The 72089-nt window shown below is 28.6% G+C and overlaps 1 protein-coding gene and 1 pseudogene across 4 annotated transcripts; both read right to left on the reverse strand.

Moving 5' to 3' along the window:
• Positions 1-11688: 11688 nt before the first annotated feature.
• LOC107169340 (aromatic-L-amino-acid decarboxylase-like) lies at positions 11689-59211 on the reverse strand. Of its 3 annotated transcripts, XM_089220519.1 has the most exons (10): positions 58921-59211; positions 20202-20336; positions 18950-19184; positions 16565-16684; positions 16286-16415; positions 15471-15731; positions 13907-14124; positions 12881-13078; positions 11853-12191; positions 11689-11793 (listed from the first exon to the last, which is right to left on the reverse strand). In XM_089220519.1, the coding sequence occupies exons 2-9, from the start codon at positions 20279-20281 to the stop codon at positions 11880-11882; spliced, it is 1554 nt and encodes a 517-aa protein (XP_089076645.1). In that variant the 5' UTR covers positions 20282-20336; positions 58921-59211; the 3' UTR covers positions 11689-11793; positions 11853-11879. The 3 variants fall into 3 exon arrangements, with proteins under 3 accessions (XP_089076645.1, XP_015374549.2, XP_015374550.2); XM_015519063.2 differs by having other exon boundaries at positions 11689-12191; XM_015519064.2 differs by lacking the exon at positions 58921-59211 and adding an exon at positions 25877-26046 and having other exon boundaries at positions 11689-12191.
• On the reverse strand, positions 50777-56669 carry LOC149058547 (uncharacterized; annotated as a pseudogene). Its single transcript, XR_016190086.1, has 10 exons — positions 56612-56669; positions 55772-56110; positions 55431-55636; positions 54241-54456; positions 54045-54162; positions 53392-53801; positions 53046-53207; positions 52756-52940; positions 52455-52620; positions 50777-51385 (listed from the first exon to the last, which is right to left on the reverse strand). The product of XR_016190086.1 is annotated as an uncharacterized LOC149058547 (transcript).
• Positions 59212-72089: the final 12878 nt, after the last annotated feature.

A 72089-nucleotide genomic window follows, 5' to 3' on the forward strand; every position in this document is an offset into this window, starting at 1 on the left:
AAGTATTGATGGACTATGTGTAGGAGTGGTGTTATGACGTGGGACGCGATTCACCTTATACTATTCCGAATGCATTTAAACTTCCAACATTTGTAAATAATAAAACTATTGATATAAAATGTGTATGTCAACGTTTATGAACAACATATTTTGCTTACTAAACGAAATTGATTATAAAAATTCCGTCAAATAATAATAATAATAATAATAAAAGTATAAGCCCTAAAAACTCATGAAATAATAAATTAATCTTTTTCAGAAATAACGCGTAAAATGTATAACACAATTTAGCACATTATACCTTTTGTTGTTATTGCAGTGTATTACGTAAGTAGGTACGTAACAATAATTATTTAAGCACTTTTTACAATATTGTATGAATTCGCTTAAAATCGTGTAATCGTGTATTTTTTGAATGGATATACCTGACCTAAAAAATTTAGCGTTTAAAAAAAAACTATGGTTTGTGCGGTGTATAGTATTAATCGAGCTTTACTTTAACTTGTGATGCAGCAAAAAGCACGACCCACTTGAATATTTTTCTTTTATGGTATCCCAACCAAAGATTAAGATAAGAAGGTGCAACACTTGATATTTGGTATTATATCAATTTTCTTCTAACTGTCTTAAAATAGTTACAATCGTTGAATACTAAACCGTACCTACATAATATTTATGCCATCTATGAAGCCGCCATACATGGCATGATATTTTTACGAACGAAATAATATTATTGAATAGAACAACAAAATATTAATTATACCAAATATAATATGATGTGATACATTCTACGGAATCCACACGTCGTAATAAAACGGAGAATATAAGTAATGTTAATGTGTAAAAAATAATAATTGAATTTATAAAAGCACGTAGTAGATGTTAAGTTTTGTTTATATGTTTTAACTATTATTCTATCATATATTATATCATTTTTTAATTATACAAGCTTTTTAATTTGATAGTATATCGTTAGTATTTTTCTTTTCTTGTAAACCACTGTTGAATTATATTAAATAATTTTTGAAACTAATTTTAAATAAATAACAAATCTTTTATTGATTTTCGTGTAATACTCGTATAATAAACAAAATCAGATAAAGGTACAAAAAAAACGATTTCAAAAACCATTATTTAGTCATGAAATAAACAATTTGAAAATAAAAATATTAAGCTTTCGATTCTTTAAACGATTTTCTAATACACGCTGTATGTATTATATTTCAATTACATTGTAGATGCGTACCTATACTCGTAAATATAATATAAGGCATTATGGACCATATGGATTTAACGTCTCTACTAGGTATACGTATATGCATAATACTATAATAGTATACCACTTACTATGGAAATTTTAATGTCTTAACCCTTAGACGTTTCAAAATCAATCTCCAAGAAGGATTCTCTGCACATTTTTCCTCTTCCCAATGGAGCGAGTGTATAACGCGTCCGCGGCCATGATTAACTATAAGGATTCCCGTAATGCCAAAAAAGCGCGGGCGAATGAAAATTAACAAGTAGCTTTTTTATTTCGCCTCCCATACTACACAACGCATAAATCCGCTACCCCATGCGCCAGTATGTATAATATACGCCAGAAAATTATTAAACTTTGAATAAAAATAAATAATTAAACTTTCAAAATATGATAAAATTATTAAACTCTCTTATAGGGTGTCGAGCTCCCGATGACGTATAATATTATATAGATTATAAAGCATATTGTTATTATTATCATTTTATATTGAACTAGTTCAATCCCGAGGGGGGGAGGGGAGTCTTAAATAAAATTTCAGCCCAAGTCTGATAAAAACATTGTATTTACCATGTAAGCTAATAGGCAAATATTATTATTTAAACCCAGTTTATCAGTACAATAAAATATATAAAATAATTTGTTAAGTAATATATTAAATGGTTTAATTAATAATGATACGTAATATATAATAAAATGTATTATATATATATATATATATATAATATTATTATATATTATCATTATTTATTTTATTATTTAATAATATTAATAATAAAATATAACAAATATTTGAAAATCCACCAGTCTATGAGGGAGACCATGGCTCCTTGGCCCCCCTTGGATCCGCGCCTGTTGTGTACCGAGTCCAACATGAGAAAACGTTTTGACCATGTACCCTGCAGTAATGCAGTGGTTTTTAACATGATTGTTCTGTGAACTTAAAGAGTGTTTTGCCTAAATTCATTCCAGTGAAAAATATTTTTTTTTAAGTTTTAATTTTATCATATCCACTTGAACTATGCAATTTTTTTTATTTTATCTACTGAATCATATTATATAAACTGTAATGTGCAATTAATTTTAAATGTATATTTATATAAATTTAACTTTAAATCTCTTTATATATCATATATACTTAAGTATGTAACTACATATGAATAACATATTATTTTATTTTATGACTGCAAAAATCCGCAACCATTATAATTGTTCCATGATTATGAAAAGGTTAAAAACCACAATTCAAATTTTTAACGGAGTATTCATTACCACATAAAACGGTCTGTTTAAGACCACCAATCACAATAAAGCATGCAAAAAAGGATACCATCGTAGGGATTAGGTGGCGAATTTGATACTCTTCTAGTCATTCTATATCCTCAACAAGCACGGCTATGGATAGAGGACACCATGACGAAGTCAATAATGTCCTTATCATAACCAAAACCACAAAACTATACAAATAGTGAGGTAAACCTTACCGACGGTAAGCACGCATATAGCACACCTGAGGTTTACGAGTCGGTACGAGACACCATATAAAAACTGATCACATTTACGGAACAAATTCATTCTTCCGTCAACAACACAACCGTCAATATCTACTAGAAACGAACCACGAATCAAGTGCCCAGCGGACTTCAGAACTGTTGGTACAGCGGCGAAGACACTCGTCAAAACGAGGCAGCTACCGACAACCCCAGCGACTCAACCTCTTCCCTACTACTATTAATATTACATTACCTATAACTATCTTACCTATTACTCTGTGCTTTACCTACATTATAACACAACACGTACATACTGTGTAGCAGCAGGCTGACGAGACCGGATCGAGCTACGTTACCATCGGGGTAGCTGCGGAGACTTTCTTCAATACAAGAAAGCAACTGGTGATCCCGTCGTGTGCGACGTGTACGTATAGTTCACTCTATATACGGCGTAGCACAGAGTCAAGCAAACTATATTACTCATCGTGCAATTGCCAGCGACGGCTCTATACGTGGTTTTGCCAACATTCGATCTACCATCGCGACTGATTTAAAAAAAGTTCTTCTCAGATCCGTCAATTACATAATTAGCGTATACCTGCAGCATAGGTATTCGGTATGCGAGTTGTATTGATCTGATCGCCACTTATTAGAGACCGTGTAAAATTAGTAAAAACTCATCCCTATTCATTATTATATTCTTACTAATATATAAATGCCCCATTTTTCGTAATAATTATTAGTCGCGTCGCGCCTCTACAGACCTGATACCGAGAGGCCTGCTTCTTTAAGCCAGTCACGCGGCCCGGATATAAGTTTTATTTATAAGTAAGTTAGTTATACATTATTTTTTTGTAAACTTTAATAAATCAGCGTGATTATACGAGAAATAACATCCTGTGTATAATTTATTTACCTCCACGAGCTGTCGAAGATCGACGCACCGTGTGAAATTAACGTACACATAAGTTGTATGATTTTTTTAATTAAAAATATATTTATTGTGCACGGATGTCCAACGGAAGATTTTATTTACAATATTTACGATGTGCAAACTTGAAATAATTTTAATACGTTTGTAGGTGGTGTTTTGTATATGAAGGGAGTATTCATAACTCCAAAAAACTACTGTGAAACTACTTATAGATACGCTATTTAAGTAAACACATTAATTGCATTAAGTATTTATTACTTATACTATTGCGACATTGCGTAATAGCATATTGTGTGGAAAAGGCTGGATACGATGATATTTTCAGCCCAAGGTTGGAATTTCCTCCCCATTCGAGCCACACGTAATATTTTTTTTGTCACGCTTTTGAGTCCATCGATCATGTCAAAGGTTAGTTATCCAGAGTATAGTTCTGGATTTCTAGAGAAAATAGTATAGTAAGGTACGAATGCTCTAGTCATTTCGTAGAGTTTTCTTTTACGACAAGAATATAATTGAGTTCTTTTGTGCTTGATTTATGTTCTCACTTATTCTAACCTCAGTGAATGCTGACGGGATTTCAACAGGTGGCAAAAAACTTAACAGCAACAGCAATCAACTTTCGAACCAAAAGACTAAATCCTATATTTTCCATTTCAATCATTAAATTGTAATCGTTTTGTTTCTGTAATGTATAGAGCGAGATAATAGTATTGCCATATCGGTTTATATTATTAAATTACTGTTGTTTCGACGGTTGATTAACGTTATCCACCTGTCGACAAATATTATCGTACTTCTAGACATTTCTTCCTGCACTCTAATTTCTAACCTGTCTATAGTCAACATTTAAATTTTCGACATTTCAAACCACAACCGAAAATAATATTGTATCATTCTTCGTTTTTGTTACAGGTATGCTATCCACTGCAAATTATCTACAATGGCGTCACAAGCATATTTTTTTGGCAGTTGTCTCAAACAATTTAAGATGGTTATTTTGTTTGAGTGCACAGTGTACACTGTACAAATAATTTTATGGTTAAAACTATTATAATTCAATAATATGACAGTAATATTATGCCAATTTTTATACAAAACTATACAATAAATTGTTTTATTTTATTGATTTACTCTAGAAGTCATTACCTATATCTACATGAGTAATAATAGGTTCGTTGTGTTGTAACCATTACAATTAAAGAACAGAAAAGGTTATACAGTAACACAAAATTATTTATATGTATTAAATATTTTATTAATTAAAGTTATTGGTTAAGTAATAAATCATGTATTAAATCTGTTACATTTATGTTAATTATTATTATGAAATAATATTAAAATGTATTTTCTAATAAAAAACAATTACAGGTTTTAATTGTGATTGTATGTGTATATGCGGTTACACCAAGGGTTAGATAGCTTTAATATTCACCCTTATGGATAAAACATTCACAATGCCACTGATTATCTGCATGCATAATTATACTTTATGCTTATGTTGTACATATATTTTATATTATTAGGGAATTTATCTTATGTATGTATTGTCTCTATTTTACTGACACGAAAAATCAAGTTTTAAAATTATCATAACTTACTTTAAAATTAAAATATAAAAAAAAACTTAATGAGGTGCTCTAAAGTCTATATAATAATATTCTTACCTTATTTAAGTTAATAAATAAGAAGAATATGATATAATAATATATGAAGATAATAGATAATACAGTTAAATAGATTCTTTCTTACGCGAAATTTTCCATGTTAGTTAAACAGTTAAACAGAGAAAACCGGTGAAACATCCTCTTGAAGTCTTAACTGACAACCACTAATGCATCTACGTTGCGACGGACTGGTGTAAAAACATACTTACGGTTAATACATCTAGGAAATAAAATATATGACTTCAGCCCTCGGATTTTGGTCGTCAAATCATTCTATTTAGGTACCTACTCATTTCCGTTATGATTATGGATCGGAGATGAAACGGAAATAAAAGACGTATACTCATAGTGTATACGGAAAACGGCCCTTATACTTAGAACATATACGAAGGCTATAAAGTACCACTTTACCCTAGGCATTAGGCAATAGATAGTAATAGTATTTAATGTCATAATATCGACAACATTTATTTTGTTTTTGTTTATGTATGCCTGTGAAAATGATTCTTAAACCAAATACATCACTAAATCCGATGTTCTCGTATGACCTATTTTATTCTGTAATCACTGGTTTTGTTATGTTTAGTGACGACAGTGACGTGTATAAAAAAAAATTTTCGGACTATTAACCCTTTCTCCCAAAATTTTTTTATTTTTAATATTCGCCCAAATGTATTGTTCAAACGTGTTTTAGATGTAAAACTATGTATAGGTAATTAACGAAAATGAGAGTATATGAGTTACACTCTGGAGAACGGAGAAGTAAAACTTCTTTCATAAATCATAAGAAGGTATTGGGTCCGTTAAATCATAAGTGAGATAGGGAAGGAGTGAAAAAAATCAGTACGAAAAAAAACATAAAATACACACTGAATAACATTTAACCATTCAAGCGATTTCTGTCGCAGTCGTACATAAGCATTCATACACTGTTTCATTTTTCGTGACGATTTTTTTCTCCATCCATACCTCAAGAAAGAAGTTTTACTTCAAAAAATTAGTGTTGCTCAAATGATTTTATAGGTGACCCCCGGAGAGTCCCCCTCATAATAATGTTATACTTACCAATATAATTTACCTACTATTTCCCTTCTTTCAATACCCATCAACTACATTTACCTAGGCCCCTCTGTGTCCCTATGTTTCATGCAACTGGTTAAGTTTGTTGGGTACAAATACGTACGTTAATTATATTAAAATGTTTAATATTATGACGTCTACCTCCGTATGTATTTATCGATACTTAGCGCATTCGGTTGCATATTATTTAGTAATTTAGTTGAAACGGGTAACTTGTTAAAAGACTGACTGCAAGTGACGATGATTGTTGGAAAGGTCAAATCGATCGAAGATATAAGAGCATACTACGGAAGTGAGATCTTTGCAGCCTTTTTTGGCTTTTTGCGATAATATATGCACGAGCGAGGTCGCGTCTGTTCATCACGTCGAGTAAATTTATTACCCGCAATTCATCAATGTGGCCAATAAATTCATCTAAGCGTTAATGATATTAAACTTGATACAAATCCATCGCGCTTTATTTGATCATGTATTATTGTCATGATATACCTATTGTTATGATATTAATGATATGTTCCGGATTATGAACTACAAGTCATTGTCTCTTATCGACAAGTGAAAACGTATAATAATAATAATTATTATTATTATCTAAAAGCAAATTATCTATTAGAATTATATCCGTTTCCTCGAACTTTGAAAAATCCGTAATAAATGTAATAAACTATCCCAGTTTTCTGAAGTAGATTAAAAATGATGCTATTTTCATTTGTCTTAAATTATTTGGCACAAATTCAAAATCCTTTATCTAACACCAAGTTTCTCAATCATTAAAATATTTATACTAAGGTTAATATATATTATATCGTAGTTAAAATAGTTTAAAAAAAAAGAAAATAAATGTAATATTGGATCTAGTAAATATTTATTAAACTTGCTTCATTTTTTCAAATTATTATTTGTTAATGTTGATAGATTAATATTTATCAATAAATAATGTTCGAATAACCATTCAATAGCCCCCATATTTTCAGAATTAATTTATTAAATAATACACACAATTAATTAACTCGAAAATTACTCTATGAATTTTGATTTTGATACGTCAACATTTTCGGAAAAATTATCCACAGTAAATAATAATTTATAGTATAATTTAGAAAAGGTGTTCTCATTTGAGAAACAGAAGTTTGTACCTATATATTTTGTATCTTGATAAAAAAAAATTCCTTAAGTAGCATAAAAACCTCAATAAACTGAAGGTGGTTAGGGTATATTAAGTATTTAAGTATTTAGTATATTTTAATACATTATTATTATTATATTGTAATTTCGCTATAGATTTTTCCTGGATAATATCTGTAATCTTAAGACCTATTTATTTTAGTTATTTTAGTAAATTTACTTAAATAAATAAAAAAAAATATGTTCAATAATTATTTAGTAGGTATGAGTGTAAGACATGATATTCAAGTTATCGAGCTCGACTTATTCATTAAACACATATTATTGATGGATTGAAAAATAATATAGGTCCTTCGTAATGACGACGACTCACTCCAAAAACCTTCTCAATAGACTAAAAAATTGATTTCAAAGGAAGTATATGTACTTAGTTAATGAAATGTAGGTATTTATGAAGTGAAAAATGAGTTAGTGCATATTTTATAAAAATGTATCTACCTATTAAATTTATTCATTTATTAACGCAACAACAAATAACATTTAGTGAAATTTTCATAAAAACAAATCGCAAAACTTGTAATACATACTTATAATAGGCTATTACAGCTATACCATAATAATATAATGTAGTTGTTTTGATATACTAAACTCATTAGTTATTACTGTTATTAGTAAAGGGCATGGGATTTCCGGTTTTCTTTTCTAATAAAACTTCTTGTTTGTTTTATATATTTATCTATAAAGGTTAGGTTAGGTTTTAGAATTATATGAGTTATGTAGAAGTCAAAATATGTTTTCTAACAGAAGGAGGTTATATAATGTATTTTAAATTTTAAAATTTTCTTTTTTTTTTGCATAATAATTTGATGTTAATGCATACGATTATATTATAATAAATAATAATATGGGTTATATTATATTCAAATATTATTTTATAAGTATAACATATTATTATTGGGTGTTACTGTGGTAGGATTGAATATTATAGATCAGACGAATCTATACGATTTATTTTCAGTCGTGATAATGCCAGGTCATTTGGAACGCGTCTGTAGCATTTGTAAGATTGCTCTAGCGTCTAGGGGTTAGTTGGTCATATTTGTTGTCATATTAGTTGGTCATCATTTTTATTTAGAATTCGATATTTGGCGGCAAGCCAAGTGCTATGGTGATGGTAAATAAACGATCATTAGTAAATAGGATGCTGATGGTGTTTATAGATACGCAGTTTTTTCTCAATTTATACGATTATAGTAATTACTGCTATATTTTTTTTTTTTTGCAAATGTAAACGATATAAGAATCTTATATAAAAATTAATTTTGTTATTCTCGAGTTTTTATCATTTTTACGCATTTGGTTTACGTTTATTTTTTACATATAGTCATAGACACTATAATCTACATATTTATTTCAAGTGCACAACATTAAACTATTCAAAGCATAAAATTCTAATCTTTAACTTTATTTTTATTTTTCATCCTAGTGCTTAAAATTATATTTGGTGGTCATTGTACAATTTATTTATGTAAACTAATCAACTGTTTTATATAACCGTATAAATATTACATACGCTTTTTACCTAAGCCTTTTATTTAAATTGTTTTAAATAGGTTTTAATTTTACAGTTAAGATAAATGGATAGTTAAACACTTGATCATATGTATTAATTTATATTATTATCATCTTCATAGTATTAATCATATATTACAATATTATAATAGGTATTCTAATAAAAATAAAAAAAAGGTATTACTTATAAATTATAAAGGAAAAATTATTTATTTATCTCGAACCCGTAAAGTCCACCACTGACAATTTTACAATATTATTATAGTATTGTTCTTTTTTATTAGAGTCTAAACCTTTTATTTGTTGAATTTATAATTCTAAAATATTACATTCTTGAAGTTTTACGATTTCCATTCTTACTTGCATTTTATTAAAAAACACGAATACTTGGATTTTTTTATATTTATATTATTTTAAAGTTTGATTCATTTTACATTCGTTTTAAATTTTTAAAACGCAAAATGGAATTCTACAAAATCAACACATAAAGTGTTTCTCCCTTTCAATTGTATATGATGGTATATGCAGCAGATCAATACGCTGTAACATCAGTCTAAAGCCTTTTGTTTTGATACCGTAGTTGAGTATAATTTCACTGCATTTTATGCCTGAAAGACTAAGATAACAATTATGACGAACGGCGTCCTATCCCAACAAAGCAATAATAAAATAGATCCATGGAACATTTACACACATTTATATAAATATATACACATAATAAATTAATGAAGTTTCGTCACAGAAAATGAAAACTTTCGTTCTCTTCAATATAAACAATGTGTATTTAAAACTAGTATTTTGATATTCATATTCTGCACAACGAACACATAATATTAAAGTCATTGTTATACATTTTTTTTTTTATTTTAAAACAAAAAAATATTAATGTGTTGGTGTTTCTCAACATAAAACAATAGTTCACTGTTATTCATCCACTCAGAAGTTAAAAAAATGTTTTTTCAATTCTTTAAAATACCATTTCAAATAACGAAATATTACAATCAATAATTATACACACATTCCATAAAACATGTTTAGGCAGTTTTACAAATTACGTATTCTCCTCTCACAATGAAATAATCTGTATGATATATAATAAAATTACTCTCGACTCATATATTATTTTCATCTCAAAATCACTTAAATAATTTGTTCATTATTTTTTTTTAAGTAATAAACTCAGTACGGTGTTCTACAGTATATAATGTGAGCTGGCTGTATATATATACTGGCTGACTATATATAGGGATGTGATTTTCCACGATTTCCTTATCTTTATTTTTTACTGATGGCGATGTACTTAACTATACTACCAATATACAATAATATATATTATCTGAGTTAAAAATTGAAAATTCCTATGTCAAAGGAGTGAATAAAAATAAAAATAATTGTTGAATGACTACCTATATATTTTCTAGCCGTCCACGCAGATGTTATAAAAGCTAAAAACACCAACAGTGGATAAAACGAATGTTTTTTTTTTTAATTTAGAAGATCGTGGACTTTTAATCTGGCCATTAAAATTTAAGCTTATATTGAATAATTAATTTTTTTTAAATCTGCTGTTTTATCCAAGATTCGTAGTAGGTACGTGTAACTAATGCAAATTAATTTTTAAAACAATGGCGTTGTCCATGATCAATATTAATTGTCTTCGTGCCATTTTAATTAAGATGAAAATAATTGGATGAAACAACAATCGATAAGATACAAAAGTATACTAGTATACAAAAATAATATTAAAAATTTAAAAATTGGATTTATAGGATGTGTCAATATTCAATATATTAGGTACTAAATACTTAGTTAAAAGAATTAAAATTTGTTACAATATATTTTGTGCATATAATATGCTAGAACCGCTGCAGTACTACGCCATAATATAATTTAGTCAAAGTACGAAGTAAGATATAAATTCTTATAAAATCAATACTTAACGTTTTTCATTTCTTATAATACATAATCAATAGAATACAATGATAATAAATTTAAATTAATGCGTATAAATGAGTATATTGCATAAAATATTACATTATTTCAATTTTATTGGAATAATTTACTAAATAACTTATTATTAATGTTTTCTAATGTAAATGTATTAATATTAATATTCGACAAAATTCAAACAAGCACATAGGTACCTATGTAGGTACATCAAATTTGTAACAGTTCGTGATTTCCGTAAACAATAAGACGTAAATTGCTGTCTATACTCTATATTATGTATATTGTTTATGATGAAAATATTACGTATAATCATATAGATAATCAATAATCTAATATTACTTGGTTACGGATACATAGGACATCATAAAATATTACAAAAATAAATATCTAAACATTTTTTTTTTTTTAATGTATGGAAATAAAAGACCAAACAATTACCAGTTAAAACGATCTAACAATCAAATCTTTATATATTATTATAATTTATAAAATTATATCGACTTATCGTGTATGACACGAACATTCTTCTTTTGATATTTTTATTGATACATATTTATTGTTTAAGAATATTTTATGTTTTAAGTGCTGACACCCATTGAATAAGCAAATAAATTCAGAACAAAATGTCTTGAATATTTTTATTTTTACGTAAATACAGTACATAATATAGATACTTAATCGAAATGACGTTAACGATGCGTCTCATACGTCTCAATCCTAAATAATAACGACACCAATGAGTGTATAATATATAATATTATGAATACAATAACTACCTATATATTATTATATCTAATCTAAACTCATCCTTTGGTCAGAGACTTGACTACAATTGGAGTGGCAGCGGTGAGTTCCTCGCAGTCCGCCTTGTCTTTAGGCCACGCTCCTGTACGGCTGTTGCAAATGTTTGTGGGCACCATGTCGCGTTCACCTTCCACGCGGTCAGCCTGCGCGCGTATCTCGTTCCACGCGAACTGCACGTCGACTTCTTCCGTCAGTCGGCTACAGACCACAAACCGTATGACCAACCTCGACCGGACGGTGGCCGTGACCAGGTATATTTGTCCACTCGCCATCAGTCGCTCGTGAAGGTTTTTTGTCAAGACGTTGTCACCCTGCAACAGGTGATGACAATGGCTATAAGTTAAGACATATCAGTGCAAAGACGCTTTGTAACTGCAGTGAAATTTTGGATTCCGAGCGGAACGTAATGGATTCACACCGATGTTCTTTTTTTTTTTACCATATCACATTTAAGAGCAGTACAAAATATTTAAGCTTTCTTTTTGCAGGGATTAGTTTCTAGGTGAAAATTGGAAAATTACTTAATTGAAAATACTAAAAATAAATTACTGAAACGTGAATAATATTTACGTGATTTTATTCAATACCTACTTCTAACAATAATATGATACATTGATTTGATTTTAAAATTAATAACCGTATCAAATTTCACTTAATATTTTTAATAGCATTTTATAGACACGACAGATTTATTTTTTATTTTCAAAATATTTTGGATCTTTTATTGTTTCATTTATACAAATTTCGTTTTTTTTTTTTAAATATGTTCTCAAATAATATTATATTTCGATTTGTGTAATACATAATATTGAATAGTGAATTTGGACATTTATTTGAATAAATTAAAGGTATCGTGATTAAGGAATAAAGTTTGAGAAGCCCAAACAGTTTTTGCTGTTATATCTATATCGAATATACGTTTCAATAAAAACAAAAATTCTTTTACTCGGGCGATATTTATATAATAATAATTCGTGTTAAACGTTTTTTAATGTTGTACCTTCAATCGAAAGCAAACCAGTCCCATGGTGACGGTAACGACTTCGAACCTTGGGTCTTGGTTGACGAACTTCCCAAATAAGTCAGCCAATTGAACCTGCTTTTTGATGTGTGCCTGTAGACCCTCCACGCCATACAGTCTTAGCACGAACCACATTTTCAATGATCTGAACCTTCGGCCCAACGGTATTTGCCAATGCTATATTATCAAAATGACTGAGTTGATATATGACGGTAATTTAACAAAGTATATAATACAAATGATAAAATTGAAACAAACAACTGAGGGAACAATGAAAAAAATGTTAAATTACAAATTATTTATTTAATTTCTCCTTACAATACATGTATTTTTTCTTTATAAAAAAAAATATAATATGTTGAACAACTTTTTTCAATAATTAAATAAAAATTGTTTAAAAAACGTGTTCTCCTGTTTAATATATTAGGTAAGAATTTAATTCTATAATATTGAATACATTTGCATGTTACATGCAATTAAGATGTATTATTTAACATAATTTAATAAAAAATACTTTTAAAGGAAATAAAAAATATGCCTTACTGTTATTTGTAATGAAATTGTAAGAATAATGATTTGTTACAAATGACTCAAACAAACGACCAATAGGCGTTGGTTACTAACAAATTGTTAGTTTAAGTCGAATATATATTACATACCTACAGAACTATCTAACGTATATTTTAGACAACATGCAGCATAACATTATTATAAAGATTCCCTTGTAGTATGCAATTCAGAGTTATAAAACACGGTCACGCCATCGTGATTACATAACATATTATAATTTATATTTATTTTCCTTTACATCTCGAATAAGATCCTTCTACAAGCTATTTTTGTCGCACTCCTGTGCAATATTATTTACCAACCGTAATAATTTATAAAACACAATAACTGCAACTAATAATATTTTGATATATTCATAGGTAATGCATAGGTAACATTTTGATATATTAAATATTAATATAATCATTTATATAAATATAATCATATAGTTCTTACTCTGTAATCCGGAACTTGGGGATCCAGACTCTGGTAGCGGTGCTTCAAGTAAACTCGGTCCACGTTAAACGCATCAACTAAATAAGTTGAGTTCTTCACCCACAAGGCTGAACAGTCAAAGTTCACCAAGAGCCACTTATGCAAATTGACGTCGAACGAGTCCGCAAATTGCACTCCCGCCATCAGATATCTGTATTCCGGTAACACGAATGCGGCACCTATTGATAATGATGTTATACGAAAGACACACACCAGAAAATACAGTAATTAATACAAATATTATTATGAAATTAAAAAAATGCATTCTTCCGAACAATAAGAAATAATATGTAACATTTCATCAATGCAATATTATCGCCCACAATTCTATAAAAAGTGAATTCAGCACACCAGCCTTTAAAATATAGGAACGATAATTATGTATCCTATTACTTATTAGTAACACAATATAGTTTCATGTTACATAAATAATATACATCATAATATATATATAATATATATATATATATATATATGTCAATTGGCTTATTTTTCAGACATTTTAATATATTTTCAGATATTTAATATACCAATATAATCACAGACTATATAAAATTGAAAAATGTTAATAGTTATACATACCTTAAATCATTCTACCAAATTTCCAAATAAAAAATACGTTTGCTTATCTGGAATTTTATATAACACTGCGAACGAGATAGTGATAAACATCTTAAGGCGGGCAACGATACAATATTGAAATTTGTATTTATAGATAAGACATATAATACTATTTTTATAACAGTGAAGACCCACGAACCCGGACCACTATAGTAGGCAGTAGCTACAAACATTAATTGGTTAATCCGGAAAGTATCAGTTTTATCGATTGATTGATCAATAGTTTATTTTTTATCCAACAATACATTCAAAGGTTAAAAATATGTAAGTCACTAAGTAATATTGCAAAGACATCAAAGACTAAAAATATAATTGTTATGACGAAAAAAAATCTATTTTAAAAGTTTTACACTTTTACATATCTACAACTTGAAAAATTATATAGCTATTTAAAATCTCATTCAAATCGTCGTAGGTATAGGTACCTGGACTGCGGAGCAAAGGAAGACGATGCCGAACACACGTTATTCGTCTGCGACAGGTGGTGGCAGACAAGGAGGGAGATATGTGTGACACTTGGAGCGGATCTGGAGCCAGACACCGTCGTCTCAAAAATGTTGGAGAGCCGGGAAAACTGGACCCTTGTTAAGCAGTACATAACCAAAGTGCTCTCCACGAAGGAGGAAGAAGAAAGCGCATCACAAAGAACATCGCAAAGACACATTAGTTAAGCAAAATATATTGTGTGCCAACGGCGAAAGTTGGAGGGGTAGAGCCCTCCAGTGTATGTAAAGGCTACTGCCTTAGTTAAGTTTAATTGCTGTAATCTGTTGTATTTGTCATGTAAATATATGATACGGATGCATGGGAAGGACGACCCAACCGGGTGAAGTACCCCCCTGTAGCGCTGTGGTTCCAACACAAAAAAAAAGGTATAGGTACCTAGCGGCAGTAGCTCATGTACCTGCGTAAGCGGCGTCGACGTGCAGCCAAATGTTGTTTTCGTTGCAGATGGGCCCGAGCTCCTCCAAATTGTCAAACGCGCAAATGCCAGTGGTTCCCAACGTGGCGACCACGTAACATGGTATCAACCCTTTGGAGACATCTTCAGCTATGGCTTCGGATAGTATGAACCCGGTCATCCGACCGCTCTTGTCCGCCTTGAGCATCCTCATTGGCATCGATCCCAAGAGACCGGCTTTCTCCACGCTCGAATTGGACTGATCTATATTTATATGGACGCGGCGAGTACACGCACAGTTTTATTAAAATAAAAAAGAGTAATCGTAATCGATCGGTCGTGTATCGATTCCGCCCAAAATATCTTTATCTTTATTGCGCCGGCTATATCGACTCCGCCGAACTTTTTAATAATACATGTCGATTCCGCTGACTCGTATGTTGCAAGACCGTAACCATGGATGGGTTTAGTGATCAAACCCACCCTACATTTTTTTTACAAACATACACTCCCAACCCGCGAATTGTTTACTGGCTAGTGGCTACAGCCTTGTATTTTATCATACACTTTTACTAAAAATTTATGATGAGGAACAAAAAACTTCTGTGATAATCGCCATTCGTAGAACATTTAAATTTAATTCTAAAATCTTCATCAATATAAATATCGCAACGAACAATTAACAACAGCAAGTAATTTTTTTTTTAAATAAAACGGCGAAATCGATTAAAACCCCCGTCGATCGTCCTACAATCGTATTATAATATAATATTATCTATCGCGCTTTATAATGTGTAGAGTGTCTGACGAAAACTTACCGGAAGTGTAGGCTACCAGTTTTGCCTTGATTTCACCGTCGGTCATATTCGGGTGGAGTGATTTGATTCGTTTCGTCGTGCGGTCTTTGGCTGCTAACAGGCACACGAATGTGGATTCGCTGGCACTACCCTGCAGGCGTGAACGATATGTATATATTATCAATTTTTATTTATTTTATTGCATGGTCGATAAAAACGATCATTTTTTTTTTTTTGGAATAAAATAAATACGATAGAAGTAAAAGTAATTATTATTATTATTTATATATATATAAATACCTGAAGGACGCCACCACCGGGCCCTTTGGACTCGTTCAAAAATTCTTTCGGCAAGTCCAAGATTTTCCCAAACCAATTCATAACTTGCACTTCGAGTTCGGTACACGCTGGACTCGTAATCTGTGGAACAAAAGACATTTTTAAATGACAATAATATAATATTCTTGTTTTGTATCGTAGGATTCGGAGATTATAGTAACCTATTTTATGTACTTGAGCAGAAATATGGCACTAGTACATAAAGCTTTGAACTCTGTCAGAAAGTTCAAAAGTGACGTTTTAACTTTTTGAAACTTTTGAATTAATTACACCCGTCACATAATTTCAACTACAATTCAAACTTTGGTTAATATCGCAAAACAAAAAGTAATTTTCGTAACGTCATTATTTGAACAAAAATTATTCGGACTTGTTTAGGTTTTTTCAAATTGTTGGTCATTGTGTATTATCTTTTTGAAGATTAAAAACAAAATGTAATTTATGTAAACTAACTTGTCAATCTACCAAATTATAGAAATGATAAAAATATATTAAAAATTTGATCACTTAAGAGTAATGATTTTTGTTTATATTATACAAAAAATATTATCTTAGACTAAAACAAAATAAGAGTAATATAATATACACAGATAAATACTTTAAAGATTTTTACAATGGTTCATTATTGTTAAAATATAATTGACATAACTTTAATAATTACATTCTAATTACATTTATCTCAGGTAAATTAGCTGCAGATTAAAATTATAGAAAAAATACAGAGTAACACGTATATTTTATTATAAGAGAGTTATTTGTTGACAAAAAGTTATAATTTGTATTGTATCATAAGGCGCCCTGAGAAAAGTTTAAGACTTGTTTTTGATTTTTTTTTCTGTTGGTATAGTGGCTATAAACAATTTAGACTACTTGAACTTTGTCATTTTTCACGGAAAACTAAAGGCTGAAACAGCAGTGTTCTCTATATCTTAAACTATTCTATTATTAATGGTACATTAAAATTCACGAACACATGCCTCATAATTAATAATGTATCATAAAGAACGTATACGTTTTGTCCCACGCGCGGTGGAATGAAGTTGCCTACTATTTTGGTAATAAACAATTTTTACAATAAACATGATGAAATATATAATACATTTTATATGAAAAAACTATGTACAGTCAAACTTCAGTATTCGACGAATACTAATTAATTAAAGGTGGCTATTACCAGAATAATAAATTATTAAATTCTCGTGAGAATATGTATAAATATAATATAATTATTATAATTTACATTATCAATGTATTACGTATATTTATATTATTATAATTATGATGACCTATGAGTATGCAATGATCATTTTGGACTACGAAAAGCTTGAAATATAATATAACAGCTTTAGATTTAAATTTTTATGATAATCACATGACGACATTAATTGTGTAGATGAATATTGTATAAAGCACACCCGTAAATTCTAAAAAAAAAAACGACCAACTATAATGTTATGAAAAATATCTAGTGCCCTACAGGCTACAACTTGAAGGTAATTCGTTTAACCCTTCCTAATAATAGCCCATATATAAAACGATACAGTTCTATACATTAGAGATTAAAATAATAATAACCATTTTATGCACAAACACGATTCCGCAAATTACATGCATATAACATATTATGATTCCAATTGATTTTTTATACCTTTACACTTAGTTTTGCTCTTATAATCTATAATTTATGAAAATTATAATTTAAAAGTAACTAAAAGTCAAGAAAACCAAAGTTGACTAGTTGATATATTAATTTTTTTTTGAAATATCTTACCCTATCTTTATGCAATAATAATGAGTACTAAAATTATAATACTATAATTTAAATTTGATGTATTATTTTCTTAGAAAAATTTTTACTAAATGAATTCACTTTTGATATTTGATAATTCTGCACCTTACTAAAAAAAAACGACAATTATGACTTTCAATACTTACTTCAAAATCTGAAATAATTTCAAAATATATTTCTAATCATAAGAAAATAAACCATAAGTCTAGAACATAACATAAAATACGAAAATTCATAAGACCAAAAACGTGCAGTGTAATCATGTTTGATGTTCGTAACTTAAATCATGTTTTTAAAAGTCTTGTTTTCAAAAGGCATGCATACATCTAATTCACATGGACGTTTCAATAGGTAATATATTTGTAATTTTTTCGGAATCGTGTATAATTTGTATCTATCAATGGTCACTAAAATGAGCACGATTCAAAAATTTTCTGAAACCATTCGTTGTAGCCGTATTATACTTTCCTGAAGTCAATTTCTTTCAAATAACATCGAAATGCCTTTTCCCGCTTTCAAAACGACGCGTTTTAATTATCATGCATATGCCTCCGTACCCAAGAAAATCCTATAGATCCGATTCCGCTGCTCAGCATGTCACCGATGATGGCAGGATAAGAGTCTCCGGTCGGGAAATACGCATGAAACTGCGGTGAGTGCCAGTGTGTAATGCCAGGCATGATTATGTTCTCCACGTCGGCCAACACCGTCTTCCAATCTTCACCTTTAATCGGAGCCTCGGGCGGCACTAATTCATAAAGATATCCCGGTTTGACGGTGGACAAGACGGGCCTGAAACGAGTGTATTTTTTATAATTAAAATAAAAAACAATTTAGGTAACACTACGGTGATTATTTTATCAGCTAGCTGGTGTGTACACATTATGTATTACTATTTCGAACCCTTTGAGATTATTAAAATCTCCGAGATATAACTTTAAGTAGACCAGTGGTATTCAACCGGTGAGTCGAGACCCATTTTTAGGTCGCGTAAGCTTTAAAATTGGGTCGCGATAAATCGTATTTTTAAAATAAAAATTAAATGTATAAAGCTATATACCTAAGGTAAATAAAAAAAAATAAAAAATATTATAATCGTAATGGATAGGTATCAAGTATAATGTTTCATATTACACTGGTATAATTCTACGCAGTAAGATATTGAGATAAGAATTTACGAATAAACTGTGTTATTTATAGTCTTATAGAATTAATATACATTGTTATCGTTAGAGTCCTATTATACTATGGAACATTTTAAAACGTCTAAAAGAAATAGACTTGAAACTGAAGATGGTTTACGGATCGCGCTTAGTCAAATTGATCCAAGGTGGAATTTATTACCTATGTGAAAACACTCAAGGAAAAAGTTCACATTAAATCTTTTGTGTCATATTTTTATTTTATTTTATATTTTCATATGAATTCTATCTAGTTATAATTAAATATTCTACTTACTAAAACGTAATAGTAATATTGCAAAGCATAAGGCAATTTAAGCTTTTTTACAAAGCTTACGTGGCTCACAAAAAATGTAAGCCTAAAAAAGTGGGTCATGAGTCCAAAGTGATTGAAGACCACTGAAGTAGACAATAAGGTTTAAAATAATATCTTATATACCTATAGGTAATACATTATTCAGGGCTATTCACCAGATAATATATTATGTTCCACCTCCCCTTTTATCTCCGACGATAAATTAATCAAACGATTCTGATTTTTTTTTTTTTTTTTGTTTCACGTGATATAACATATTATAATAATGTGGCAATTGCGACGACTAAAATAGGTACCTAGTCTTTTCTATACCTGTCTCGGATGTTGTCTAAGTAGTCTGCAATGTAGTCGATGACCATCTTCCCACATTCTCTGAACGTTTCGGAATCCATTTTTGATTTATTTTCAATTACTTTCCAGGGAACGGAGCATAAACAATATTATTACCTGTGCAACATATAACATAGTAAATAATAATTAACGTTTTTGTTTCTGAAAACGAAAGAATAGAACTATATCTACGACGCTGGCACATGATTACCGTATATCTACATATATTATAAGTATCGGTATTTTAGTATTTTTCAGCGATAAAACAATTTAACTGTATAAACAAATTTTAAACATATTAAATGAAAAAAGTAAAGTTCCTCTACTAAAAGTCTCTTCAATGAGTTATTTCCATGTTATTATCTAATTTCTTATTTTTTTAAGCTGATTTTTCAATTTTTTATCAGATGCCCTATATAGAGAATTTTGAGAAGGGTAGTAAAGACGGACAACTGGCAGGACTAGACCGGAGAAATATGCGTGTTTAGATTTAACATCTTAATCTAATGTGATTAGTGATAACTGATAAGTGTTTACGTGTGACCTAAAGATACACCAAACGTATCGTACTGTTTGTTTCCTTAAAACCCCATTGGCTACATACTAGCATACAACTTAACAGCTGGTAAGGTTTATCACGAAAAAAAACTTTAGGTATAATCGCACACCATGCACGTGCATGATTTCAATGATTTCTCTCGACTTTTAATCACATATAATATTAATGTCATCAAACAGTGAATATGTTTTAAAACAATTACGATACCACGAATTTAGATCATAATATTATAATATTGGTAGGTACATACAGGCTATACATAGTACATACTACATACTGTGATATTATACAATATAATAAAATATGTCGTCATATTATGATAACTATAATGATTAGTGTTTAGTGAGTACAATATTAACTGTAATGAAATGGAAATGCGTTTCTGTTGTCATCGTATTGCAGCTGTACTTAATGAACTATATAGAGCGTTTATGTAGAGATTTAATCACATGTATATCAATGTATCGAAATGTCTTTGCGTTTGACAAAAAATATTGGTAGACTTTCAAGGATAACGCTAATTATTATATTTTATTATTGCTATGGCATCTGAATTCCAGCAATATATATAATGCATACATTTCCAATGAACTGCATATTAAGTACATCGTTTTAAAACATACTTTATGAACACGTATTGTTGTTTTTAGAATCAACGAACTTTATATCGCGTGGCCATGTGTATGTGTGTGTACAGGGTTCAAGTCGGTACGAAACGTATTAATTCAAAGTCATGTTAAGGACGCGTTTGGTTTTTGTTTCACTGGAAAAGGTTGTGCGATCAATGGACGTGTACAATGACATAATATGCGGCACTATAATGATGCTGCAAAAAGAAAATGGAAAAAAATCATCAAGGTCCATACTATACACTATATTATGATTAAAAAAAAAAGTTAAAATAGCGTGGCACCACGCCGACAAAGGCGGTCCTACCACGCTGCAGCGTTCCTATATAGGATAACAATTCAACAGCAGTCGAAAGATAATATTCATTATAATTATTATTATTATTAATATCGTCCGAATTATTATAATCGTCTAACTACAACATGATATTATTATAACCATTTCACTACAACATTTTAAATATTAAATTAATTATACGCGACGCAGCAATAAATTGTAGTACAGTAGTACCTTTTTTTCCTGTTCAAAAATCAGAAACGGGTGGAAACTGCTCATCACAATACTGCCACCCGTTCCTGTATCGTTTATTCACCAACATGTCAGCTTATACAAAAGTGGGGGCCTCTAACCATCCTGCAGAAAAGCTGAGTACAGTAGTATCTACGCTAACCACGGTGACAAAAAATACAACTTCCCCGTCGATGATAAAGAACAGCTCGTGTGGCGATGGGCCTTTATACTTAAAAAATAAACGCATATTGCTGATTTTGATGTCCGCTGACAAGATTTTTGAATTACGACTATGGTGACGTAATTTTTTTAATTCGTTCGACAAAACGGAACAGTCACTAGTCGCGGCAATGACGAAATATGGGTTGCTTTTTAAAATAAAATTGCATACTACCAACGTTTGATTCGGAGACGTTATTTGAGACACGCTATCGTAAAAAAATACTAAAAATATATAATACTGTATAAGGAAATCCAGAAATTTCTGGTGACTATGTCCACTAATGATCATCGTGACGAGTAATGATGTCAGAAGAAAAAATGTTTCGCGATTCAATAACTATTGATATATATAGCTGTAGGATTTTGATGACTTTTGCAGTTTTTTCCCTTTAATCTTAGACAATGCTAACCTACAAATTACAAATTTACAGATTCGTGCTTCATTGACTCAGACTATATACATTTGATTTTGATTTTGATTTTTTTTTTTTTTTGCGACATTTATTATAATGTATTATAATTTTTTACATTTATAGGTTATTTTTATTACATTTTAGATCTAAAAGAAAAAGTGTATATATTTTTAAAACTATTCATATAACATTGTTATTTGTAATAAAAGTTTTAGGTTTTAATTAGATTTACCTCGTGTAAGCACTTGTAAATTCATACACATAATTTTAGAGACATACGCTTACGAATAAATGCTAATATAATTATGTATATGCCTATATCGTTTTTAAGTTTTTTAGATCAGTAAAACATTTATTTTTTCATATTTGGTACTGCTGTTGGATACATCTCTAATCATAACATTACTACAACATATTTTAATGTTACTGATTATTAAATTTTTAACCTGAATAAAATTATATAACCCTTCCCTCTCCCACGTCTACTACCTTCAACACGTCTCACACACGTACCAGAAACAATGAGAGTCTGCTGTTCCGACTCATCCGCAGATACTATATCGTTATTTGCTCGACCTTCCCCACACCGACATTCTATATGAATACTGGTGAGTGTGTGTGGGGAATACATAAAACTGTGGTTTCGACCCTTCAAGGGAATTTCTAAAGGCTGTATGGAGGTTGAGGGTAAAAAGCGGGCTCGACGTGTGTCAACGACGCGGCCATTAGTCAAAATCATCTCGACCCACGATCCGCATCTGCCGATGTGCGATTGATCGTCCTCGTTAACGGGGTAACGAAAGGCGTTTTTATATCGTAAACGCTTTGACTTTTTTCTTTGCATTTTTTTTTTGTTTTGCTCGCTCCGTTTACCCCCACTTAATTGTTTTCTATATATAAAACACACGACAAATACTACAATAATACACTAATAGTGTTATTATTCCATTATATAATATTATCATGCTATAATTTTGTAATTTAATGTTACACGAGAGGTGTTTGACCGCGTAGAAAATCGAACGGATTAAAATGATGGTAAGTTGTTGGTATGCCATTGGAAATACAATGGTTACCTATATTATAATATTTTTGTTGGCTATTTACTAAAAACATATTTTTACGCATACAATTAAACAGAATAATTTTAAACGTAAACTCTTCAATATTTATTATGTACTGTTAAGAGAGCGTAGGGAATGTGTAATAGGCTAATGTATTGTATTTATAATGATGTGTGAGTTTTTGACATCAAACAATTTCATCTTTTCTGAAATTCATCAAAATTGCAAAAATGTTCAAATTGTTTTTAAATTAGAAATTTAAATAGCTTATTGTTTTATGATGAATATATTAAACAATCGAATAGACGATTCATCGCTAGTTTTTCTATATGTATTTTCTTATATGTGTTTGAATTTAAAATGTTTACGTTATTGATTATTCAGTAGTAATGAATAAAAATGAACAAATTAATTGATTTTTTAAATTAAATTTTAATTTTAATATAAACAAGTTTGTTATCCCATCATTAAATCCCAAGAAAGGCACGGGCCCCCTAAATGATGTATGGGACTATGGGCAGCTGCTCTTTCTAACATACCATTCCAACAATACTGTATAGACGTACATATAAAAAAATATAAAATTATACATAATATAGGTGACATTTTCATTGCAGAGTTAGTTGGATCAATTTGTATTCAATAAGTTAATTTGTAGCTTAATTTGAACTATTTATTCTAAGATATGGAAGTACGCGTTTTTAATGTGAAAAGTTTTGTAAAAAGAAACCGCTAAAAATACCTCTAAAAATACGTACTGGAATTAAATCGTGTTTTTATTTGTTACACATAAAATAAATGTAGCGGCTGTACGTACAAACATTTTTTTCAATAAAGCATTTTACAAACGTTATTATACAATATTTCTACTTTTCTACACATGCACATGTGACATATAACTATATATCGTGCAAGATTTTTGATGGCCACTGGCCGGCGGGCTGGTCTATTGGTACAATCATTAACCTGGACGACTTGGCTATACTCTCGGATATAATACATTTATTTATATAAAATATTAGATATTCGTTCAATAAATTTTAACATAAAATTGTATGCGCCTACTAGTAAATACATTGGTCACTAGTATAGTTCAAAACAGGCCCATGGGCCCGGCTATAATAGCTATTATAGTGCAATATAATGTTAAGAGTTTTAATTTTTAAAACTTCCATAGCAATAATAAATAACAGATGCTATATTATTTACTACAGAATAATATTATATTGATAGGTCGGTATTGTCACAAAATATTTGCAAAGCTTTGATTCTAAATTTCACTCCTCTCTCCCAAATTGCGTATATAATTATAGGGGCTTAATTGGCAATAAAATGTTGGCTTGGACGAACACATTTCCATCGCCTACTATATTTCACTAGGTAATTAATAATAACACCTATGTACGATCAGAGTAAAATATTATACTCTCCCCCCCCCTAGCTCAAGATTTTCGCGAGCTGAGTGGTGCATAGGCGACTATTACCGTTCGTGACCAGTGAACCGACGGAGAACGGTGCATTATTTTAACACTAGTGAAGTGTTTTGTGGTCGGCCTACAAGAATTCGAACGAGTTTTGGTCGGGACACTGGTTCCTTTTCTCGTGGGCCAGAGCTATAGATGTTCTTCACAGATTCTCGTAAAGTTTAGGTACATATAGGTTCATATCATCATAAGTTTTCACATAAAAGTCCTACAGAAATAATACGCAAAAACGTAAAATGTTCCTACGTATAACGTTATTATTGAATTGCAATATAGTATAGTTATTTGACTTGCATGTAATACGATTGAAATATTTAAAATTCAAACGCATAATAAACAATGTTACAAATTAAACGATATTGGAAAAACCACCGAGTACAAAATGATCGCGTAATATCATTATAATGTTTATAATATTAAAATATAATACCTATACAAAGTCGCGCGTCGAACTTTCCGAAGTGGCGTTTGTAGTGCGCAAAAATAATGGAATTTAAAAACCAGTTGGTACCTATATTTAATTACAATAATGGTACGTGTAATATTATAGGTACATTAATTGTTGCAAGAATATAAGTTCCATAACATACTTATTATGTTTTACCTTTACGCGAAACGGTATGATAATATTATATAATATAGCAAATTGCTTATATTTATTTTATATTAATCGTCATCGTACTATCGTAGTTAAACAAACTCATCATAATATTATTCTGGATTACAGTCAACAAGAATACGAGTATGATTATTACAAAAACAACGAAGTACTTACTTTTTAATAAATATAATATACGATAACCTGTATAATAATTGAAGGAAATATGATGCAGTTGTTACGACGATAATGATCGTTTGCCGATCGCGCTTTATCGAATACTACTTTGTAGTAGGTACACCATATACCGGATCCACCGAAAATGAAAAACTGATTGGTTTACCGTTCGAAACGCACGCCGATAGATCACTAATAAAATACAGTATAATAATACCAACAATGTTTTAAAATATAATAAACTGCAATCGCATTCTATCACACACCACTTTATTGTCTCCACGTCTCCGTCTCCCTCTTAATAACGCATAGAATATATACATCTAAGATCCTCCCCGCTTCAAGAGCCGTCAATTTATGCGTTCACACTTCACATTATAATATTATAATTTATAATTTAATGTCTAAAATTCGTCTATAACGTCAAGTCATTATGTTAACATAATACATAATATTATTATATTATTATAAATGCGATGTTAAGTACCTATAACAATGTATAATAACAATAAATAATAACGGACGGTCCACTTTTCTCGCATATTTTCTTCTCAGCGCAGAATTAAAATGAAAGCATGCCGTCGAAAACGAATCAGGATATTTCAGTAGTTAATATATATATTGGAAATAAGTTTATTGTTTTATTTAGCCCTAAAAAATATACTTTTTTAAAGTATTGAGTACATATCATAGGTATAGCCTATATAGGTACCTACAGTCGTACTATCGTACAGATAGATGATTATTTAAAAAATTATTTTAAATACGTATTTGAATTGAATACTTTCGAAAACTTTCAATAATTATACTACCTTTACACGATGTAGGCATCTACACATAAAATATAACTTTTGAAAAATTTTTAAATATTAATTGTTTATTTGTATTAATGCAATTTTTTTTTTTTTACTTACCAATACTAACTATGACGTGCACGTTGTGTACTATCATTTTATTTTTATTTTAAGAGATTTAATTAGTAATGTAAAGCTTTTTAGTAAATAAAATAGAAAAAGTATTTGAAAATTTGTGTTTGATTTAAAATACAGATACTTTGAGAAAGTATTCAAAGTACTTTGTCCGAGTACTTTTTTCAAAATAATTTGAATACTTAAGTAACTAAATATTAAAATATTGGTTTCATTATTATTATCTCTCAACGTCGAAGGCCATCTGATTATGTGAAACGAAACGCGTCGTATGGTTTTTTATTTACTGCGTCGCAGTCGTATTATAACGACAACCTATCGTATTGCGACTACCTATACTGTGTACGTTATAATATCACACATAAGAATTCGTTTGAACGGATAATCGAAAACTGCATAATTTATAATCAAATATGATCATAATATACAAAATAGATCATTTCCATTAAACCAGAAGCTTTAGAAAAAAAGTTGATATCAAAACGTTGAACTGGAAATTAAATCGGATTTAAGTGAAAATGTTTTTATACAACGACTGAATGATTCGTTTACACAAAAATGTATTTATTATTTAATTATAAACAATTTATCATAATAATGATACTCGTTATCAAACTAATGTGTTTACTTACGACTTTCAAGCGTTCCTATCAATGTCTTGTTCTAAACAGTGTTTAAATGTATGATGTAAGCATGGCATGCGCGGATCCAGAAAAATTTAACAGGGGGTGCTCAAAAAAAAAAAAATTCTTACACCTTACTATTTATTTAAATATTACCATTTACTATTTGTTTTATTAGTGCTAACTTTTTTCCATAATAATTGTTATCGGTGCTTTCCGCCGTCGACGCGTGTTGTTTCATACGAGTATACTTCGAAAACAATTAACAATAATAGTTATTATTGTCGTATGTGACGGTGATAACGAAAAGCACCGATATTATTATTATTATTATTATTATTTTGAAAAATAACAAATAATTTAATTTATAAGATAAATTTATTTTGTTGGTGGCTAAATGACAGGGGGTGCCCGAGCACCCATAACCCCCCCCCCCCCTGAATCCGCGCCTGAAGCATGGTGCTTTTAAAATGTGAAACTTGGAGCAGATATACCTAACGATATTATATTGTGAACGGCGGAACTATGGAAGGATAAAAGCGTGAATGAATCGATTAGCCTTCATTCCTGCACTATCTTACAGAAAATATATACCTACGCGTAATTTTTACTATCAAAATATTTGATTTCCATATGTTTGCTCATCTTAAATTATCTTTGAAAAATGAAAACGCCGTTAAAGTCAAAACAGAAATGAGAATTTCATTATTTTTTCCAGGTAAGTAAATAGTGAGTTTTTGGTTTATTCCATTTTCCTTTTTAAGCGTCTCGTCGGACCCGTCGTTAAGGTATACTCATTTATCATCATCAGTTAAAATGTTTGCTTTGAATATCGTATTTTAGATTCTGAAACGATGGATGTATTGATTTTACAATGATGTGTGTTTTATTTTTTTTTATTTTTTTAATCTGTGTACACGATAAGTAGTCCAAAAGAGCTTCGATTTTCAACTTAACTATCTTTTCCGACGAGAAAGTAAATCTAGTTAGTGCATTTGTTAAGTAAACATTTGAAATTCCCAGTAGTTTTCATAAGCGCAGGAAAAAACTGAAATTTTTAAGCAAAATCGGCTTTCGACGAAATAGTTTTTGGTTTTGGTGTAACTTCAGGAAAAATTACCGTAGACAAATAACATTTTCACTGGATGTGAACATTAAAATGTTATTCTATACAACATGTTGACTCGTGCTGAGCTATTATTTATAGATAGGTATACTAAATTTAGTGGTTTAATGTTTTTTAGTCCAAGATTCCATAAAATAACATTATCCATATCGTAAAAAAATAAATGATAAAATTGTATTATAGTTAAATTACAACATCTTCAAATGCTTAAAGCTGTACCTACGTGTATTAATAGCTACATGCCTACATTACTATTTTTATTCAAAATACTAATCACAATTAATATGTTAAATTAATATTAATAATAATTAGTAAGTATTTGTGATTGTGATAGATAATAGATATTATATATTTACAAATTGCAACATAATATATTTTATGCTTTATAATAATTATGTACTGAGTTATGCACCTACCTATGATCCAGTGACATGCAGTGTATAAATTTATAAACTAAATTCGAAAATGATCCACATATTTAAGCAGTGACGTCAAGCACTTAAGAGGGAGTGTCGAATAAACATTTCTAAAGTAACTCCTTGAACTATAGTGAATAATAAGTGAAAACATTTTTTATAAATAAAAAATTGGGTGGGTAGCTAAATTTTTTTAATTGCATGTGCTCTTAAAATATCTCTGTGCGCCACTGCCTTGTGCTATACGTACAGTTTAATACTTGTATATTAAATTTAAGTTTAAAGTTATAATATTATGTAAACTTTACCATTGAACTAATACAGAACGCGCACCAATAATACACAAATATGAAATATCCAATTTCTAATTCTCTTTTCATCTCTTGCCAAAATTTCGAAAACCATTAAAACACAATTACCTATTAATAATCTAATCTATGGAATTCAACCTTTGGTCTCGTTCTTTTTGAACTTTTGTTTTTATTTGAGTGTGCTTTTTAAGAGAAAAGGCCTGCTACAGTTTCTTTTTAGTGCATGCTGTAAGTGGCTTAACCCTCTTGTATATTATAATCCTAAAAATATATTTGGTTAAAATTTTTATTGTGTATGTTTCGGTTATTTCTCCTCAGTTTCTTAAATAATAAAATTGCTATCTATTATCATCGTAGAACGACGAGTAATTATTGGAAATTTAATAAAAAAAATAAGGTGTAAAAGATGGTATGAATATATTAAATAAATTATAATAACACATAGTAATTGTATCGACATCACAAGTATATATTGTGTTATTGTATGTTATTGTATGTTATAATTGTTATAATAATAATATACTACTTATATTAATTCAATAGGTTGACTATCCCTATATACCTATCAACACAATATTACAATATTAATTAATATTAATTATATACAATATTACGTATAAAATATAACCGATAAAATGTTATGTTTATTTTTATTCTTGCCATGACTAACACTTACAAGTAGATATAATTATTTTATTATATTATGTATATCGTCTCGTGCACATTGTATACATTTTAAAATAGATAATCCATAGAATACCTGACACGTTTTGCCACCGAAGAAATGTTCAATATTATTATTCAGATTTTATACCAACTGAACTTATGAAATTCCTGCACATACTTCCATCATATAAAATGCCTGTGGTAGCTATGGTATGTAGGGCGGTGTTAAAATTCAATTTTTTAAATAGTCATTTTTTTCTACCAATAATTTCTACTAAAATTTAATTATTACCTAGTTGAATGCAATTCACACATTATTATCACTTATTATTACTTGTCTTATTATACACATATTAATTAACGTTTTTTTAGTTTGAACTGATTGTATATTACATTCTATAAAACTATTTCATTTTATCACTTATACGACAGCTCAAACGTTCGCGGTAATCTCGAAGACCAGCCTGATAATCTATTAATTATTAATAATATAATAGATACTAGAAAAAAATTATCCCGTAATAGGTATTATTGTATTAATAATAGACAGAAAAAACAAGAAATTCTAAAAATATACTTGTCTTAAAATAGCTCTAGTTTATAAATAACTTTACATATTATATTATATCATGTTATTATTATAAAGCATTAATAAGTGATTTAAAAAAAAAAAACGTAGGTATGCCTTATCTCAAATTAGAAAAAGTAATAATACATATTATTATAATATGCCTGATAGTGTTATATTACCATACTTTTGAAATACAATTCGAGATTTTTTGTGAGGATAAATCTATATAAAATTATAGATTGTAAATTTGTAACGAAATACCGTTTTTATGATGCTACACGTGCAACGGAAATTCACGTTCTTTAAATAAAATATATAATATAACATAACGCACATATTCGTATATATTTATATAACATATAGATGTAGTTGAACCGAAATTGGAGAACCTTAAAAGTCCATAGCAAGTCTGTCTATCACAGATATCAGTGAGATATCAAATTATTATTATCGTCACTTCGCAGTCACACGCCAAATTTGAATTTTCCAAAAAAAAAAAAAACTTAATCGCTGTATATCAATGCGTGTATTGTACACGAATATAATGTCATGAGTGTTTTCCGCTTGACCCATGGTCGATAAACATGAAAATTGTGAAGATGGTCGAACGGATTTATATGCGAATCATAATTTTATATTTATATTATGGATTGCCAAAAAATAGTAATTTAAAAATATATTTTTACAAATGATTCAAATGCGGGATCATCTTGCAAACTCTCATATTATATAATATTATGAATATATAAAATACACGGTCACGAATGGTCATTTTAGTTCAATAACAAATGAAAAATACAAAACACACTTGTTACAAAAGACAAAGGTAATCACTAATCATAAACCATCTCAGAAGTATACACATCATGGGTAATAACTAATAATAGAAAATCTAAGCTCCAGTTCCTCCAATATGTACTAAAATACCTAAAAGACACTGAACTGCATAATATACAAAATTATAATTGTATTCTTATTTATTTGTTTATTGTGTTTTTTCCTCTTTCTTTTTATTCTATTTTTCTCTAGATAAATAAACGATTCATTAATTTTAATAATTTAGGTATGCAATTCTTGTAGCCAATATATTATATAATTTATTATAATTAATAATAATATAAAACAAATTGCAAAATTACAAATTATTTATTGGGATTATTTTATATTCTTCTGACTTAAAAACACGTACTTATCGATTATCGTACTATTTTCGAATCGCATGCCGAACGATCGTTGTATAATAATGTATGTATATATAAAACAGATAATGTGTGTAAGCCTTAGCGATAAATATAATTATTATACTTCCATTATATTACATATTTATATAATATATATGTTACAAAATGTACAACAACGATTATTCGTATTATTAAGTGTTAACGTACCTAATATACACTATTATGTAATTTATGTATATGTGAAATGAACGTCCCGCCGATGGCAGTGCTCTTATTTTGTCTAACCGAAAAACAATTTGTGACTCACGCAAAACAATCCGCATTCAATGAAAAAAAAAACCCCACCGACTTGATAATACTATTACGGTTGATGTAGATACATGTTAATTGTTATTTCAATATTATATTGTGTATGATAATTGGCGCCCAAAATTAAAATGTTTAGGAGGAGGGCGAAATAAAAAATGTCTAAAATAATTAAACGTAAATTAAATAAAGGTTTAATGCTATTTTAAACAAAATATATAAATTAACTGATATTTTTATAATTAATTAATTGTCATAATATGAGTTTTTTCTTAATATTATATCCATCACATTTCTTCACTGAACACTTTCTAATTGGTTAAATAATGTTTGTATCAAAAATTTTTATTAATAATTATTTTCGTTTCAAATGATTTTCAGTTTCCGTATTATCGTGATGACCACGGTGATAATTCGAATATAAAAATAAAAATAATATTATATATTGGAATACTTGCAATAAATATTAAACGGTTTTTAAAACGCCATCTGTGTTCAAATACATCAATCTGTCCATTAACTTTTAGGGTTTCTGACTATGAATAGAAACTCAGAACTCTTAAATGCAAGTCACAGCGTTACGTTCATCTAACTTAGGTATAGTAAGTTTATGTATCTTTTTATTTTATGTTTTTATGTTATTTAATATCTTACCGATAGATGATATAGGTATTATATTATAATATTATTTATGTTATCATTTATTTTATGTTGAACAAAAATGACTTTTAAAATCAAACATCTAATATTTAGATTCCTTGGTAATCAAGTAAAGTAATTGTTTTGAAAAAATGAACTGAATAAGCTATTCGAAATTAGTAACACTTATTGTACAAAACCATAATAAAGAACGGAAAAAACGTCAGCAGAGTGTGGGTATTGGATTCCAGTAGATACGTCATAAAACCAATGTCGACCTTCGTTAAATAAATTAGTGAGGATGACCGGGTACGGTCTGCGGCGTTTTCTTAGAATTCGTATTTTTGGTAGTTATTAATTCGATTTTAAGCTCATTTTTTTCTTTATCATAATGTTTGTGTATAATTAACGCGGTAATTAGATGTTGTACATGCATTTTGAGGTGTCGTCATACTTGTCAGTCGTCATAATCATTATTAATGTAAACTGCTATTTCGTGTAGGTATTATATTTGATATAATTTAAATCTATGACAACCGTAATAACTAAGATAACATATTAATTATCGTTAAACTCAACGACCTACCCACCATCGTCAGTCGTGGGACTTAAAATTTTTTTAAAGTCCGATTTTTCCTCGCACGTCAGAAATCTGCAGAATAAACGCCGGCTCTATGACTGGATAATTTAGAATAATAATATACTACCCAATTTATTGTTATGTAATTCAACGTTTTCAATTATTGACGACGTAATTAATATAATTCAGCTTCCGTTTAAGAGGATTGGAAGCATTCTGTCTTTGTTTAAAACACGCGGAACATAGGAATCTAGACACGATTACGTACCGATTGATCAAGTGAAGCGACAAGAATTCTAAAAACTATTTTAATTTGTATGTCTACTAGAGATCACATTTCTTATATTTTTGATTTTATCCCTCTAAATCCAAAAAAAAAAAATCATACTGTAAAGAAAATGGAATATTTAAATTTTTGGAGAATTAAAAATTAAAAATCAGAGAAAGTCGATCTAAAATAGTCTTAATGATATAATATAGGTATGCGGAATTTCTCTGTGCAAACTTGTGAGATCGAATGAGGTTACCTTGTTAACAGTTCGGAATTTTACATTTTCCTAATTGATAAAACTAGTTTATCCGAATTGTTGTTTAGGTAAGTATATTAAGTATTGCGAAGTTGTATACTATAAGCCATCGAGTGTCTTATCATGGATATTTTATAATATTTTTCTGATGGGTAAGCCGTGGTTCCTTCACGCGATCGTTTCCGGCTACGGCGCTGTTATATCATCGGCTGCGTAAATATCTTGGCAATAAATACCTATATATACTCCTTAAGTAATAATATCCGCTGTAGAGCTGCCAAAAAAATAAAACTCCGTACATAGCTCGTTCACCATGTGATATATATATATATATATATATATATACGCATACAATCTCCTACGAAAGATATATATATATTTAATGCTATACAGTTATAACACTGCAACTATCGCTTGACGTTTTTTTTTTTCATTTCACTCTTAAGATTTCGTTAAAATATTTAAATTCGTCTTCGGGTGGTATACGACGGGTGGGCTACAACGGTTAATCTAATCTAAATGTAAAACACGACTATTATATTATACAATGTGTGTACGTATATGTGTAATAAATGTACGCAGCTCTGCAACTCGTGGTCGATTGTCGTCGTAAATTCGTAATGCAAATATACGTACCTACACGATGTAATGTAATCTATTAATCTATTGCTGCTGAGTCTGTGTATAGTGCACAACCGTACAGTATGGTATTATTATTATTATTATTATTATTATTATTTAGCTAGATGTGAATTAATGATAGTGGATCGCGAGAGGGTTGTTGCAACTTGCAGATATAGACGAGGAGAGTTTTTCGGAGATTGCAGCACAGTAAATCGAGTTCCGCAAAAAAAAACAAAAAAAATGCACTATGTATTATATTATTATTATTGTTTACCCGCACGCACGAGGAGGCGTGCACCGTTTTTATTTGTCTTATGAATATTGTTGACGGAATAATAATGAGGAAGTTTATATGTAGTTTGAATTCATATGAATAAGTAAAATAGATACATCATATATGTATATATATGTGTGTGTGTATGTACGTTAAGCGTGCATGCTTATATTACAACAATACATTTCTAAAGCCACGTGGAACCTAAAAAAATTGCAGAAATCGCTTTTAAACTACATTATCTTATATGAGTACAAAATGTATAGTAAAACTATTGGACAATATCACTTTCCAATTTAAAATTTGAAAAAAAATATACCAAGTTCCGAATAAAAGTCAGTACCCTTTATTACATACTTAGGTTTAATATATCTACATGTAGTCCAAAATTCGTATGAAATTGAAGATGATAGTAGATACAGGAAGACTGGAAGAAACAACATCGCATATATCTAATCATATTTATATATATTTAATAATATTATTTATAATAACATCAAGTATCAACGATGATAGGTATTAAAACGACTTGATTTCATCGCTAATAAACAAAATTATAAATCTAGGGAAAAGTGGGACAAATCCCCTCTACCATATTTTGTTCTTTCCCCACCTATTATTTAACAAATTGAAATAAGATTGTTTTTAAATCGAGCGTTTTTCAATATATTAGCCGCTGATTAGATGAAACTTCTTTACAAATAATGTAAAAAACAAAGTCAAATAGTAATGAAAAAATAATAAATAAAAATTTTCCATTGAAATAAGTAGGTACCATTTAAATATTAAATACCATAATATAGAAGCCTTAGGGTCCAAACAGACGACTGCATTTTATCAGCCGCCATTTGCCGTCCGGATTTTATTATATATATATATATATATATATATATATATAATAACAATAAGTTTGTGATGCAAGTGCAGACAGTAACGTTTTTTTATCCCGGTCGGTATATTTGTTCAGTTCACAGGCTTTGGAATATTTACTACGCTAGAAAGAACACGATATCTGGCCAGAAAAATTCGATCGTCTAATAGGAACCTCTTTGAGTCAAATATGACACTTTCTGATTGCAATAAACAACTGATCTCACATAAATCTGACTAACTACCGTGCAAAAAAGTTTCACTCCAAAAATTGTAAAACATTTTAATTTGTGTATATTATAATGTATGTATTTGTACCGATAGAACATGACTTATAGATTTTGTTTTTTTTTAATATTATCTTAATTCTTAATCTTAAATCGTATTGTATTTAATCAAGGTATTTAGAAATTAATTAATTTTTATTTGGCTACTGAGATTTATAATTTTATGTCTTGTTGCATGAGAAAATATGTTTATCAAAATTATATGTAGAGGAATAACAATAATTTTGAAATATTATTGCCCTCAATGAAAATTGTAAAAAAATATTGCTCCCCCTCTAGTTAAATAAAGTTTGACACCGCCAATGTCGGAAATATTTTATGCTCTAAATCCCTCAACGCGTTTGATGTTAACCTATGTATTTTATTTTGACATGACATTAATGTTTATTAATTATTTTAATATTGATGGATATTTGGTGCATTTTGTATTTTTGTATGCCTAAATAGTTTAAATACATCATATTTAAATATGACACTTTTTAGTACATTATTCTCTACACATGAGTACGTGACCGTATCAATAACAATGGTCGAGATGATTATACATTTATTTCTTTATAAATATTTTATATTGAATATTACCAATTTTTATTTTATAGTTCTATCGAACAAAATAAAACGCGTGCATTATACTGTATATAATGGCGATCAAACTGGTGTGGTGGAATGGAATGATAGTCACTCCTTTCCCGCATGAAAATTTTTTCACTATTTATAAATTATATTTTAAACAATCACAAAATGCATGTTAAAAAATCAGCCATATCCAGCCCCCCCCGATATAAAAATATTTTGACAATGCACAGATTATTATAGGTACTTTACTAACTACAATTGAAATAATGTATTATCATATGCGTTGCCTATAAAACTATATGCACAGCCAGTTTTAATTTTAACATAGGTAATAAAAAACCCGCGTACTTATTTTTATCGTTTATCTGATTATTGGATATGAATCATGGAATCGTGGAAAAAATTGGGAAATAAAATTTTTTTAATGGTGTTTATATAGAAATTTAATTATTTGAAAAAGTCATTTTATGCCGGCAAAACAATTTTAATTTACTTGGAAACGCATGTCTCCAGTGGCAGTTTTAGCATACGGATAGGGTGGGCAGCTAACTTTTTTGATGTTCATCTGTTAAAAAGTTCAACACCATATCGTTTTGATAAATGATAGGTAAGTTAAGTAAATAGTTATTAGTTGAAAGAATGAAAATAGTTCATTAATTTGTACACCTTGTTAAAATAGATTCGTTTTTTAAACTTATCAGTCATAATACGTAACGTTGTATCGTTGTCACTATACTGGATACCTACATTTTTTTTGTAACACTCTGATTTTAAAATAATAGTTCATAGATGATATTATATTATCATCTATATTATAAGATATAATTGTAAAATTATAAAACATTATATTCAACATAAGCACATTCTATTTTGTTTAAAAAGAATAATGGTAATGTATATTTCTAACGAGATGCCTTCTAACAAAAATACAGTTTTCCAACAGTGGATTGATATGGGAAAACATGTAGGCGTTAGGTTAAACAAATAATTGTATTATCAACATATGTTTAGTTTAATATGAAAAAATGTTCAAGTAGCTAGGTAGCTAACCTAGCCTAACCTAATAACCTACCTAATGTAACTATTATTCTGTCGTGTATTTTTGGCAGTGACTCAATCATATTCAAACTTCGAATTTGAGTTTTTGAGTTTTGATATAATATCGTTAATGTCGTTCGGTAGTGAAGAAAACGTTCAGTGATTTTTTTGAAACATTTAATTGCATTAATTTAATTAAAAAACTAATAAAATAAGAAGAACTATGAATAACAATAAATGTAACACAAAATTAAAACATTCACTAAAATTACCATATATTATTTAAAAATTAACATTAAGAAAAAATATAATAAATAACATTAGTATCTTACTCTAAAACTATCAACCCCGTATATAATATATATGGAGCTAGCGACACTTGCCTGTCGAAGTCATCGTATCGTTTTACATTTTTCGGAAATCTATACTTTTAATTTTATACAATATATATTTCGAACCGTGCAAATCGCCTGTGCAATATACTCTCCAAATATAAACGCGTATGCCAAATATATATATATTATAACCACTATATCACGCTTCAGAAGCTCATTTGAAACGGACGTGAAATATAGTATGACTTCGCATGGCGCTTCGGTATTATAAAATCTCGACTCGTTTGTCAAAAACGTTATCCCGTCACGCACGTCGGATTCAATATCGGATTTAATAACAGTCAAGTGGACGTATTTAAATCGAATTTCTTGAAAAGCGTTTCTAGAATACATTACAATTTTATAATATAAATGTAGTCAACCGAAACTTATGGACTACCTATTATGCGCGAAAAATTGTTAAACCGAAAATCTCGAAATGACATCAAACACCACGTCATAAAATATTTAAACCGCAAAAACAATACAAGTAGTCATAAAAAACTGCTATACACGACGATAATATAATGTCATTATGATAATTTTATTTCAAAAATTAGAGAAAATAACAATTTAAGTAATCAAACGCATTATTGTGTTAAGTTATACTTGAGTACTTATACTGAATTATACTTAAATCGATTGATATGATAAGGATTACCTTATTATAACTATTATTATTACTAATTGTGATAAAAATTAGTATAATTTTTTCGGAAAACTATAACTCAACAAAAAAAAAAACAAAATTCAACCAGAAACAAGCCAAAATGTATAACATATAATAGGTATTTATTACTTCTTCGCTCAAAACTCGGATAAAAACTAATAAAAACTGGAAAAAGACTATTTGATTCAGATGTTATGTATAGTTAATTGTTTCGAATACAAAATGATTTTTAAGTACAATATCAAGTTATATTGTTGTAATATTGTATTATGGCTGAAAAATATTTAGAATCAAATTATTTTATACTTAAAAAACCGTAATATCGTATAATATAATAGTCAATATCAATTTTTAAATCACAGAAATAAAACACATTTTTCGTCTAACGTAGGTTTTGTTTTTCACTTCAAGTAATGCTAGTTTTTTTTAAAAATTGCATTTAGTTTTGGCGTCAAGATGAATTATAATAAAAATAATGACGAAGAATGCTTACTGCTATTAATTTATAATGCATTTGTATTTTGTTGTATCTTATTCGAACTTAAGCTAATACATTTTAATTGAATATAAAAAATGTTTTCAATGCTTCCAACACAAATATTAGTATTATTATTTTAGTAATATTATCTAATACTCAGGTACTAATTAGTAATTACTACTTGTAAAAAATAAATCAAACAGATACCCGGCAGGGGGTAATTTCAAGTAGGTATTAAAAATGTATACGTTGAAGAGTATAACGTAATTAATCTAATTAATTCTAACATAATATTATTTATTGATAATTTAAACTGTCTACCAAATTTTTAAATATTTTATATGAATCTCAAATTGTGTTCTTTAGTCAGTGCAATTTACATACTTCTATACACCGAAGACTCTGTAGATCTCGAAACATATTTGTACACTTTTCAGCAATAAAATAAATGTGCATAAATATTCATTAAAAACGTCAAAATGAACTTAATTATGCAACAACTTATATAAGCATGCGTTGAAAAAAATGCATTTTGTGAGAAAGGGTTAAAGTGGTAATTTTTCCCACTAAATATGCAAAATTAGTATAATATTCCCACAAAAATATAGGAATTCAGCTTATACCTATATTTATTTAAACTTATACATATAAAAAACCTAAACATTATTAAAAGAATATAATTTATACATTAAATATTATTATGTGTTTTCATATAATTATTCAAAAAATATATTATGATTAAATTACACAATCAAATTAAAGAAATGGCTTATCCCATTGTGGCTGTTGCGCATCTTATTTGAGCATCGTATCTCAAATAATGTGGAACGCCGAACGAGCATACGTAAACAGAAAAAAATGTTGGTTATGGATCACTGAAAATTAATATACGTTTTAAACCAAGAGTAAAAAATGTAAGTAAAAAATGATTTTGTGGAATGATTTTATATCATAGGGAAGGAAGGGGTTAACTCCACTCCAGTATACGAGAACACGTGACTACCTAATTCATAAGATATACAAAATTAAAATTATTTCATATCAACTATAATAAACATATCAAATAATATCGCCAATCGATCAGCACATAGATAGCATAATATTCGAATGTGAACTACAATATCACTGCAATTATAATATCCCGCGGTCAACGTAAATTTATTATATATTGGTTGTCCCGGCGACTTAAAAATATTATGTTAGGTGTATCTATTTAAATTTTCAATAGTATATTTTATCATAATGATATTATAAACTTTTACCGATAGGTACTGGACTTTTTATTAAAAGTATTGGCTTAAAAAAACAACCGATCGTTAACTCGTTTGATTGTAAACTTCATAATGGAAATTTATCCTCCATGTAATACGTTATTATAAAGACATTGCGATGGATCATAGATGACCAGTTGAAAATTAAATTTAACTATTTGTTCGCTTGTGAAAACCGCAGAGTTGTGCGAATAACTAAATTTGTCTTTTAACTCGTTTTGGGGTAATCAAAAAAACCTTTAAAGTCATATACAATATTAATTTTACTAAAAAGGTATAAATACTACTTTCAAGCTTAACAAAAAAAAAATCAAACGACCTAAAAGTTCAAATAATATAATAATATTACCATCGAACTTATAAAGAATAGTGTACGCACCATAAAGAAAAAGTTTGGTTTCATATATATATATTACAGGTTGTCCTGACTACCAGACTGACTTATTCATTATCACATCGTCGGAACCACATGAGTATGCAATTTGGTCAGTAGTTTAATCTTTTGTTATCTAGAGATCCACCAAGAAAATTTTTTCCAAAACTTGCATTTTAAAGGAGTCTTCAAACAACGTTTGAATTTTTACGTTTTGACGTAAACTTCAGAGATTGTATTTAGAGATATCAGAAAAGTGAGATAATACATAGTAGTTTATATCATGTGGAAAAAGTATAGGTATATCTAGAGCTAAATCCATTCTGCGACTCACGGTTCCCCCATTTAGGTCTTATTACTTCACAAAGCTACACTTACATGCACTGACGCTGGTTTGTCCATGCACCAATAAACACTAAAACGTCTAAAACTACAGAATACAGATATATACTTAAACTGATATATATATATATATATATATATATAGCGTATGTACTATGTATAGGATGTGCCAGTTGTGCCACAAAAAACTGCATATACTAGCGAAGGGTGATTATTCAGCTAGTAAAATAATTAAGTATTGACGAAATTTTATGAATACTTAGGGTGCCTTAAGTGTAAGCGCTGAAAACTATTGACTCCTCTATATATATTTCTATAGGTACCTACATAGAAAATGGAAATTAATGTTTGTCTCTTATGCCTTTATAAACCGTTCATCCGATAGCGATGAAACTTTCATAGTGGAGTTTAGGCTCCCCGAGAAAGATTTCTTAACTATTACGAACAAAATTAGACGAAAAAATATTTATACATCATGCACGTATATATGATAAGATTTCACAATAAACTTTATAATCGAATCTATATATCGAAATGCATGTCCGAATGAAATTTGACCGCATTACAATGATACCTGCAGATACAATATGACGTACACAATATTATCTGACGTATATTACAATCTGAACTAGGTTACATTAATATTGAACTCACACCAATAATTAAATAGGTAACACCGTATTTCGTATTAATTGATAATTTTCCGAACGAAGTTAGGTTATACAACTAAATCAAAAACAACCGGATGATACATTGAACACAGTAGTATGTTTTGGTATGTTCTGTATCCCCCGCAAAAAATGTGATAAATTGATGTAAAAATTGAATAATTTAAATAATCGATCAGGTCTATATTATGGTTATATTATGTATGCATGTAGGTATATTGTATGTATATATGTATATACATAGCTGTATAGTTAGATCGATCATAATGTATACTTCTTTATATGATTTTATTATTTCATGTAACTCAGAGAACTGTATATGACCTGATTGAATGAAATCAAAGCTCCTTTATACAATTTACCTATACTATCATCCATAAATGTGATATCCACGGCTTTCTCATTAGATGATTTTTATACATAGGTATGAATAAACTTTCTCTTTTAACTGTAGTAGTTTGTGGATTATGGTATGACCACTCATGATATGATATGATTACTCATTGTTTATAGTATATACCTACTTACGAAATGGTACTACCACTCATGGAGGAGGATTAAGGTTGATCTAATTCCACCCGAGTTAACTAGAAGGATAGACATGACGCTGATATATGTATACCATGGATAAAGGGTTGGAATGAAGTTAGATTAGTTAGGATTCTTAAGTTTGTGGGTAAATGGAGGCTGATATAGATCAAGTGAACTTGGACGGTTAGTTATGTGAATCATAGTGGTGGGTGAGAGCACTCACTTGACTATAATTTTTAATGGCGTTAAAAGTGGGTTATGTGGTGAGGTATTGAGGGGTAGGGAAAGGCTGGGAGTGGTGTGATGTGGTATGGTAAGGATAGATGGTGGAGGATGGCATAGGCTCGTATGGGTTTATATTTTAAGGTGTTAATATAATATTAGGTAAAACATTCACTTACAATAGGTGTGATGTGATTGGTTATGGAAAGTATATACATCTTAATTTCTACTAACAATAGTTATTTTTAAAATATTACAGATATTATCGATATATATATATATATATATGTTATGAGATATATTAGTTATAACTTAAATATACATACACTTTCATAATTCACTCGATTTCAATATTTTAAGTGTGTATTAATATCACATTGAATATTAACAAATATATCTTACGATAAGTATTTTAAGTATTGTTAGACATTTACCATCATTTTTATTTATTATTATTATTATAATATATTATCAATATTTTATTTAATGTAGTTATTTATGATATAGTTGTATGTCGAAGGGTTAATAAAAAGGTAGGTATATTTTTTAAAATTGTTCATAATCGAATTGATATCGAGGGTACTGAAAGGTTTATTTATAGTATTTTCCACATCTAAATGTATTCTAATTAAGTATATAAGAATATAATTGAATATAATTTTTAAGTTAAATATAACTATTCCGTAATAGTCAGTGGGTAACAGCGATGGGAGATGGTAAACTGCGGCAAAATTCACCTTTTTCTAAAAGTCGATATGTAAGCTGCGGCAAAAAAAAAATTAAGATTATACAATCTGCGACAAAACCGATAAGATACATCATACAAACTGCGGCAATTTATTTTATATACTATATATAGTACATACCTATGTACGTATATCGTTAAATTAATTATGTGATGTTTCGTCTTGAGTACAAATTGGTAAGGTAAATCCAAATGTATTTTTAAACTCTAATAAGAGATACCAAAAGCTGCCACAACACGTAATACGTATTATATTATTATTATTATTATTATTTTTTTTTTGATTATACGAATATTATACGATTTTTTTAAATAATTTTTAATAATAATAATATTTTTTTAATTTTAAAATTGATTTTTTGATTATACGATTTTTAAAAATATTTTTTAACAATAACATACTTTTCAATATTTAAAAATTGGTTTTTCTTTATATTTAAGCCTTATACTCTAAGAGATACTTATAGCTGTCATAACACGTAATAGGTATTATACCTAATTAAATGATAAACGTGTATATAGATTATCGTAACGATATGTATACGTAGTATATATAGAAAGTATATAAAATACATTGCCGCAGTTTGTATGATGTATCTTATCGGTTTTGTCGCAGATTGTATAATCTTAATTTTTTTTTGCCGCAGCTTACACATCGACTTTTAGAAAAAGGTAAATTTTGCCGCAGTTTACATACAGCCACAGCGATTCAGACTCCATTAAAAGGTAATTAAAAGTGATACACTCCCTATTTTCATAGTAACGTTTTAAGAGTTTTAACCATTTCCAACCGTATACGATATTTCAATATGTACATATTATTATGCTTGATAATTAAATATAATTTTTCCTAAAGAAAATATTATTTATAATTATTGTAAAAATTGATTAGATTTGTATGTGACTGTGTATGAATGTATGTATATAATATGTATGAATGTATATTATATGTATGTAAGCAGTGGCATCGAAAAATAGGACATGTAGGATGTTTGAAGGTATGATATATAAATCCGAGGTGAATATTCATGTATGTATGTATGGAGTGGTATAGATAAGTAAAGGTATTGATTGTGGGGTATGGTATGATGTAGTATAATGTATGTATATGATAACACATGCACGAGATAGTAGGTGTGAGTATGATGAGTAGGGACTAGTTTTGTTTACTAAATGTTTATTATGAGGGGGTATGGTGTGGTATATACTAAGCATTGATGGGAGGAGAGGGGTATGGTATGGTATATGATAGACATTGATGAGATGAGACATTGATGGGGTGGTATGATATCTTTTAGGTATTGATGGATGGGGATGTGGGATGGGGTATAGAGTGGTATGAGGTATAGGTATTGATGTGATTAGAGGGTATGGTGTAGTATGATGTATTTGATTATGTATGTATGTGATAGTAGGTAAATCGTATATATCGAATAACAGTAAGGTATCAGAAAAATGTTAAGTTATTGTGACATTTTAAACCATGGATTGGTAAAATATTATCTACTCGTTTTCCATGTTAAAAGATTAATCCAGATGATATTTTCAATTAGTTTAGGATACATTTAAATTGTTGAAATAATAGCTAAGCAATTAGATTATGTATATACTAACTTTCTAAAAGTTAAGTTGACGGTCTTAGGATACATAGGTATAGATGGGAGGGGAAGGGCCGGGCATGGCATGTGATGGATGAGAGGGGAGGGGGTAAGGTCGATCATAGCATATAACTATAGGCTGGGCGGGGGAGGGGAACGGCAGGGTGCGGAAGGGCACGGCCTGGCACGTTCGTGATAGTATAGAGCTATAGGCTGGGTGGGGTATGCAGGGATGTGAGTGAAATGCATTGATGGTAGGGTAGGGGGTAAGGTCGGGTACGTACGTGATAGACATCGATGGGATGGGGAGGGGAAAGGATAAGAGGGGGAGGTTAGGTTAGGTTAGACACCTTTGCATGATATGCATGGTCGCGCACGTACGCGATAGCAGGCGTGCGGATATAACTATAGGCTTTGCGGGGTAGCCGGATTCGTCAGATTTGCGGGGGATACAGAACATACCAAAACATACTACTGAACACAATCCGGTATATAGATTGGATTAAGTAAAACGACAAACTTGGCATAAACTTAAGAATTAGAAATTACGCCTACACTTAAGTATGAGCCTCATAAGGTCCGCAATCCATCATAGATGGATTGCCTACCTGACAAATAATTATATACTGCTCGCATAATTACAGGCAAGTCTCGTGAGCATTGTACATAATATATGATATATGTAATCGAAAGTGTCCAGACTGACTGACTGACTGATCAACGTAGAGCCTCAACAATGATAACAAAACTAATAGCTTGGACTAAGTTTGAATAAGTAAATGTGCATTAACAAAGTATTTTCCAAAATTCACATTTTAAAGTGGTACTTGCACAAGTATTATAAGATTTAAGATGGTTAATGAAAATATTTAAGTTTTGAACATCATTACACCGAATATTAATTACAAATAAAACATAATAATAATTAAATATTAATTATGTGCGTAAATACTTATATACTTTTAACTATATAACTAAATTATTACTTACATATGATCACTTAATCATGAATTTATATTGGCATCATATACCTACCTACTATGAAACGCATCACACATAATATTGTTATAAAAAATTTCGTGACCGGTCGTAAAATTACTGTTCAAAAATTACGAATCGTTCGTCATTTTCAAAACAACATATTATATAGTCAATATATTTGTCATATTATATTGTTAGATATATTGTCAAATACATCATCTCATAGGTAATCTGTCAAACGCACATCAAACGAATTAAAACGAATTAAGGTAGGTATCTTCGGCTGATTACAAAATATAACACACACAATCATAATCAAATAATGCCTACAGCGACATTATTTGCAATTACTTTTATACGATTCGAAAAACAATCTATTACACCGCACGTGCGAATCGTGCGATGGCCAAAGCTCTAAAACCGTTCAATTTAGGTGGAATGTACATTACTTATAGGTATTGCATATAGATACTATTTGATAATAATTTATAAGTACCGCAATCTTATCACGGTTCGATGTATCTAATTGCGAAGTTATACGTATTCGATTGATTGATAATAGGTAGTTTAATGTTAATTGATTGATAATATTTTATTGTTAATTGATTGATAATAATTTAATGATAGTTTATCGATATCGCATAAAGTCAGGCCCGTCACTAGGGCACAAGCAAGTCATCCATTGCTTTCGTGTGGTGTACAATTTTAAAGAAATTGAAGGTAACAAAATTTATAACATATCGGTAAAGATGAAGAATTACATTACAATTTTCGTTTTAAAACGGAAATTATCCAACGACGGGCTTGCATCAGGTACAATAGTAATTATACAAATCTTATACAGGCGTTATTCGATAATCGACAGAACTAACTTAATATATAAATATAAAAAACAACGTTCGATTGTCTGTCTCGATGATCGATGCAGACGATGCAGTGAATTCCGTTGTTATTAAGTATTATTTTTTCATTGAAGCTTTGAATATTATTATAAGTAGGTCCTATTATTATCATAATATATCTTACTCGTACAACGATTTTTTTTTAATTTTTCTTTCAGTCCGTCAGTCAAATCCGTAAATAAGTTGTATCATTTGTAATATTATGATATTATTTTTAAAATAATCAATCGTGTCATTGTTGTCAGTTATACCGTGACAAAAAAACACAAGATAATATACGATGAAGCGAGTTTATAAAATATCATTAACACACGTTGCATATACAGTTAGTGCTCAGCGAAATGTCAAAATTAGTGAGTGAAAAAAATACGGAAGGGATCAAAAGGTGAGTGCTGTCAAAAGGTTTTTCCAAGCAGTTTAATTATTGCGCAGCTAGGGTGGTAGTTGATACGTAAACTCGAGATCAAAAACAATTCTCGGTCGGGCTGCGATAGATGTGTATGCACTGTTCGCATACGTTTATAAAACGAACACTCTAAAATCATTTACGTACCGTGTATACACAATATATTATATACTCGTCTAGTGTGTTGTATACCTACCTATACCCCATATAGTACGCAAACGAGAATAATAATAAATAATAATAATAAGTAATAACTCTACAGTGCGTTGTCCTATGCGTATTTTCCAAACTAATGCATTAAGATACAGCGATTAAACGAGGTTTGTACGCTCAACTCAATACCGCGATACCTTTTATACTCAAGTCTCATTCGATAGAAATTATCGACGACGTTGGAAATTACGTAAATTGGGCGTACTTAGGTGATTACGTAGGTGTCGTGAACCGTGATAAACAAAAAAATCCAAGTGCAATATATTATTTTTATAGACGGTATTGGAAATATGATTGAAATGCAATTTGTACAAATTGATAAAGCAAAGCACATAATATGTGTACGCTATACATTATGTACCCACGCAGCAATATTATAAAAATAATAAAATTGTCATTGATTAGTTTTGCTTAAAAAGTAAAGAGTTGTTCTAAACCAGCGGTTCCCAACCTTTTTAGCCGGCGGTGCCCTTTTGATTGTACAAATTTTGTTTGATGCCCTTCTGTGAATATCACGAGGAACGTGATAAAAATAAACACTAGTTTTTATTCATAACCAATTTAAATAATTTTATTGAACATATTATTAACAAATTATAATTTTATAGTTGAGAGTAAAAAGAAAAAAATCTGCTTTAATAGTGAAAAACTAATAATTAATGATATATTTGAGGCTGCTTATTTTTGGAAAGTTTGTCAATATTTTTATCTGTTTTTATCTATTATTGAATTATTCGACACATATTAGAAACACTATATTTAATATTAGATATACAGATAGTATGCTAAGTAATTTTGTACGTAAAACAATTTTTTGTCTTTTCAACAAGCTACAATTAATTTTTAACATATAATTTAATAATTTTTTTCTTTCTGGGATGAGCCGTAGTGCCCTTAAATGAGCGGGCGATTGTAAACTCTCCCGATGGTAAACTCTCCTGATGGTGAACTCTTCCGGGTCTACTCCAGTACTACCTGAAGGAAACGTGTAAACTCTCCCGGGTTTATTCCTGTACTACCTGGTGGAAACATGTAAACTCTCCCAGGTCTAGTAAAAATCATAAAATAAATTTAATATACAATTAAGTTGCGTTTAAAAATAGTCAATCATATATAATAACAATAATAATAATAATGATATAAATTAATGTCTTTAGATGCTATGAGCTATAATATTAGGTGTCACACTTCCTATATACTATAAAGTTAACCCGGGAGAGTTTACAATTTTTAAAAATCGGGAGAATTTACCATAAAATCGGGTGAGTTTACCACCGCCCTGTAAACTCGGCCCGAGGAAAAAAATGTTTAAAAGATCTATTGTAAACTCGGCCCTTGTTTTTTTCAGGTAAAAATTATTTAGGTGTAAACTCGGCACGGGGTGTTTTACAGGTAAAAATTATTTAGGTGTAAACTCGGCCCGGATAAAAATGTTTTTATATAATTTTCTTATAATATTTTTAAGAACCATTAAGCATTATCCAGAGGTCACCACGAGGAGGCGATTCTCATTATCCTCCAAATTTTTTTCATTTTCGGATTATTATTCATAGTATGAAAATCGTTATAAAACTGTAAAATGTATTTATGTAAATTTGTAAGTGTAAAAATTGTAAAAATATAATGTATAAATCTATTTTTTAAAGTTAAAAGCCATGTGTTTAACGTATTCACTTACTGATATTTCCTTATTTTTATATTTCGTAAATGTTCTTTCTGAGAGTTATCTTTTTTTTTTTTAGTTTTTGTATTCTGAAATTGAAATGGTGCATATAGGCTGTTGATTTTAATGTACGTTTCTGTTTGTATTTCTTTTAATTTCGCAATGACGGAATATATATTGGGGTGAGTGGAATTGAATCTTGATCTAAAATGCGCATATTATCGGGCCGAGATTACAACCGACCTTTTTTATTACCTGAAATTTCCGGGCCGAGTTTACAATCTACATATTTTATTACCTAAAATTTTCGGGCCGAGTTTACATCAAAAAAGGTAATCGCGGGCCCAGTTTACATTTGCCCAAATGAGCTCGCGGTGCCACAGATCAGGAACCGCTGTTCTAAACTAACATACCATATTTTAGAAACCTAAAATCATACCCATATCCACGTGAATTAATATCGCATGCGGACAATCGATTTAAACGGGTTCGGACGTAGACGTTAGATTGAGATATCCAACAGGTGTCGGCGAAAATATAAAATATATACCTATATATTTTTTATTTTTATTATTGGTACAGCATCAACATCGTGGCAATTAGCTTACAATTAGGTTACATACATGGATTTTTACATGACTAAAATACATATTATAGGTTTATTACAGCACATTTTACGTTGTACGGTAAAACTTCTGCAGGCCGCTATAAGTGTTATTGTCGCATACTCCCATGTAATAGTAGTTTGTAGACTTGTATAGTGTATTATAATTTATAATAATATTATTGTTCTAATATAAACGTGAATTCAACGTGAAATTTTAAATGATCAGATAAATTTTACCTACTGTACGCAAGGCGTAGTCACTTGGAAAAATATTTAATCTGTCTGGTCGGGATAATAATATAATATTACTCCAAAAGCCACGAGTGTGTAATATTTCTGATGAAGTTGACTGCACATGGTGCGCACACGTCATAATACGATATAATTATGTTATAATGAGTACTCTAATATTTTCCATATAAAACCAATGATTTATTACAGATGAAAGCGTTAGGGTGCAGATCCGCGACCACACAATAGAAAACTCTGCCGATATTGGGCTTTACAAGTGTAGAGTTCAAAACATATAAAAAAATAAATAGAAAAGTGGAATTATACGATTCGAGGTCTAAAACTGCAGCCACCGCAGTCATGTCGATAGTACACTCAACGAAAAATATCAATAAATTCAAAAAAAAAATAGATTGATTTAATAAAATATTTATTAATAATGACCCCATAAAGTATTTATTAATTTGATAAAATAATTTTGGTGGATATGGAATTGATAATTATTTGATAAAAATTGTATTATTATGATAAAGATTATTATTACGATACCAAAAAATGTTTTATAAAAATAATAAATAGTTTATACAATCAACATTTATTTTATCATTTCTCAACAAACCAGTAATCGATTGATAAAACTTTTTATTATCATAATAAAATTATTATTATATTGAATAATGATATTTGTCAAAATAACAATTATCGTTTTAAAATTAATAGTGATTTTATTCTATACAATAAAATAATTTATTGATTTAAATATAATAATTTGTTACTTATATAAAATTATTATCAGCCTAATAACTAAAATGAATATTATTCATAATTTACTAAAAAAATATATATATAGGTACTCGTGTTTTAATGATATAAATATCATTTATTCATATAAAGTACATAATCATAAAAAATATATAAGCAAAATATATAATAATACATAAATGATTATAAAACATAATTATTTTAATTTTATATTAATATTATTTAATAATATATAATAAAGATGAAGGAATATGGAATAGAAATGCTATACATATAATATTATAATACATGTTAATATTCTAATTATTGTGTTATTAGTTACAAGCAACATAAAAATATAAATGGTATAAAATATAAATATAATTTTAGATGTAAATAAATAAAGTATAATTAGCCTAGGCTAAGGTAAACAAGTATAATAAATTGTAACAACACACATAAGTAATAACTAATAACCAACAACATTACTTTTTTAATTCGTGCATAATTTGTGTAATAATTGGGTGTGATGTATCAAATTGTGTAGTTAAATTATAAAAAAATTTTTGTATAAACATCCATACAGCAGAAGATTGTAAAGGGTATTGTAAGTTAAATAAATGAATAATTTTGAAACATACATCTATTGCTCTTACTATACAGAAAAATTTATATTTAATAGAATCAAAAAATAAATATATTTGTTCTGGCTTTAATGGTACACCAATTACAACAATAAATGGTTGAATTGGTAAATTTTTATTTTTTAAATTATTAATGTATGATTCTGATTCGGTTATGGTATTGTGAAACGTAATAAAACTATTTTGAGAATCTTTTATAGAATATTTTGTTACGTTTTTTTTTCCATTTTCATCTCTAGTCACTTTTCTTGTTGTAGGGACAAATAAGGAACTAAGTAGATGAAAGATGACTGTGTTTTGACCATCTAAAAAAATATTGTATCATTATATAGTAATAAATATTAACAAGTAGTACATTAGAATATTATACATTTATTCCTTTATGCTATATTTTATTATTACATTGTATTATTGTAAAATATTTTTTGAATGAATTTATAAATTTATAAATAGCAGAAGATTTACGTAAGTAAGTTTATCTATTAAATAAATAGATATGTAAGTGTAAGATCTTAAACATAAACTAATCAAATTAGGTATTCAAACTATGCAGAAAAATGTGTATTTACTATTAAAATATATAATATGCTTGCTTTAATAATAATTTTATAAATTTCCATCATAGTAAAATATTTATATTAGTAATCATAATCTCAAATAAAAATGATAAGTTCACATCAGATCGATGTTGGTATAATTAGGAATATCATGTAATTCGTGAATCGTGGAACGTGGGTAATGGGGTAATACAGTTATTTATATTTAATTTAGAAATATGTCATTAACAGCATTATTAAAATATATAGCTTTAGCTAGATTATTATTATTATTCATGGGTGTATTATTACTATAGTGTCACAATAACAACTACCAATATAAAATAGAAATGGTAATTTGAAGTATTTTTAGAAAATTCATTGCGTTTGACTAAATATTGACACCGCTACATCTGTGTGGGTACTATACCTACTATTGCCATTTGCCGGTTTCAGACTTCTGTCGTCTATAATGCCTCGTTGGTTAGTGTTACTGTGATAGTACTGTTAGTAAGGCTCTATAGTGCTCTAGTGTTAGTGGTGTATTAATTGGTGTACGTATTTTGTGTACCTACATATTTTGTTTGTTTGAATTAATATTTTATGGTACATTTTTTTAAAATTATCTTTGTATTTTAATATATATTTAAATGTGTCTTTACAAAATGTTTTGATGAACTGGACTGGCCTTTTTATCAAAAGTGTTTTGTGCTGTTTGACCAGTCTTTTAAAAAATATTCTTGGACCAGACTAGGCCTATCTATCTACCTACTTAATATAATATAATATAACATTTTGCTTTATTTTATGTTATAATTATAATATTTACTTAAATTACTTTGTGATATGTTATCTGACTCTTGTTTAATTGATTCAATGAGTATTTTTCCATCATGATCCTTAATATTTGAATCTATTATTTTTAATAAATCTTCAGAATATTTTTCGAATTCAGCTATAATATTACTCTTTGTTGTAAATAGCTCATTAAAATCAATATCCATCTAGGTGTAGTAAAACAATGATATTAAACAACTTATACTTCAAATAAATTAACTAAATAATTTTAACTTTCATATTTTTTAGGTGGATAAATGATAAATGAACTTGAAATTAGTATTTTTTGGTTTTATACTTACAAGTTTGTACCCTAATGGAATTGTATAATTCTTCCATTAATTTATTATATCTGTAGTTGAATTTGATAAGCTTATTCTCTGTAGTCTATACTGTACAGTAGCTTTCCATTGCTCTTGTAACTCAGGAAAAGAACTGTTACCATATTTGATTAAATCCAACATGTCATTAATATCAGTTTCTGGTGCTAGTTTTAGATAAAAATAAATATTTAACTCATGTTTTTAATTATTTAACAGTTAGGCACATAATTTAGATTTTTTAATAAACTGATTGAATTGTAGGTACTAACTGAAAGTAATATTTCTTGATGTGATAATTGTATTTAGTTTTGTTTTTTTAACACTTTTGTCAAGTAAACCACTTGTTTTTACGACCGCATACAATTATAATATTTTGCATACAATTTACCTCGTGGTGCATTTGTTGGGCCATGACGCATAAAATATGTATCCTAAAATTATATATTAAAATCATATTTCAATCAATACTTTTATAATATTATATAAATACAACAGTTTAAAAATAATTTTTTTTCAATCAATGTTTTAAATGAATGCATCAAGATCATAATATATAAATGCATGAAGCTATCAATAGTAACATATAGGTTACTTAAATATTACATTTATAGGTACCTTTACTTCTGATGAAAACATACAGACGATTTGATCAGCTATGCTATCAGCCAATTTAATAGTCATCGGCATTTTAGAAGAAATTATGTAATGTATTATCATATCTACTAATTTGCATCTAATTGAGTCATTTAATTTTTTATAAACATTAAAATAATCAAGCACCAATTTCCCATTGGAAGAATCTTTCACTACATTGAATACTTTAATTGTTGATTCAACTGGTGAAGTTTTGGATTTTTGATATTTTTCAGGTAATATTGTAGTCGGATCTGTTTGTATTTGTAATTGTTGCCATGTAATCAATTCTTTTTCAAATTTTAATTGCACACCCAAAGTATAATTTTTCAACAATTTTTCAATGTGTATTGGTTTCATATACTTTAACACCTCAATGGTAATTGTTTGATCTATAATATACATTACTTTTAATTTTATTTTCACAAATCTTTTTTTATTGTATAAGTAGTATATATTTGAAGGGAAATCGGAAGAATGCTGTTAACTCAACAATATTAGGGTTGAATACCAAAGATTTTTGGGTATTTGCCCATTATCTATAAGTATTTTTAATATTTTAGTTTCACAATTAAATGTATTTAAATTTTAAACACTTAAACAATTATATTTTTAATTATTTATTATAAACATACCTAAACATGTTTCAGTAAGAAAACCTAAATTCCAATTTTCAAATATTGATCTTAGTTGAGTTTTTTCTTCATTAGGTATCACCATAAATGAAGATTGAGTATTCCAATCAGCAATATCCTGTAAAATAATTATTCAAGTAAAATATTTTGCTTCAGTTTTGTTAAATAAAACATAAACAATTCAAATTATTCATACCAGTTGTGTTGGTGATCGGTTTTGTATATTTTCTTCATTAATAACAGGAATTACATTGTCCATATTAGTCAAATTAAAATTTATATCACTATCTTCAAAATCGAATTCAGAATCAATACTATTTTCTGGCCATATAATTTCTTGAGTGGACATATTTAACTGTACTTTTTGCTACTTAGTATTTTAAAAATTAAATTTAAGTAAATATTTTTTTATAATAATATATTTGTTGACAAATTTTTGTTATGTTAATTGTAAAAAATTATAATAAAAAGAAACTTGATATTTAAGTTAATTATACAATTTTAGAATAAACATTTAAAAAAGATTTTAAAAAAAAAACTAATATTAAGGTAATTATACAAGTTTAGTATACACATTTGTGAAAGTTAACTATATTATAGCTACCTACATAACTATTCAAAAAATTCTTTTAATCGTACAAATATTTGTCCATTTGATATTTTAATTATATTCAAGGGTGGACCACTGAATGCATCAATATTGTTTATCGATAGTTCATCATATATTTCTGGCTCATTAGGTATTTCGTAAGCCAGATAATGTTCATTTAAATTATTTAATAAATACTTTTTAGCTAATATCATAATTTTATTATTTTTGATTACTAAAAGAACAGCACTTATTTCAAAAATAAAATGTTGATTAGCACCCTGAATTGGCTGAATTAAATATAAATTTTCTTTATACATTGTGCCACGATAATGTATTTCTTTGTATATTTTATATTGAACTATCTGCAAATTAGTTCTGTTAAATATTATATTTTGTTCTGTTTCATTTATAGTGATCTCATTTTTATCAAAAAAAATTAGTTCAGACTTTGGACTTTTCATAAGAAAATAAGAATATTTTAATTGGAATTTTTTAGCTAATGTTAATGTTATATTTTTTCGAGATGATGTAACTCGTGCATATGTTTTCATCTCCTTATGTTTCCCTTCAAATCGAAAACACCAAAATTGTCTTGGAGGACCAGATTGTCGTATAACTGTTGGATAATGTACTAGTAAGTGGTGTTTTGGTTTAAGGGTATCATTAAATAATTTAACATAATTATCATTGTTTATTTTTATTAATTGTTGAAGTTGTAAAACTTTATTTTCAGTAAAAGAGTAGGCTAATAGCAAATCAATTAGTTTTAGAAAATTTATAAAGAATATCCATACTTCATCGTCTAGGGGTATTAGATCTCCTATCATTAATGAAAAGTAATGAATAAATGTCCACATTTCACGAGCAGACATTTTTAATCGAAATTTTTTTAAGTGTACATCGAGTATTGGTGGTGAACAATTTCCAATTTCTAATGACCCATAATTAAATGTACTCTTTCTATTATTAAGTTCTTTTAAAGTGAATAATTGTATTGTTTCTATATAGTAATTAATTATGTGACAAATATTATAATGACAAACTCCTTCGAATAAATCATGCATAATATCAACACTATAATTTTTAGTTACATGAAAATTAGTTATATTATTTAGAATGGATTCTTGATAAATACCAGTTTGTCTAAAATCAGATTGTAATATATCTAATGAATAATTTTCATTTGTACGCATTAAAGTACTATCCTCGGTTGTCATTGATTGGGTTATTGATTTATGAGCTTTACAAAAACGGCAAAAATAGTTAGCTGAAAACGATTTGCTAAATTCTAAAATTGTATTCACACCTAAATTATCACCTAATACTAATCCAAGTCCAAAATAAATTTGAAAAATTCCACTTTTAGTTTTAATTTGTATGCCCTCTTTTTCTAAGTAATTAATTTCATCTATGAGATTTTTCAAACATACGTCATTTCCAAATTCTTTGAAATCTTTTGATTTTATTAATGACGCTAAGAATATATGAGATAACAAAGAATTATTTTCATTCAATGGGAAATTATAGTATATTGCTGATATTGATTGGTAATTAGCATGGGAACCTAATGGGTTGTTAATTTCTAGATCATCAATATACAAAAAAAAAGGAAATGTAAGTTTTTGATTGTTTTGAGATATTTTATTTTTCCATAAATCACATTGAATAAAATTGGAAATAGTGTTTAAATTATTTTGGTTTAAAGCTATAGTTTTTTCATGCATATTTTTAAAATTGTCACCGTGTTCAAAAAACTTTCGAAACTGAAATCTCAATGGTAATAACACCCCCTTTGTAATTGCTTCGTCATAAGTTACTATACCATCATGTTGGACCACACGAACCTCATTGTTAATAGTTAATTGTTTCAAATTATCTAAATAATCATTTTGCATCAACCACTTATTCAAATTATATTTATTACTGCAGTGAATAAACGGATCTGATAAAAGTTCAGAAAAAGTATGAAATTTACCTTTTATTATTGGTTCTTGAATATTAATTTGAATTATTTCACTAAGCATAAGGGACATTGGTTTTAGTATTTTTTCTTTAAGTTCACTTTGAATTATAATAATGTCTTTAAAATTAAAATTGTTGTTGTTGTGTAAACCCATTACAAAATTAATAGCTAGTTTATAAATATTATTAATAGATTCATTATAATTAAAATCATTTTCTATTATTTCTTGTTCAGAATTATTTTCAATATCTACAATGTCCACAGGGTTTTGAACATCATTATTACTGGTAAACTGTTCCAATAAGCATTGAGAACTTGATGAGGGATTAGTAATAGAAATTGTATTTTGTTTTTCATGCTTATTATTAACATGTCTTTTAAATTTTGCTAATGATGAAAAAATATGTGAACAAGGACTTTCACAGCATTCATAAGTACTATAAGGAGTTAATGAATGAAACACTTTAAAATGTACAACAAGAGAGGAGAGATTTTTGACATTAATTTTACAAATAAAACAAATCATTTTCCTTGTAGATAAATGTATATTTGGTAGTATTTTATATTAAACTTGTATGTATACCTTGTAATTAGTAAAAAAAAATTGTTATTGTGGTATAAAATTGCTTAACTATATTATTTTAATTTGTATAACAATTTAGTTAAAGAGAAATTAGTTTTGTATTTTTAAATGTATATAATTTAAAACTTATACTATATATTGGCTGAAAGCTAAATAAAATAAAAATGCATTCTTACAAAATGATGTCACTATGACCTATGTTTCTAAAAATAAAATAATAAGGTACTTACCTAGTGACTATAGTAAGTTGAAGCGTTGAAATAATGTATATTTTAAAACAAATAATAATCTATTAACTAAACAAAATTGTCAAATAACAAAAAACAGTTTGAGCTCTCGAAGATGCGAATTTTCGAGTTGTAAGCGTTGTGAGTTGTGACAAATGACAGTGGCAAAATATTGTTAGTAGGTATTAAGTAATAATCATTGCTAATAATTTTCTTTGTGCTCACAGTACAATGTACTGCTTTTATAAGAAAATTTAAAAATGGGAAAATCGTATTAGATTCTTTGAAATTCAAATATAGGACTAATGACTATAGGTATACAAACGTGTTAATATGTTGCGTATATATAGGTGGATCATCGTGTTTCCTTATTTTTCTGTACAGTTACTATTCAAAAACTGGAAAACACAATGACTCACTAACTCACTCTGTATAATACTAATTACTCAATGTAATCAGTGTCGCGAGAACCGGCGGTTGAAATACGCAAAATTTGGACATTCTAAGATTTTTAGTATAAAATATTTTGTCAATTTTACAAACGATTTATTCGTTCAATAAACAATTTAATCAAATTACTGAAAACAAAATTATCATTTTAATAAATCAAATTTATAAAATCAACAAAACGTATATTTCTCTATTTATTAATTTAATAAAATTTCTATTGACATAATATTTTTTTTTATTACCTTGACAATTTATTTTTTCTTATTAATAAAGGTGGTTTATTGAAGATTGATAAATATAATTTATTAAAATTGATTGTTATTTTTCGTTGAGTGTAACTGATGGTGCAACGACATAATATTATAATAACAATATCATATTTGACTGGCACACAATATCATTGTGATTTGTGACTTGTGACGAAGGTTTATTGTAAACAATTCCTATTTAAATACGAATTTGTATTGAAAAATTACACTGAAACACGATGCAAACATAGTAATCAGAGATATTTTTGTCGTTTAAATATATTATGGTTTAATGTTACATAAATACATAATATTATTAATAAAATATTTATGTCAGGCTGTATGAAAAACATACTTATTTAATGATTTAATAAAATTAAATGGACCAATCATGGGCCACTAAAATATGTTTGAAAATATCATTAAAAGAGCTCACTATTGATTCGTTAAATGTTTAGTGATTGTTCATGCAACCCGGCATTACACGTACCAATCTAGAAAATAATATATCATTATACGAGTCCGTAAATCTTATTTTGCTAAACGCTCACAGTAGAAATTACAAAAATATAACATTTCAAAAACATAAATAATTACTCGTACCAACTATATGTTTTATGTAGATAGGTAAAAATAATAATGATGCGATGGACATTTGACTAATGAGCCGCGCACTCATTGATGCGGTATTATTACTGCCGAATGGATGTTTTAAAGCATCATAATAATATTATAATCACAATAGTATTATTATATCACGCCGGTAACCGAAAATAACATATAGTTTTATAATAACAAAAAGGAAAAACTAACCTGTGCGGAAATACTCGGATTGACCGTAGGCGCAGTGTACAGTATTGTGATGTAGTGCTGTCCGTGGTTGTAGGTACCTAAATTGGATAAATTGTACCTAGTTAATTTTTTACCGCGAGATTGAACTTATTTTCTTATTCGTCCGAAATCGGCGAAAGCAGTTGTAGTGACTGAACGAAATAGTACGACGACAGTAAGAATAAGCCGACCGTGAATATGAATATTACAATATTGCCTCGACGATCACGTGCGATCGATAAACAGCGTACGCCGGCTGTCCGATAATAATTCTCACTTCTTTATATACCTAGGTTTAGGTGGTCTAATATATATATATATATATATATATATGTGTGTGTGTGGTTCTCCAATGTAAACTGCCACCAAAACGTAACGCGAGTGGGGAACGAAAAAAAAAATTGAAATAAATATAATGAGCGAAGCGTATACAAAACAAAAAATCGTCAGACTACCTACGATATTATATTTATATAATTTTTTTTTTTCAAATCGGATCGCCAACACAGCTGCGTAAGCCAGGTGCGTGCATTCGGACGTGCAGGGCGTTTCGACACCATAGGAAAACGTATATAGGCGAGGAAAGACGCAATAGGGGAGAGTAGGAGATAGTCTGATGGTGGGGTTGGTCGATCCGTTGTCGTTATTATTACTATTATTATTATTGGCAATGATCGACGACACGAATTATTTGTTTTTTTTAATCGTTTTTCACCTTGGCACTGTCGTCGGCGTCATCTTCAAACATGCAGTGACGAAGACCCAATGTACAGGTATTACATAACAATAATAATATTATGGTGTTCCAACCGCCGCAACAATATTCCACGTATACAATAATAAAGATAATATGCACTATAATAGTGTAATTATTTGTGATTCGAACTATTGATCCGTGACTCCAAGGGCAAGGGCGATCGCAGGGAACGATGTATAACAATATATTGTGTCCGTCATCTCATCGAAAATTATTCAAGGTCGTGTAGAGAGAGAGAGAGAGAGAGAGAGAGGGAGAGAGAGAACTGCGCAAACGTGCTTGATAATTTTTTTTTTCGGGATGGTTTTTGGAGTAACTATAGGTGCATAATAGTTTATCGAGCAAGTGCCTATAATATATAAAATATATAACCGACGACCGCAGCACGATGCAATAATACACTTATTGTAACAAACCGATTAACCCTCTTATGTATTCCTTCTCTTATATTTCTATGTATGGCCATATTGTTTAATGGTGTTGTAGTTTGAACTTTGAACTTTTAAGCACTAAATATTAATACCGTGCTTGTATTAACCAAATATTAATATTATATTATATTCTAGACACTTCTACATTAGGTACCTACCGGCTACCATCTACAGCAATCAAATAAAAAAAATACGATCTTCGAAATTTAAATATTTTTAGACACGAATTTGTGACATAGCCCACATGATTAAAACATCAATCAATATAAATTTTTATTTTTATTTTTTACGTACCTACTAAGTTTCTACGTGGTACTAGAAAATAGTATTTATCATAAAATATACAGCATTTAAAAAATTTGTCAAGTACATATATCATATTACCTATAGTTAAGAGATGTGTAAAAATATGCACTAAATATTTTTAACATCTTAACTATATAGATAGGTATTCATTTCGTGTCGAAAATTATTATAAACTAATTTATAAAATTTACCTAGCAATAAATTTTGTTCGTAAAATCAACGACATGTAAGTCCAAAAAGTTTTAGGTAGATCACCCGAGAAATTTGCTGTTAATATACTGATATTAGCAGACAACGGTATGTCGATATATAGGTACAAAAAACAAAACAGCGGTAGACGCGTTGATATGTTTACCATACAATACAATTTGAACTGTCACCGCCTAGTGGGAATTCTCAGCAATAAAATTATTTAATTAGCATTTATTATGTTACGGGTATGTATCTTTTTTTCATTACGGATAGTATAATAGTATGTGGCGTTAAAAAAATCTTAGGTTCACAAAAATCCTACCGAGAAAGTTTTTTTCTAAAAATGAAATTCTTTTGGCTTTTTGGTGACTATATTATACTTAATGCGAATAATATTGGTACCTGATTTCAACATAATAATATATTGGAGGTCACAAAGAAATTAACAAAATATATTAAATCGTATAGTATGCGAAATCATCTGCAGACTGCAGCCCAGCTGTAGTCTCATCTATATTATAGCATTAAAAAAGGTATTAGCATTAAAATGTCGTTGGAGTTAAGTTTGTGCAGATTTGCTCATCATTTGTTTACTTATATTACCATGAACATTATTCCATTTTGGATATTTGTATCGACAAGTAAATTCTTGTTAGATCAAGTTAACGCCTTTAAATACAGCTGACAATAATAAAATCGTTAAATATAACTGTTTGAACAAAATACTGACAAATTGCATTTATATTTTTGAATATAATAATATTGTATTACATCATATAGTGTAACAATATATATGTCAAATACCAATCACAAAATATAATTGGTTTTTAATATTAAAACGTCATTAAAGTTTAGGTTTTTGAGGGTACCGCCAAACTCTCTCAAATAACCGCTCTAGATGCGATTTTATAAGTATAAATGCGTCCGGAGCGGTAGTGAGAAGGGAAATGAGTGTGAGCGGGATTCGATTGCTGAAGCGGGTAAAAGGAAATGGATTTCTGCTGTAACGTAAATCGCGATATATGAACAGAGCAGTAACTTGGTGGCTAACTTACTCTTTCCCGCTTTATAAACACTTATAGGATATAGTATTTTAATAATTATGTTAAACAGTTGTAGCTATTAGAGAGATGGATAAACTATTAACTATAGACAAATAAATAGATTAAATATAATATAAATTATTAAATTAAGAAAACAAATTTTTGATTTATGTACGATAAAATGTTTTATTTTAATTATAACTTAATACTGAAGACTAATTTAAGTAATATATTTAGATTCCGTTTTATTAATTAGTTGAAAAACTAAAACTTGGAACCATATAAATTATATGTTTAGTTCCGTTGTAATAGTCAATTGAAAATTATAAATTGGGATCATGAAATTCTACTAATTTTAAAAATTGTTCTTGTAGAATTGACTGTTTTCAACAGAAATCTTGAAGAATTGCTATTTATTTTTACCGGTGGATAAGACTAATAACCAGTGTATATCGAATTTTTCCCGTTGCATTAGTTAACATCAAAACTAGAAACTGGAACCACAAAAACTGATATTATTCACTAATTTCTATTATGGTAGAATTTTAGTCATATTTTTAGCTTCTTTTACATAATTAGCTATAAATCAAGAATTTGGAACCATGAAATTTTACAATTATAAATGATTTTATTCTAGGGATAGTCTTTTTTCCAAATGAAACTTAGAATACTTTCAATTTTTAAGGATGGATAATAAAGACAATGTTGGCCATGTGTTTAACTTTCCTTTTCTTAGTTAATAGCAAAATTATAATTTGGAACAACGAAATTCTGCTAGTATTAACTATTTTTATCATGTAATAGTCTGTTTTTAAAGGACATTTTTAAGTATTTTGTGATGAAATGCTTGAAAATATACCTACCTATTTTTTAAATTTATATGAATGTTTCTTTTTTTATCTCCTATAAGCAATATTTGTTTGTTTACTTATAAATGGTTACCATAATCGGTTTCAAATTATATATTACTATTATGATAGTTATTATTCTAGACATTTCAAATAAAAACATTTTAACAAATATATTACACACACACACACATAATAAATATACCTATATACCTGTATATGTTTTTTTAAGAATTATTAAAAATTTTAAAATTTTAAAATTATTCATTGTAATTTTGTGTTTATATTAGGTATTTCAATTTTCTACTAAACAAAATGATTAATATAAATTCAATAAAAAAATAATTATAATTAATACAACTAGACGCTAGTTATGTATGATTTATATATTAATAACTGATAAATAAATGACAATCGTTCGACAACAATATTTAATTTTTTTATTAAACAGTAGATATAGCATGTGCATGGAAATGTAAGGAATGCATTTGAGTTGCACTTGCACATTAAGTTAATAATATAACAACATTCATTAATGGTCCTGAACAAAAAGAAACGCACAATTTTTTTAGGCGTAATATTATAATATATTTGTTAAACAAAACACTGGTTAATATGATATGACGTGTTGTCTCGGCGTGTGCGTTATGCTTAGATTTTCTCGCCATAATGATAGAAGTCATTCTAAACATTTTTTTATAAATTAATAAGTATCAAATTCCACACTAAGCAAACGACTACATAATGTATGTGTATACATATATTACAGATTTATGTCTATCGTTAAACATGTGCCCATGCTGTGTTTACCTATAAGCCTACATTGCACACTCTAAAATATATAGTATAGAGGTACCTACTCGAAGGTGACTCGCCGTTTGTCTGAAAAAATAATTTATTTTTTTATTTTTACGTAATTTAAAAATTTGAGATAACCCATTTGAAGGTCTTATTTTTCTAAAGAATTTAAAACTTTAATACCATATGAATTATATAATAGAAACAATATTTTTTCACGTGCAAAAAAAATTAATAACATAAAATATGTAATACCAGTGAATTGAAAAATTGAATTTGAATTTTTGAGGAGTGAGGACAAACCATAATAGTGAAACTTGATCCCAGCGTATAATACTAAAAACAATTTAATCTTTCTTAAAACAAAAAAAATATTGAAGCCCCATATTATAATATCTGATATATTAACTAAATTTCTTACGATATTACATCATATATCGTGGGTACTTATGATAAATATTATATTATTTAGAAGATAAATCTTATGCATTGTTGTACGTATGGTAATTAATGATTATACAGTTCGATAAAATAAAATTTTAAAAACTTAAAAAATGTATAGGTATGTGTATATATATATAGATATTACCTTCCTATTTGATTCTTTATATTTTACGGAATGTATTTTATTTTAACTCAAAATTTCTCAACCAATCAGTAGTACTCGCAAACAACAAAATCAATATTTAAAAATTTTGACGACTATTCGTTTTTATACTTTTACGCATTCCTGATACTGAAATGTTTCTAAAAATGTAGATGATCGAATTGTCTGTTTTGGTTCACTATACTTTATTAACAAGATCCTCTAAAAACTAATACCGAGTCTATACTGAAATAACAAAATTGCATAATATAAACAAAACTGTGCTTTTTGAAAGTATAGAAACATCATTTAAAGTTGTAAATAAAATAATATTGAAATAAATACTTATCTCAAACATTTTTTGCAAGTATTAAATTAATTCTAATCATTTTAAATATACCTATTATATATTTGCGTGTGACAGCATATTTTATTGAATTATACATACCTAGATACATAAGTACATTAAATACTCAATCGATAGTATAACAGCTATGCGCGTAAGTCTGAAACACGTGCAGAGAACGATGATAACAGTATACTATATTGTATAATAGGTAATAATAGAAATGCATTATAATTTATAACAATAATGCCTGCGTCGTAATTTATTCAACGCGAAGATTAAATCCCATCGAAATAATTCCAAATGGTGTATCTATATAATATAATATATTATTTTTAATATATCTATTATCTACGCTTGTAGCAGTCAGTGGTATAGCAGAGAAGAATTCGATTTAAGGGTTAACTAAATATTGTAAACATTGTTAATGTTATACAATAATGTAAATGTTGATATTAAAATTTGTTACATAACGTAAGCAGCTAACAACAATCAAGTTTTATCACCAGAGATTAGAGAGTTATTTTATTATCTCTCCATTAGATTATATCTCAACTCAAATATATGTATATTTTTTTTTAATGACATTTTTTTGTTTGGAATTTAATTAATTCATTATTTTTTGTGGTAATCACGAACGTTGACATATTATACATATACTATGTACACTCGTAGTCCGTAGTAGTAAACAACGAATTTTAAATTTGATAAAACGTACTATTGTCCGTCAACCAAGTTACCTACTAACATAATATCATTCATCAACTACAGTTTTTTTAAATATATATTTCATAATATATGTTTTTGAATATTTGATATTACGAATATAAAGCATTAATTTAGTTTTTATTGGTGTTATTGATAAGATACTAATTAGACTCTATTACTACTTGGGCAAGAATTAGACAGAAAACTTCTATTGGGGTGTTAATTTAATATAATTCCTATAGTAATTAAACTAAGGTGTAATATAAAAATACATATTGTATCACATCAATGACGCCACATGGGAATTTGTCATCTTGTCTTACAAACGCACAACATGGGACATTTTACGTTCATAATAATACATTTTATTTTGTAATTCCTAAAACTAGGGTGAACTTACATATCATAAAATTTAATTACAAATATATTATCTGGGTATCATAGGCACAATTTCAACTTTTGACTTGGGGGGGGGGGGCTGAATAAATTAAAAGGCAAGCAGACATTTATAATACAGCTTTTCAAAATTGTGTGTCCCAGATTTTTTGAGGGGCTATATCTATGTTTGAGGGGGAGTGGCTAAGCCCTCCAAGCCCCCTTCAATTCGCGCCTATGCTGGGCTTCTCGAAGGACTTACTTAATATTATTATTTTTTAGAAAGTTATGATCATTTTTAAACTGTTTTTTGTTTTATACATATCAAAATTATCATAAATTACTAAACAATAATAATATCAATATCATCCTCTAAGTTGCACTTCATAATATCCTTGCTTTTAAATTTTATAAGAGGTAAATTCATTCTAATTTTAGAAATTACAGAATAAAATATATAATTAAAAACGTAAAATGTTCCATGTCGTACATTTTAAGACATCATAGACATCCTTTTAACTACGGAAAAAGCAAAAAGTATTCACCATCACCACCCCCAAACCAATTAAAAATCCTGACAGCATCACTGCAGGCTTGCAATTGAAATGTTATGATGAGTTTACTATAAATATTTTGTTTGGCATATCATTATCTTTTATATCTTGTTTCTTGTATTGATCAAGATATATCATGGAAAAAATAGGTACCAATAATGCACGTGAGTGTGCAACTATAAATAATACCACATCGATATGATAATATTTATCTATATTATTATGGCTCGGTTGGCATTTAATGATCTGCTTCGACACCGTCCAATATAATACGTTTATACATAATAATATTAAGACATTTTAAACATCTTTGATCGCGATAATGGACGTTGTCTAAATTTGTTGTATAAATTCGCTGTGTAATTATTGTGTGAAGAACTGAAGACCAAAAAATTAACGTAGTAAATATGAAAATTTCAACTACTACCGAATCGATGTAGGTACCTAGGTATGGTACTTATTATAATAAAATATATTATTTTTATCTTAAGGCATCTGTTTATCTCGACATTTGAGTCGTCTGACGTAATGTTACATTATAGTATATTACGGTCTTCGATCTAAAAACAAATCTCTACCTATTTATGTATAAGAAAATATCAACCATCAATTATTGTATTTTCAATTTAGCGTGTAGGTACTGAGTGTGACAACAAAACTATCGGCTGGCCCAACATTATTGATCGTACATACTAATATATAATACAAAATATATGATAGGGTACCTATTATATGCGTATATGTATGCCTATATTCATTTAACGACTTTCCATTAATTCACTTTTTCCATCTGTTTTCTACGGTACTCAATAAATATATAAAATGTTAAAACATAGTGAAGGGGATAAGGATAACGCTCAATAATACGATCAATGATCGTGACGGCCAACGGTAAACGTTTCGAAGATCCAAATTCTTTTTTTTTTCAAATCTTTTCATTTTTTTTTTCAAAGTCCAAAAAACACTCCTTTGAGTTCCTAGTATATAAAATAACATCAATAGTTTAAAAAAATTATGGTCTTGTACCTGTTTATAAAAGCTCTAAAAATCAGAATTTGAGTAAATTCATTATTAAACGATAAAATGGAGGTGAACATGCTTGGTGAATGACTCTATATATAATATAATTAAAAATATATATATATTATATATAGTTACTTAAAAAGCCACAAAGTTACACTTGAGATCGGTATATTACCTATATATAATATTATATACCAGCCGAGAGAACCACTTAATTTCGTGAAAGTTTCGCCAGGAGGTTATTTTGTTAGGATTGTTTATACAGGCAAATAATCGGTAAAAAGGAACTAAAGAGGGACTGTGGTATATATATGATATGTATACTGTACAGATTTCAAATATTCGTGTGATATTCGTCTCGGTTTTCTATACTCTAACCTCTCATATTGACGATCAGGATGAACCGCAATTCGCAGTAAAAGTGTATACCTACACAGTTGCAGTGTATACACAGAATAATGTATAATGTACATAGGTAATGTATATAGGTACCATAATAATATAATATGGATAAACTGTTTCACGTTCGGTCAAACGACTGACAATTTTAAAATTAATTTACTGCGGTCGTTCGAGTAAAAATATTGTGGGCCGATGTATAACTATCTATTTTAATATTATAAAACATGACATGACTCTATTACACACGATAATATTATAATAACATTAAATTTACAATTGTATTACGCACGCACAGACCGTTATAACGAGGTAGGTAGGTAGTCAATAGCGACATATTAATATATTATTTTTAATTTATTTTTCATAGGTTCCGAACGAATTAAATAATTCAATAGGTACGTGTCCGATTATAATATAGGTGGCCTGCAAATAGCCAGTGTTGTTTACATAATATTATAGTAAATGCCGTACTTATACGTGATAGAAATTATTATCATAGATTACAGCACACTAATTGATATTTTTATTAAACAAATTGTTATTCCTATGAACAATAATATATTAATATATATGTGAACGCTATTTCTAGAATAATTTGATATTCAATACCTACCTGCTATTACCATTTAAACTATTATTTTCCAAAACCCTGTAGTATAGAGGCATTAATGCACTGGCGTACTCGTATTAATGTATTTTTTTCTCTGCCAAAAACATTTTTGAATTTGACTACAATAGTAAAAACAATTAAATTATCCACTTATATCAATAATTCTTTTTTTTTAAAGTAAATAAAATATTTAATTATAAATCACATTGATAATACAATAATATAGTCTATGGGTAGTGGGCACTAACTATGCCCATAAAATAATTATCAATTTCTTATTAGTAATAAAAGGTAAAAAGTAATTACCTACACCTATTTTTTTTTCCAAACTATTATTAGAAATAAATGGCATTATTGATAAAGTTTCAAGTTTCTAATACCTTTTTTTTGTCGGTTTTTCCGTCGTTCTTTTGGTACACGCTAGATCTACACCTACTACTTTTTTTTTTTGAACCAATGTTGATGAAACGTCAGTACGTTACAGCCAATATTATCCAACAAGTAGATACCTATAAAGTAAAATATAGTATTTATTTTAAAATAATTACTTATTAATTATTATATACTATTTAGGTAGGTCATGTTCTATGGTATTGAGTAGGTATACAGTATACATACTAGTATACTACCTACTAAATTGTTTGTTAAATAATCAAAGGTATAAGCATTTACATACTCATACACATAATTTATTCGATACAGAATTTTGCCAAGCTATGAATTCAAACTATTTTCCATTTTTCACTTGAATATTGCATGCGATACAAATATTTATTTCTTTCTTACAATTAATTATTATTTATTATAAAAAGCATATATTGATGGTTTAAATTATAGAAATTAGCCTATATTCTTTATATTACACCTGCCACTTATGGTGAAACCTAAATGCCTAAATGGTTTACTTTTTTTCATTGAACCAAAAGCGTAAATTCGTTTTGCGCATCTGCACAGTAGTAGTGAGATTAAAGCTCAAAAATAAAATGTATTACCTGATACAATATTGTAATTTGTAAGATACCCGTTACAATATATATATAAGTTTTATTTTAAAACTATTAATCATTAAATTTAATTTAATCATTTTGATTAAATATATAGAATTTTTATAATTCAGGAATATATCAATAGCAATATAAACCTCAGTGGAAGTTTAGTATTTTATCGTAACAATTTACGGTGTTGGTTAATAATCATTAATTAAGAGGATGTCAACGTACTATTTATTTTCTCTCTCTGTCCCACACTCAACATAGACAAAACGCATTTACGCAGAATCGTTTTTTCTATGTTTTTAAGTAAACTTAGAGGAAATCACTCATTACAAAAAAAGATAAAGAATATTTTTGAGGGCATGACATATCGATTTTCTCTAAATATTGTCTCAAAACAATTTAAACATTATTTAAATTTACAACATTTTTTTATCTATTTTGAAAGTCGAATACAAAATCAAATAACAATAAAATATGATATCGATATGCCATTCCCTCAAAAATATTATTCTTTATCTTTTTTGTAATGGGTAATTTCGTTTTGTTTATATTGCAGCGCGTGGCCAGAGAAAGAAAACAAATAGTGCGCTGACATCTTCTTAAGATAACTATAAAATATATGTATAAACTTATATCAAATGATATTTGAGTATTTGACTTGATAACTTTAGTCTTATAACTATATAGATTAGCGTTTCTCAACCTGTGGTACGTGGAAAGCTCATGTGTGGTACGCCAAGAAAATCTCGCTTCATGCAAAAAACTGGAATTGATCATTATTCGCATAAAATATTACTTGCTTTATTTTACATAAATAATAATTTTAAATACTTAGTTAACCATTAATTGTGGATTAAACGCTTAAACAATCATAATTTTGTAGTTTCTAGAGAAATAATATTCCAAACATGAAAAATAACGTTTACATTTTTTATGAGCAACAAAAACGTTATTTGGTTAAGTGGAACACATACATTTTCAAGCTGTGTAGGTGGTACGCAGATATAAAAAGGTTGAGAACCGCTGATGTAGATTATTCTATGAAAAAATTTATTTTTAATTTTAACATATTGGAAATTCGAGTGACATGTTTTAAAATCGTATGTTAGATATCCTCCTATATATTATATAATTTATATCAGTTATGTGTATGCGCTACGATCGTGTACGTTTGCGTTTATTAATTATAATTCAAAAATTAATTATTGAAATGTCATTTACATTAACTTATGTAAATAAAAGTATGGCGTGCATTGTGTACCTATAATAATTTTTAATTTTTAATCATAAAAAACAGCGAGTGAAGTCAAACAATTCAAACAAATTCCGAAACACGAATTACGAAAATGTAGGTATTTCACTATTTCATAATCACAATAATGTAGAAAATCAGGATATTCAGCGACTAACAGTTCGTAATAATTTCGAAAGGCGACTGAATGTATTTCTGAGAGACCAAATAAAATAATTCGTCGTGAACTGATGGCAGTTGAAAATACAGAACTAACGACGATATATAAGAAAATCCGTATACAAAGAATGTCGGAAAATATAATTCCTGCAACACCCACTTCATTAAATTAACTTATCCAACAATAAAAAATCAATAGTTTAACTACACATCATAATGAACCATTTTTGCATGTAGATGAAAAGACGAAAACTGTAATTGTAAATTCCATGACCAAAAGTAATTTATAATACTAAGTCAATAAGAGTTATACTATTTTAAGCGATGGTAGGTACATTTTAATATTTTATGTTCTATATAAATCAAGGATGGAAACATAAATATAGTGTATTGTCTGTTTCTATTTTTCAAACCAAAACAACTGATATTTATGCAAAAATGTTGCATTTCATTAAAAAAATAAAGAATTTATTAAAGAATTAAAACTTCAAAATATACTTATGGATTTTGAATTATCTGCTTGTAATGGCGTTTTGCGTATTTTTTCAAAATGTACAAATTAAATGTTGCCGATTTCAGTTGAAACCTAGAAAAACCTTGGTACAGATCGGAAAAGTTGGACTTAAAATTGAATATGAATAAAATGAGTCAGAAATGTCAAATTAATTAAAGTATTTCTTTGAATTGGCTTTCCTAACCTAACCTTCTACTGAAATTTCTGATGCACATTATGAGTTATTTTCTATCGGTCCATACAATTATAAGTCTTCAGCGTTTTCTGATTATATTTCATCAAATTTTATTGAAAACAACTGCAAATATATCCACCACACTTCTTACCCACACCCATCTACTTATAATTTTATCGAAGTGCTTACGTAACACTAGACAGAAGTTAATTTAAAAATTCAATAAATTGGAAGAAAAACTGCATAAGTATATAATTAACGCAGCTCTTAAGTCAACTTCAATATAAAAACATGGAACGATGGAACTTATACATTTTTTTTTTTATTCTTTATTATTATATACACAATCTGTACCTCATGGGTACAATAAGAGTATTTAGCTGAGGTAATAATATAATACATGAAAAGGCTTGATAAAAGCAGTCACCCAGTGATGACACTTAAATATTGAGATTATACATTAATTTATATATATGCATTTGAATTTATTTGTTTTTTTTTATATATATATAAAATATTAAGTTAACATATCTCTACACCATTTGCGTTTTAAACGCCTTGGAGGATTTCCCGGAATAGTATTTGCTGATAGAGCTTTAATTAAAGGATTGGGATGAGATGCAAGCCGATTATGGAATCTTTTATAGTAAGTGACTAGCTGCTTCTTCTTTTACAGATTTGATTTTCAGGTCCGTGTGAAGGCTATGATTAAAAACATTAGAGGGGGAGTTCGTTAATTTTCTTAGTGCAATATTTTGAAAAGCTTGAATACGATTTGTATTTGATTTTTTTGCATTTCTCAAGAGTTAGAGACCCATAGGTCCAAATGGGTTTGATGAGGGGCTTATACATTATAAGTTTTATATTAAGGTTGGTGTGTTTGTTATTGACTAGTAAAGATTTAAGCACACGAAGTCGGAGGTTTAGTTGAAGTCGTTTTACCCGTGTATGCTGGGCGCATGTTAGTCTACGGTCGAGGGTTAGGCCAAGATATTTTACTTTTGGAGTAGTCGGAATTTGAGTGCCATAAAGAGTGATTGGCGGACAGTGTCCTAGCTTAAGGGTAAAAGTCGTGTG

Source organism: Diuraphis noxia, unplaced genomic scaffold, assembly GCF_037042655.1.
Source record: "Diuraphis noxia isolate RWA-SAM2 unplaced genomic scaffold, SU_Dnox_SAM2 contig0002, whole genome shotgun sequence".
NCBI lineage: Eukaryota > Metazoa > Arthropoda > Insecta > Hemiptera > Aphididae > Diuraphis > Diuraphis noxia.

Bases quoted from the DNA above. Each gene is read 5' to 3' on its own strand.
- LOC107169340 (XM_089220519.1), bottom strand. From the start codon at position 20,281: ATGGATTCCGAAACGTTCAGAGAATGTGGGAAGATGGTCATCGACTAC. The intron at 19,185-20,201 runs GTATAGAAAAGA...CACTCGTTTCAG, and splicing joins TTAGACAACATCCGAGACAG to GCCCGTCTTGTCCACCGTCA. The intron at 16,416-16,564 runs GTATTTATATAT...TCACGCCTGCAG, and splicing joins CCGGTGGTGGCGTCCTTCAG to GGTAGTGCCAGCGAATCCAC.